We start from the raw sequence: 70363 nt of genomic DNA, 5'->3' as shown, positions 1-70363 counted from the left end.
AAACCCGACCTTAAGACCCAATCTTCGACCCAACTCTGACGACAGCTTGTGTCACGTGATTGACAGATCTTCGGCTCGACTTAAGGAGTTAGTTATAAAATATATATATATACATATATATATAAATATATATATAATATATGATTTCTATATCAGGTTCAGCCTCTAACAAACGTTCATAATGCACCACGTCAAAGTTACCAGCAAGAAACTCCGCAACTTGACCAGGTTTATTTTAATTGTAATTTAAAGGGATCCTCCATGCTCAATTCACAATGATACCTTTTAAATACTTATTATCTGATCAATAATGTGAAATATATCGTCGTCTGTCATAGCATCCAAAGTGTTCAAATCCTTTGGTAATGAAGCAAAACCCCGCAAAAGTTGCAATTAAAGAAAAACATTTGTTAAATATAATTTAAAGGGTTCCGTTGTGAAGCAAACATGCCACCGTTTTTAAATTAAGAATTGCTTAAAATTAGCTCTAAGTTTTTGTTAACTTTTTAATAGCAGTAAACCTAAGATTTTCAGGCTCCTGTGGGATATAATAGTTTTTAACAGAGATGGTTTCGTATTTGCTGAATATGATCTGTTTAAACCTGCCATTTCTATACAAAATTGTAAATATATGAATTTTCATATAAATTTTACACAGTTTTATATCAATTTCTCGAGACAGGAACATCAGATAGATGTCTTATATGTATTGTTCAACTCCTGAGATTCTCAGGTTTTATCCTTTACCCCCTTTCATTTTTCCTTTACAGGCCATTTAAGAATTTATGGAAAAAATAGAAATTTAAAAATCAAATAGTTATGTTATCAAAATAATTAGATTCAAAATTTATTTTTAAATGCTATTCTTAAAACTTGTAGGTTTCTCCTGAATTTAAGATTCAATGGTTTGTTTATCAGATTGAAATATTGACAGATATCTTAAATATTTGTAAAATTGATGAAAAAAAAGAGAAAAAAAAGCTAAAACAAAAAATAGAATGAGGTATTAAATTGTTTAAGTAAGATTTTAAAGTTAAAATTAAAAAGAAGAATAATGTTAAATAAGATTCATGATATTTTATACTTTTCACATTAAGGAGGAAAGTGTTGATGTATCAAATAGTCATACAGACCCTTTTGTACAGCTCAGGTAATTTTTTCCCATTAAAAAACATTAAAATTGAGATTCAAATTTTAAAATAGTTTTTGATTAAAAAGCTAATTGCAAATATGAGACGGCATTAATTCGTATTTTGGGTTCATTGAGTATATCGAACTAGGGCAAAAATCTTGACATCTCAGTAAAGGAATTGAGTCTTTGCCACAATTTCATAATTTCTAATCCCTATATCTTCACAACCTAACGGCGTAAAGCTTTGATATGTTAAACTTAAATTCGTTGATCTAAAGAATTCATAGTTTGAAATACCTATGGTCTACCACATTGGGCTCCAAATATATAGAGATTAGAAAATTATAGTCTGTGGCAAAGGCTCAATTCCTTTAGTTATGATTTTTATCTGTTTGACTTAAAATATTAGAATTGATCTCCATCTTATACAGATCTATGGATTAATTTAATTCCTCTTCGATATCCCATTGTTGTCATAATATGCAGGAATATCTTTAATCCTTAAAGGAACAGTTTTCTAAACCTCATATCTTTTTAACTCGATGTTGTAGACCTTTGATATTTCAAACTAGTAATTCTGTTTAAACATATAGTCGAATTTTGAAATATCGAAGGTTTACACCATCAGGTTGCAAAGATAGAGGGATAAGAAAATTTGTGTTTGTATCAAAAACTCAATTCCTTCAAAAGGGTCCATATTTAATATCGAGATCAAGTGTTTCAAAATAAACAATATTAACACAAAAGTTCCGAACTAATTCCGATGTAAAATTACGTTTACAGTCCTTATAATATATTGCTAATGTAGTGCCCTAGATGCTATATATTCCTTTATATATTGTTAATGTAGTGCCCTAGATCTTATATATTCCTTTATATATTGTTAATGTAATGCCCTAGATCTTATATATTCCTTTATATATTTTTGATGTAGTGCCCTAGATCTTATATCTACCTTAATATATTGTTAATGTAGTGCCCCAGATCTTATATATTCCTTTATATATTATTAATGTAGTGCCCTAGATCTTATATATTCCTTTATATATTGTTAATGTAGTGCCCTAGATCTTATATATTCCTTTATATCTTGTTAATGTAGTGCCCCTGATTTGACCGGTTTGCTACCAGCTGGAGAGCGGGAGGAAGGAGTATCCTATATATTCCCCACTAGAACACAAACTGATCCTCCGCAAACACTCTCCCCATTCAACTCACCAGCTCTCAGGTATAGATTAGAAAAGACTAAATGTCGTCATCAAGCATCTTGTTTTGGTGGGTGTAGAACAGTAGACTTGAAGATTTTCACAAGGTGTCACAAATACATATAAACATGAAAATTAAGAGACGACTTTAAAAAACTCAATGAATGACGATAGCTTATTAATATTGTGTATGTGTATCAAAAAATGTCTGTCTGTTTGAATGTTATATGCATACGGATGGGCATCCTTTTGGATTTTTTTTTCTTCAAAACGATCGTTTTCCGTCATGATTGTCCATTTTGATTGAATTGAATTATAATGAAAAAAAACGATATAAGTTAATTTTTTTCTTAAAAATTCATTGTGACACAATTTACGTTTTGCATAATACATTTTATGTCTTATTTGACTTTGAATAAATTAAATATACTCTTTTTAGAGTTGAGGAGCCTCCAAAAGTATTGATAAAAGAAGAAGAAGAGAAGGAAAAGAAAAAGGAAAAAATAAATAATTTTGGAAATTTGAATCCTTTCAAATCCATTCTTCCATCATTCTTCTACGCAAACCAGGTAAAAAAAGGTTTAAATTGGGGCAAAATTTAATAAAAATTGAAAAGCTAGAAACAGCTGAAGAGAATGGGTTTAACCCAGTCTCGCTATTCTAATCTAATCTAATCTCTGATGTAAAAGTCGTCCATATTTGCATCTATCAATTACCATCGCAATATTCATAGAGGATTTTATTATGCTAGAAAATAAAACATAATGAGGGACCAGATTTCATAAATAGCTATAGGTAGTTGAACCACGTACGACCGGTTCAACTAGTTCTCTTAAGCGCCGGGTCAAGCTGGAGAGATTCAAGCGGTTCAACATATTGTCTTTGTAATTAAATCTGGTTCCTGGGTATCAATTAAGTAATTTAATTGGACGGAAAAGATTATGATAAATGAAAATAACAAAAAATGAACTTGTCAGGATGCAGGTGCCCAGGTAGCCGGAGCACTTCCGGTCTCAGTCCAGGTATTAGAATAGTTATTTCCGGTTTACAGTTTAAATCTAGAATAAAATCCAGAATACTCATTCCGTTTTCATGACAGAAGACCTTTTCGGAAGCTGCCAAATTTCCTAAATTTTAACGTTTGTATTATATATCAGACTAACATTCACTTCTCTATTATTTCAAATATTTGCTTTATAGTGGTTTTCTTCATTTTTCACTTTTTATTTGTATGAATTCTCTTTCCTTCCATATAACTTTTTTAACATTCTGCAAATAAGCAATTACTTTTTTTAAAAAGGTAAAAAGTGTATAAAAATAAATTTGACCATTAGAATAATAAAAAAGAAAAACAAACTTGTATCTGAACCAGTATTGTTTACTATTTACATCTGTAATTTAGTGGTTCAATGTAGGGACATCATTAGAAAAAAAATATTGATGATTTGTTTTTAAGGAGCCGAACAGACGACCTGTCCATGATGTTCATTCTTCGGTTCAAAGCAGCCAAATAGCTATTCCCGCAACCCGCCGACCTATATTTGGCAACCTGTTTCAAACCGGTTCCTTGTTCTCTAAAGAACAGACAGAGCAAGTCCTGCAAAAGCGTCCAAGAGGAGAACCTGTTTCTATTCAACTCTCAGCAGGTAGAGGGTGTCACACGATTGTCGTCGTTGATATTTAAAATATTTTGCGGCATCAATTTGTCAATCTAATTTTTTACATTTAAGATTCTTGCAACAATAGTCACAAAATTTCCCTGGTTCTGGCATTTTAAAAAAAAGTAGCCAGCCATTTTTGTACTTTTAATATTACCGGAGATATTAAGAAAAAAATCATTTAAAGAAGATCGTTAATTTTTTTTATTTTTTGCACTTGAAGGTTTAGAATCCCTTCCAAAGAAACGATGGCATAGAATTACGCTTCTTATCCAAAATTGAAGTATTCTAAAAATTCACAAGTCGCTTTTTAGTAATGTGTAGCACAGTAATAGCTTATATATTTTCTCAAAAAAAAATTCTCAAAATTAATTTTTGATACAAAGGAATATAATTAGGAACACTTGAAAATATGTGAAGGCTTTAACTTTTTTCTTTAATTGTATGCCGTAAGGAAACTGCTTGTGTAGTATTAAAGGGACTGTAAAAGTAATTTCTTTAAATTGAAAAATAAAGAATCACTGGTCATACATAGTTTTCTCAATCACTTTATTGAATTTTAACAACAAAATTATAATGGTTTCTTAGAATAAAAGTTGTTTATTATGTTTAGATGATGAAATTGAGAGACTTAATCTGGAGGAGAGATACAAACAGGGTAGAACCATCCCTGGTTTTACTGCGGCTAGGATGGATCAAGATCTAGGAGAGGAGGAGGGTTCTCTCCGTCAACCTAGAGATTTAAATTCAATGTTTGATCCTGTAGAATCTCTAAGAAACCCGGATCATCAACTATTCAGGTAAATTAAAAAAATGCATTGCTTATCGTCACCTTAAAAAAAATGTTTAGTTTATACATTGTAGCCAGATTTGATGGATAAAGCAATATTTAAGTGTATCTAGTTTATTACAAGCACAACGCAAATGTATTTACTCTATATAGTAGATTAAAAATGTCTGGCTAAGTGAAATGGTTTGTGCACTGCAGAATTTAAAATCATAAATTAAGTCTAAAAGTCGTCTTCCTGTTCCACAGTTGTCTGGTTCTTACTGTAGAGAATCAAGTTTGAAAAGTGATGTTTATCTAAAAATATCAACATGGAAAAAAATCAGCAAGGAAAGAAAAAATAATTCAGATTTCTTTTTACAAATGTGAAATTTTTATACTATTTTTCTAAGGTTCCTTGACTCTCAGCCTCTACCTTTAAAACGAGGTCTGCTGGACCCTAGACAGAGGATGAAAAGAGAGGCTGATTCAGTCAGCTGTACCTGGACTATAGAGGTTAAACTCATTTTTTATGTCACCTTTTCAATTTAAAGAAAAAAAAGTCCTAAGACAGAAAAAGTTTTTTTTTGAGATAAGTTTTTCTGTTTTGCCAAAAAAGTTGAAAAAAGTAAAAAAAAACTTTTCTCTTGTTTTTTAATTTTTTCGTTGAATTAGCATTTGATCTTATTGAGTTGATTTTTAGGGCATTTTTGTGCTTAAAGTATTAAATAATTTATATTTTTTTTCTCTATAGACTGAAAAGAATCTGTATCTGCTCGTCACCTTTCACAATCTGTCCGCCCCATACACTGTACAGTGCTCAGGAGCATATATAGAGGTAAGACGACATTTTCCATTGAATCAGAAAAAAGCAAGGTTGTTCATTTTGGTTAGATACTTGGTACATAGCAGAGAAAATACTTCCCCCTTTTCACCCGCAACGGTGTTACTTCATCTTCCGCCAATAAACAGTTACGAATTACGTCTGATGAGAATTTTGAGTGTCCATTGCTATGAAGACGACATTTTTAGTTCATTGGAGCGTATCCAGAGTATCAAACCTTAATAAACAATTTTGGACTAGAGAGAGGTTCAAAATTCACTAGAAGGAGATGATTTCGAAGTGTCCACATTTTCTTTTCGTGATATTAAAGTGGGTACTTCGAATAAAACATCTCCATCACTTTATATTCCCTAGTTTTGCTTTCTGTAGTCTATGTATATTACAGTACATCTTGCTCTAGATACCTAAAAGACGGGCATCATGCAAGAAATCATGTCAATAGTCTCAAGAAGTCAAGATGTTATCTGTGTTAATATATGAATCGAAGTTTACAATATATTGTTCCAGGTTGAGAGAGAAAAGAACGGGTTTGAAGCTCGATGGTGTGGGAATAGAGTTACTCAGGGCGGGTCTAGACCTCATGTTATCTTCGCTAGATCTGAGGTAACAACTTTTAGGGACCGGAGATTCCAACGTCCGGAGGTCGCATCTAATAAAAAGCAAACAGTAGATGAACTTAGCACGGATAGTTGATTTAATCTTTCTGTTCATCTAATCCGAACTCAGAAAATCAAATTTTAAATCTAATTTATATTTTTCAATGTCAATGTCAATTGTATATTTGAGGGTTCACACTCAATCGAAAACTAATTAGATAATTTGATCATTAATTTATCCAAGCTGTGTTTCAGCTCAAGATCTTTAAAATTACAAAGATGGTGCAATTGTCTCATTTCGTCTTTATTTTTACCTGTTGGGTGAATCTTAAACAGTGTTATCTTCTTGTTCACATTTAAATATATTAAACCCTTATAAGTATTTATTTTCTTTATCACAATACAAGTATTATATATGTTCTTGCAAAAATGCAAACATGCAAAAATGCAAAAATGCAAAAATTCAAAAATGCAAAAATTCAAAAAGGCAAAAATACAAAAATGCAAAAATGCACTTGAAAAAAATGAAATCGCTCCAAATTTAAAATTTCAGGTTCGAATAACAGTATTTGACGACGGGAGCGAGGGGAAAAGTTTACCAACGGGATTTAACGCTGATGTAGAAGGTAATTAATTCAATATTGGATATTTTTTTACATGAAATTTTTAGCAATGGTTTCTAAGTGAAAACCATCCGAATTGGTGAAGTATTTGCAGTTTAACACCGGAGACATCGAAATAATTAATAAAATGTCGTTTACTAAACCTGCTGATAATGGAATGTCGCAGATATTTAGTTTTTTATTAACTAATTAATAATTATATGAAGCATATGTTCCTACATATGTCATGCCTATTTACATATTTATACAGAGATATAGGTTTAATCAAATAGATTCAAGTACACTCTCAGTACAGCTGTATTCTTACGTCACAAGTGTCAATTCAGTTTTTGTGTCAAACAAAATTATTACTAATAGGGATAATTTAAGAATAAAGTGCTTATCTTACAGTAAAATAAGTGCAATTTTATGTGTTTTTTATTTTCTGTTCTACACTTTTTTATTTAATGTTGGAAAACATGTCAAATAATGTGAGAACATTTCCTTTTTCTTGTTTTTTTTTACACTTGTGACAACGTGTATAATTGATCCATTTCATTGTACTTGTTAATATATATTTGGGTTTAATATCCTTGTTATATAATTCTCAGCAGCAAAATTCCCTTTAAAATATTGTCAGGACGACATCTATGTAAATACTTTGCTTTTCTGTTTGTCTGTTTATTTGTAACGGATAAATCTCAAAACGGCTGAACCGATCGGGCCCAAATTTTGTGTGGGATCTTTCAGAGCAACAGTTAGAATATAAAACAACAAGTAAGAGGGCGTGAAGCACCCTACAAGCCTAGTTTTATAAAATCTTTCGATGTGTTCGAAGTTTGTGGCATATCTTACGGTGATAAGCGATCATAGCAATATAATGAAAACTGCTTTTTTATTTAAGTTCTAATTACTAACAACCTTTTTTCGAATTACAAGTTTACAAGCAAGTAAAGAGAAGCTTTTTTAAATGATAGCTTCTCTCTGTTTTAATGTTTATTTCTATACATGTGGTTTAAATTAAATTTAAAAGAGAAAGTCGTCTTCATTATATTGATGAAATCGCATACCGCCGTATTTTATCCGGTTTTTTAATATTCAAGCTTTGGGGGATTTCGGGGGGTTCCATATAAATCTACGAAGTTTAATATGCAGCACAAAAGTGTATTATTTACGAGTTTTATTTTATCATGTTATCAAAAATGTTTACTCGGAATATAGACGAAGCCTGAACAAAAATAAATCTATATTATTTATCAAAGTCCACATTTTATATAATTTTAATTCATTGAATCAAGATTTTAGAGAATACAAATTTTAACTAGATTTTAACTATGCTAGATTTCAAAGAATTTCTTGGAGAAACAAAAACTTAAAATACAAAACAAATAGGATGTCAAACTTTACAACCCATGATTTCAAAATAGCCGACTCCGTGATTGATTTGTTTAATTTAGTGATTGATTTGTTTAATTTAGTGATTGATTTGTTTAATTTAGTGATTGATTTGTTTGATGCAAGACAGTATTCATCCCTGAGAAAATCCAACGCCTACAGTAATGTGAGAAAGCTTACAGGATAAATCTTTTAAAGAATCGTCAAAATTTAGAAATAGAAAATTTTTTTTGTCATGTTGCAAAAATTTGAATGTGAATTTTCTCAAAAGTTGGCTTTGATATTAAGGCAACTAAATTCTGAACCAAAATATCGTCTTCCAATTAAACCTATCGTTACTAGGCATTAAATAGTATAAAAGAAAGAGCTCAGCATGAGATTTCAGATTAAAAAAATATATTTTTTATATAAAAAAATTTGTAAAAATATCACAAAGTGTTTGTGCCAACTTCAGAATACTCCTCTCTTGTTTAAAACAATTTAAAATGTAAAATCTAAAAAAAATAAATATAATAAATTTTCGTATCAATGTTCAGAGTGAACAATTATTTTTTAACTAGATGTTTTAGAGCAAAAAATACGAGATGAAAGTGAAAGAACATGAACTGTTTTATAAGGAAAAACTAGAAGTTGAAACACGTGAAAATGATATTAGCACTAAAGTTGCAACGAAAACTGCTTATTTCTGGAGTTTACTGGATAATAAAGGAACTGATTTCTGGAGTTTACTAGATAATACAGGAACTGTTCATTGTTTTTGAAACATAAATGAATTTTTTTATTCAAAAACACAGTTTTATGAGCTGAAATTCAAATTTTTAACATCACTTCAGAGGACGACGACATTTGATATTTTTGTTTATTTTTATATAAATTAAAGTGACTGTAGTTGTAATTTTAAGAGACCCGTAAAATTACTAAAAAAAACCACATATTAAAATAATAAGTTTTTAAAAACCAAAAACATGGATATCTAATTCATTCTTGATTTGACAAAGCAATAAGGAGTGTATTTGGGAATCAGCCATCCTACTTTATTAATTACAGTACCTTAGTAGAAAACAATTTACAGTCGTCGTCATATATATCAATACAAGGAAGACTCCACTTTCGTTTTCAGTTTTGATTTCTACAAAGCATTAAAGAATAATCTATAAAATAGAAAAGTCGTGTTTATTGTATTGATATAATTGCCAACCTGTATAATTCCGAAGTGGACAATTTTGTAGTGTAGGATAAATACATAGAGAATAGAATATATAGAGAGGAATTAAAAGAATCTCTCGGTATGAATTTTTTCATGTTCATCCTCGTGATGTTTGAAAGTTGTCGGTCTTCTGAAGCAATTATAGAACGTATAGGTGTAAAATGTAAATGGCCTTTTATTTTAAGAGGGACATACTCGATTTATAACGGTTATACCCTCCTTTAAACCTTCGAGGAAAAGAGTTCAGTGTAAATAATATCGTTTGTATAAATAAATAAAGAAAAATTCTATCATCCTTAAACAGTTAAAGGGTTAAAGGGTACAGATGTGAGTAGCGATGGGCAATATACCTAGATTTGTTTTACATAAAATTTTAATATTTTAGACTTTTAAAAGGTTTTACGACAATCTGAGAAGGGTCCAACGATTTAGAATTGTATTCTGTAGAAGTTTGTTTTTATCAAACATGCAAATTTGTTATCCTAAGTAAAGATATAAAAACAAAAACCAACTAACAACTATCGTTTTAAAAATCCAAAAACTCGTTTTTGATTTATATTTTCTTCTTGGGTAACAAATTTGCATGTTTAATAAAAGCAAACTTCTACAGAATAAAGTTTTAAAATGTTGGAACCTTCTTATTGTCGTAAAACCTTTTAAAGTCTAAAAACATTAAAAGTTTCTGTAGAACGAATCTGCAGCTATTGCCCATCCAGGATGTCCATCTTTAAATAAAAGGCACTTGACATTACGCTTACTGTCTCTTTAATCTCTTTGAGAGTTAGGTACGTGGGAGCGCCAATATCTGCCCCGCCCCCCCTGAGAGTTAGATACGTGGGGGCGCCAATACCTGCCCCCCCCCCTCAGAGTTAGGTACGTGGGGGCGTCAATATCTGCCCCCCCTGAGAGTTAGATGCGTGGGGGCGCCAATGCCTGCCCCCCCTCCCATGTTGTCTAGAACTTTTTTAAGACAGTTATTTGCAAATAATAAAAATTCTTTTTTGCCTAAATAATAATTCCTTCCTACTTTTCATAGAAATCTAAATTATGTGGTTTGGTAAAATATATTTAATACAATTTTTCAGAACTTCGTATTTTTTTTTAAATAACATTCTTGTTAGACATGTTTCCGGTTATAAAATAACATGTGGGATTTTATTGAGTGATCATGTGCATAATCCATGTTTTTAGAATAAAATCAAATAAACTTATTTCGTAGTTTATTAGAAGAGATGTACTCTAACCTCGTCTCAGTTCATACTTGACATTTGTATCATATTTACGTATATGTATCTACTTAAAACACAACAAGAACATTATTTTATAGTTCGAAATCGAAACAGAAGCTATCATGGTGATTATAAGGTAATACATTTTTAATTGGGTATTCTGAGGTCAAACCTTATTATGTGGATCGATTAATTATCCTATCTCAGAATTATTTACATCATTTCTTGTTTGATCTTCGTCGGAACCCATGTCAGAGAAAACTAAAATCGAGGCATAAATTTTCAAATTTAATAGTGTCACAAGGGATATCGAGATCAAATCGTTATGTATTGGGGCTATTCATCACAAACGTTTGGACTTTCGTTAAAACCAGCGTTTAGTTGAAATCAGCTGATTTTTTTCTATATTGAGAACCAGAAATATCTGGAAAAGGATTTTGAATTTTAGACTAAAGTTCAGACTTAAAATAGTGCAATTAAACTAAATAAGTGATTTGATACGATAATACAGTATTAACCAGAAAACTCTGGAATAGACTCAATATATTACATTAAATAGTCCAAGGAACATGAGGGAGAGAAATTGTGCAATGTTAACAGACCCATTTCACTTAATAAGTTATTTAATAACTTACTAGTAAAGCTATTTGCTTTGTAACCGCATCAAATGCACTTCCGTATTGCTTTAATGTCGTCTTCCTATTCCAAAGTTATCTGGTTAACTATAAACCTCATAATCACTTATCTAGTGAAATGGTACAGTGAAACCCTTAATAACGAATACATCGAAAGAATTCATAAAATGTCGTATTCTTCACTTTCTGATAATGTAATGTTGCTGATATTTAGTTTTTAATTTTATGATTACATGGAACTCTTTAAAACTGTTCCCGCATATTCGTGGTTATTTATTTATTTTCGCAAATACTGAAATTTACGTAATATAGTATAAAACTCATTGAAAAATTGTCAAGACGACATTTGATAAACTCTTTCGATGTATTCGTTATTAAGGGTTTCACTGTATGTGGTATGTTCAAACTGAAAAATTGCAGTGTTCCATGTTCAATGGACTATGTTAAAATCATTACGGTCCTCTTCCTATTCCACAGTTTTCTGATTCTCACCGTACAATTACAGGGTTGAGTTGATACTTCTGTGTTTTTTCTGTCTTCTGATCAGACTTCAGGGTCTAACAACACACCACAGAACCAATATCTGGTGTAAAAGGTATTCCTGAGAAAGGGGGGGGGGGGCAAATAGTTATATTTTTTTTAGAAATTTATGCTTATTGAAGGAACTGACCCTCCATGCCAAGATGGCAATGCTCAATTTACAACGCAAATAAAATTTGTGGAGAACCCAGAATAGAAAATAATCAGTTTTCAAAATTATAAACATCAATATTTGATTCTAACAATTGATCAGAAAATCAGTTTTCAAAATTAAAAACATCAATATCTGATTCTAACAATTGATCAGAAAATCAGTTTTCAAAATTATAAACATCAATATCTGATTCTAACAATTGATCAGAAAATCAGTTTTCAAAATTATAAACATCAATATCTGATTCTAACAATTGATCAGAAAATCTGTTAAAGGTACAATTGTAAATCGGGCAATGCCATTTTTTGAAATGATGTTTACATTCCCTTTAAGATTCTACTATTCCTTTTCACGTAAAAAATTTTTGTTTAAAATACAGGAAAAAATAATGATAACAATATCCACTGGAATAATTTTTTGCTTGAAGTTTAGAAAAAAAAATTATAATGGACAGGACAAGACAGGACAGGACATGATAGGACAGGACAGGACAGGAAAGGACAGGACAGGAAAGGACAGGATAGGAAAGGATAGGACAAGAAAGGACAGGACAGGGTCAGGACAGGACAGGATAGGACAGGACAGGATAGGACAGGATAGGACAGGATGTGATAGGTTAAACTTTGTAAATTTAAGAGCTGAGGAGGCGACAAACCCTTTGAAGTGTTTCTATGGACTAGGGGAGGGACCTTGTGGACCAGTTTGTCTGAAGGGACCAGGTAAAAAGTTCATCAACTAGTTCTTTGTTCCCAAAACTACAGATTGTCTCAAAAACGAAATAAACGTGAAGATCTTTATTCTGGAGAGGAAGAGTATATTTAAGGAGTATGTAGTGAAGGACTAACCTACTCTAACTGTATTAAAGGAGAAGTGTGTGGTGGTAATTGTTGAACACGATATTTATTGCATATGTAGTAAAGGACTAACCTACTCTTACTGTATTAAACGGGAAGTGTGTGGTGGTAATTGTTGAACACGATATTTATTGCATATGTAGTAAAGGACTAACCTACTCTAACTGTACTAAAGGAGATGTGTGTGGTGGTGAAGAGTATATTTAAGGAGTATGTAGTGAAGGACTAACCTTCTCTTACTGTATTAAAGGCGAAGTGTGTGTAGAGGGAAGACGATATTTATGGAATATGTAGTGAAGGACTGACCTGCTCTAACTGTATTAAAGGGGAAGTGTGTGGTGGTGAAGACGATATTTATGGAATATGTAGTAAAGGACTAACCTGCTCTTACTGTATTAAAGGGGAAGTGTGTGGAGGGGAAGACGATATTTATGGAATATGTAGTGAAGGGCTGACCTGCTCTAACTGTAATAGATGCACTGGATGCTCTTACTTCAGTTTAAGGTAAATTTTCACTTTCTTTAATGACTTGCATTGATTATTGGGCTTAATGTGGTGGGCTCATTTATTAAATATTAATTTATTTGAGATGTAATCTGAGGTGCTTTTAAACAAACAGATGTTTAGAGAGTTACATTTTTTAGATCCTTAGAGAAAAAACCATATTTTTTTTGTTTAAATTAAAGACTTGTGACATTTTTTGCATTGATCTGAAATTAATATTTTTTAGGTGTTTTGATGATGGCTGTGCCTCGGAAGATACTTATTTTGGATTTTTATAGTTCATTCTACAGTAGGATCCATAAAGCTATGAAAAAGGAAGACGACACCTACGCAATCTTATTTGATGTACACTGCACATTTGTTGTTTTTTAAGCCCATTAAGACTATTAAACATCATAAATTGAGTTTAACAATAATCTTCCTTTTCCACAGTATTATGGGTACCAAAGTACCACTAGCTGGTTTCCAATGCAAGTTGATTTTAATTGCGCAAAATTGTGAGCCCAGTAATTTCCTCGCAATTCCGCGCAATACGAAAACAGTTCCATGCAATTCTGTACAATTCCGCGCAATGGAATTCCGATTAGAAACACCAGGTACCGCTGTGCAAAAAAACAAACAAATTAACTAAGGTAAAATCATAATACGTATTTACGCATCAAACCATTCTTTCTCTTGCTAGCTGTCTGTAAATGTTTGTTGGAATTATTATGAACGTATCACCAAGAACTACAAACCAGTACCTAGGGCTAGATGCGTTCGGTTTCTATAATTTGAATTCAATCATATTTTGGTTCATAATTCAAATCTTTAAACTTACCAAGTTGTTTTTGATACTTTACTTATTTAAAACATTTACATCGACAATAAAGTGTGGAAGAGAAAAAATGAAAATTTTATATTCAATTTGTCAAATTTGGATTGAAAGTGACAGCTTGCCTCGAAATGTTCATATAAAATACGATTTATGAATTTGCCGTTTTTTTTATTAATTATGCAATATGTTAAAGTTTAGTAAAGAATCAGTATTAGAAGAATTATTGTAAGATTGTCAAAACTATTTATGTTAAAGAATAAAATATTTATTAAATATGCAGAAAAGTTAATAACATAAAGCACTATAGTTTCAGTAGAAGTACTGTTTAGCGCCGATTTAAGGATTTAAGGATTCATAACTCTGATTGGATAATGAGATTGATAGAAAGATAGATGTTAAAGCAATACAATTTCTATTGGTTTAGAATATACACCAAACACATGACTGAACCCTGATTGGATCAGGTGCTAATGGAATCGGCATACAAGTGTGAAGGCTGCAGTACTATTATTGACTCGACTTTTACAATATCATAAACTCCGAAATATTGACTAAAGCAAGACTAGATTTAATTTTTTCTTTGGAATAATTCGTGTAAAAATGTTAAACTAATTGTTTACTACGGTGGTAGGCGATTATATTAATATAATGAAGACGACTTTTGATTTATTGTTTTATTATTAACAAGCTTTTTTATTACAAGTTCTCAAATAATTAAAGAGAAGATTTCTTAATTGATTGATTGCTTCTCTTTGTTTCCATGTTTTGTGTATCCATACTGTTTAAAAGCTTGATATAAATCAAAATTGAAATCGAAAGCCATCTTCATTATATTGATATAATCGCCTACCACCGTAAATAAATCAACTTTTTTATCTTATAATTTTAATAATTGTACGCAAGCGCGTGGGATATACGTAAAGAATGAAAATATTGTGGTTTACTGCGGTAAGGAATTTGAATTTATACGCATAGTATAAATAAGTATATTACAAACCAGTTTGAGATATATAAGAAACCTATGTTAAGAATGTGTATTTAGCATCCTGAACACACACAAACACTCAAACACACACCACATCCATCAGGCAGTCCGATAACTTTCACTTTTAGACATATTTCAACTATGCATTTTCACGAATACAAAACATCCGATAAAATCAGTAAAATATATTTTGTAGATTTTTTAACCTTTTGTTTAAAAAATTGAATTGTTTATTGGAAAGTATGGTTTTGTTACATGTGCAGTAGAAAGAAAACCAGTAAGATGTTAATATCCTTGAGTACAACCAAAACAGTTTTCTTGATTTTTATACTTTTAAAGTGAGTATGCCCAATTCACAATGATACCCATTAAACAGCTGTCTGAGAAATAATTCCTTTTATCATCTCTTAAGCTTAAATGCCCAACTTTTTTAAAAGAAAAACTTCAATTTCAAATAATCAATTTCTAGCTAGACAAATAAGAATATCTTATTCATATCAAAAGTTTATAGGGTTCCGGTGTGAATTTGACACGGTACTCTGTCGAACCCAAATATAGTAAAATGCGCTAGATATGCTGATAGGACAAAAATGCATCATATTAATAACAGTAAACTATAAAACAAGAATAAAGCATGAAAACCGTTTTCGTTCAATCTTAAATCTTACTTTCCATTTCTAAAGATTTTGCAAGTTTTTAAGGAACTATTTAAGCGTAATTTCAAGTGACCCTCCATGCAAATTTACCTCGTTTTACAGCGTTACATGTTAAAGGTTTATCTGATGAATTAGATATACAGGGTGTCCCACATCATATTAGACCGTCAACGGGTCTAAATTGCAATTTTAGAGACTAATCAGAAAATTTAATAAGAATGAATGATTTTAAAAAATAACATAAGGCTTATATAAGAATTTTCTTGCAAAAAATGATAAGTTTTTCGAGTATTAAGGGTTTATTTTGGCGTTAAAGATTGGAGATAATCTTATTTGATATGGGACGCTCTGTACATTTTTGGTTCTTTTAACTACTTATTTTTATTGTATTGTTAAAGTGACCTTCGCATTTCTTGCTTATGAGAAGCAATGGAGAAATAAACACTTTTCATGTCTGAAAAACCGACAGTATCCTCCACATTTTTGGATCAGATAAAGGTGTCAAGGGTCATGGAGGGTCACTTGAAATTACGCTTACATTACCTTTAACTGATATTTCTGACTACATTACAATCTCAAAGTTCACCTTGTAACAAATACAAACTACATATTCTTAATGAAGTTAACATCTCTGATATTTCAGTACGATACGCAATTTTGCTGTTCAATTTGTGCACTTGTTATCCGCATGATTAAACCCCTATCTCAGGTTTAATTTGAGAAAGGTCAAAGAAAAAAAGGTTACTAAACAGGAAAAATTAGGCATTTTTTCTTCATGCGTAGGAGTAAAAAATTACAACAATTAAAGCTTTCCAAAGAGTTCAGGAAAACACTGAGTAAATCAGTGCTTTTTTCTGACAAAGATAATTTTTTTGTTAATTTTAACAAACTGGCCACATTCCCACGTCAAAATAACTTCACGTTAAATAGAAATCGTTTATGTTTTTGTTCATAATTTCTGTTTCTAAACAGCTATTGAAAATAGTTAAACTAATTTTGGATTGCTTATATAAAACAAAATAACTTTGTTCTTCTCATACTTGGACGTAAAATCAAAACTCAAGGTGCTACAAGGTTATACAGTTGTACCAGTAATATTGCAATGGATTTGAATCTAACCTTATGACATAGATTGGAAATTGGAATGTTTAAAGAATTCTTTCTATAGTTTGAAAATTGGAATGTTTAAAGAATTCTTTCTATAGTTTGGAAATTGGAATGTTTAAAGAATTCTTTCTATAGTTTGGAAATTGGAATGTTAAAAGAATTCTTTCTATATGTTGGAAATTGGAATGTTTAAAGCATTCTTTCTAGCAATGAATTCTTTCAGTACTCATATTATTTATGCTGAAAACTGAAAACAGGATTTCTTGATTTAAAATATCCTAACTTTAATCTAAAAGTCGTCTTCCTATTTTACAGTTTTCCACAAAAATGTATTCTTGAGTAGTTTTTGGGGACCCCACATGACCCCAGGGAAGGTTAATGGATGATCAAAAGAAAATTTTGAAATTACCTCAAAAAAAATTCTATTTTCATTAAATTTTGAAAATTTAGGAATTTTTTTTTATAAATCCGCGAACTTTTTTGTTTTTGCTTTCCAAAGAGAAAATGTTCACTATTGAAATAGTAGATTGACACGAAGCCCTGAAAGCTCAGCTTATATAAAATTTAAATTGATAAATTTTATTAGAACTGGAGAAGGTATTGATGAGGACGGTGTAGGAAGGGAAGGAGGAGGGGGAGGAGGAGGAGGTATTCCTCCTGTATGTCCTCCTGTAGGAGAGGAAGGTATCTGTGTCTGTGAGAACTATCATCTACTCTGGGAGGAGGATAATCTATGCTACAGGAAGGAAAGATCAAAATCAATCCAAACCATCTGCATTTATATTTCACACAAACCAAACTATTTATATCAGGGCCGTAACCAGGATTTGACCAGGGGGGGGGGGTGGAATATGACGCGCCGCAGACGAAAATTTTTTTGGGGGGGTTTTAATGATTTTTTAAAGAGTGTTTGGTTTTGTTTTTATATGGGACTAGGGGGGGGGTGCAAATTCGTCATTGCACCCCTCTTTCAGAAGAAAGGGGGGTGCACCTGCACCCTTGCACCCCCCCTGGCTACGGGCCTGATTTATATTTCACACCAAACTAAACCATTGATATTTCACACCAAACCAAACCATTGATATTTCACACCAAACCAAACTATTTATATATTCCACCAAACCATTTATTTGGTACACCAAACTGAACCATTTATATTTCACACCAAACCAAACCATTTATATTTAACACCAAACCAAACCATGTATATTTTACATCAAATCAAACCATTTATATTTTACACCAACCCAAACCGTTGATATTTCACACCAAACCAAACCATTTATATTTTACACCAAACCAAACCAGTCATATTTAACACCAAACCAAATCATTTATATTTTACACCAAACAAAACCATTTACATTCACACCAAACCAAACCAATTTTATTTACCAAACCAAAACTGATTTAATTTTGTTTACAAATACTGTTTTTCGAACAAATAAAGTATTTCTATAATTCAATCAAACACTTTTAATAAAAACTTTCCAGATCTTTATAAAAATATATTTTTCCAATATACAGAGAGTTCAGTCGTGGGCCCTGCCTAGAAGGGCATAGGTAGATTTTTAATAAATACTCTTTTAGAACTTTTAAGAAATTTGTGTTTTTAAATGCGTTAGAGATGTGCTTGCTTTTAAAATCGAAAGCTATAAAGTAAAGATGCTAAAGAAAATACGCTCTCCCCTGACCAAAAAAATTCTTTGTGGGACCAGCGGAGACTTAATTTCAAATTTGTAGTTCTAGGTCAGACTTACAATGGTACCATATTGTAGATAGAAAAACCCCGATATCTTTCTTATTGTTATTCAGATACAGGTTTGAATGTGATTCGGACTTGGCACTATTTAAATGACGATTTACATGAAATTACGTCTCTTTAATATCTAGAAAAGTAAGAATATGTTAAGGTTGGTTTATGAACCATCTCTGGGAGCAGCAGAGTGTTCCTGTCCTGTATTCTGGGCTAAGTATGATATTTTTAATTTTTTTTTTAATTAACAGATATATGCTTTTTTGCAAGTCACATACATAGATTATACATTAGAGACTCTGCAGAATTCTCTAATTTGTATTGCAAAGGAATTGAGTCTTTGTAACAAATCAAATATTTAAACCCCAATATCTTTAGATTCCGATGTTGTAAATCTTTGATATTTCAAACTCTGATTATTTGATTCAACAGAATTCATAGTTTGAAATATCTAAGGTCTGTAACATTTGGTTCCAAAGATATAGTGATTAGAAAATCATAGTTTGTGGCAAAGACTCAATTCCTTTGAACATATTGTTATAAATTTATTACATTATACAATGAGACACATGACTGCGTAACAGAAATACGACTGTTAAACTCAAGTTTTGATTATTAACAGTTCAATAAGCATGAAACACTGTATCACAACAACTCCATCTCGGTGTATTAGTTTTTTTTAAAGCAGTAGTTAAACAACATCCAACATCCAATGCACACAAGATTGCTCAGATTCCACAGTTTTTTGGGTCTCATTGTAAAAAAATTTTTAGTTTAAAAATTTAGTTCTAATTTTTAGTTCTAAAAAATCTGTTCCTTTGTAAACTGAAAAAGTAGAAAAAATGTGCAATTCAATTGTTTTTTTTTTATTTTCTGTTTATATAGTTATGAAATAATTTTTTTTTTGATGAATTAAATTGAAATTAGAGAGTTCCAGATAAGGTATAGTCATTAAAGTTTCTTTGTGGGTAACCCTGTATGCTGTGTTGTGCATAGGTTTTAAAGAAATCAAGTTTTCAAACTTTTTAAATATTTTTTTCCTAGTTACAATAAATTCCGACTTTTTCTTACAAATTTACATATTAAGTAGAGACAACTTACCCCGAGGGACAAGACATGTTCCACACAGTTCTAATGCTTTCTGATAATTTAAAAAACAACTCATCTTTTCATTAAAAATATAAATAAATTATTTAGATATGAGGATGGAAAATGTTACCAAGAATATTCACAGGAAAGGTTTATTGACATTTATATTATATTAATAAATCGATCAAATAAATCAAAAATAAAGGAATTCAGTCTTTGTCACAAACTATGATTTTCTAATCTCTATATCTTTGTAATCCAATACCGTAGACCTTAGATATTTCAAACTATGAATTCTGTTAGATGAAAAAATCCAAGTTTGAAATATCAAAGGTTTACACCATCAGGTGGAAAAAATAAAGGTATTAGAAAATCAGAGTTTGTTACAAAGACTCAGTGCCTTTGTTAATAATTCACAAAAATAAATCTATAAATGAACAGGGTCCTTGTGAGCTGGGAACAATAGTAATGGCTGATAAGGTACCATTTTAATATTTTCTAAAACTAAGGAACGGAAAATCAACTTTTAAAAACAGGTTTTCTAGTAAAGTAATTTAGTCTTTGCCACAAACTCTGATTTTAATTGCTTATCTTAACAACCCAATGTTGCAGACCTTAGATATTTTAAACTATTGATTTGGTTAGATCAAATGATCTAAGTTTGAAATATCAAAGGTTTATATCTTCAGGTTGCAAAGATAATTGCATTAAGAAATTTGAGTTTGTGGCAAAGACCTAATTCCTTTAAATTTCTTTGTCAACAAAGTTTTATATTTAAGAGTCAAGACTCTAAAAGTTCTAGAAAAATATTTAAATGGATTTCTAAAGATGCTTCTCAAACCACTAAATTTCATCTTGCAGAACTCTTCAATAATAATACCTCTTTTTAAAATGGTTTTGATATTCAAGATTTTCCCTATTTCCGGCAACATAGACCCCACTTATCGCATAAAAAGAAACATAGGTCCCACTTATCGCATTAAAAGAAACATAGACCCCACTTATCGCATTAAAAGAACAATTTTTACTTTTATAGATTTTAATTCTACACTACATTCTAATTTCTAAGGAAGAAGGGTTTTGCAGCTGTAACAGAAATCTAACAATGTATTATTATGAACCAGACAACAAGTGTTATGAGCATTATTCAAGGTAAAGAAGCGATTTGAAAATATTTGTTTTCTTTAGAGAGGGGGGCGGGGTAAATATCTTCATAATAGACATTATTTAGAATTAACCGCTATAGGTTCTTTCTTTTTAAAAAAAATTCAAAGCTATAGAAAATGTTTATCTTTATTGAGAGGACCTTCTTGTCCCTTTACTTGCTTACTTATTTGGAGAGGACCATGTCCTTTAACGTGGTTTTTTTAATTGAAGAGGACCATGTCCTTTCATACTTATTTGGAGAGGACCTTGTCCTTTCACGTGTTTTTTTTTATCAAGCGAGGACCTTGTCCTTTCAAGTGCTTCATTATTTGTTGAAGAAATCATTCCTTAACGTGCTTATTTATGTATTTATATAGGACCTTGTCAAATCACGTGCTTATTTAAATATTTCTATAGGACCTTGTAAAATCACGTCCATATTTATATATTTCCAGAGAACCTTGTCAAATCACGTCCATATTTATATATTTCTAGAGGACCTTGTCAAATCACGTGCTTATATTTGCAGAGGTCCTTGTCCCCTGGGTCATGTGCTAAGTTTCAACTACACTACCCTGAAACCAGAGTGTAGGTGTGAGGGAAACTTCAACTTTAATCCTGAGGTAAGATATCCAAGGTGCGATAGATGTAAGGTTTGGAGGGGTGGATGGGATATCCAAGGTGCGATAGATGTAAGGTTTGGAGGGGTGGATGGGATATCCAAGGTGCGATAGATGTAAGGTTTGGAGGGGTGGATGGGATATCCAAAGTAAGTGCAATAGATGTCAGGTTTGGAGGGGTGGATGGGATATCCAAGATGCAATAGATGTCAGGTTTGGAGGGGTGGATGGGATATCCAAGGTGCGATAGATGTCAGGTTTGGAGGGGTGGATGGGATATCCAAGGTGCGATAGATGTAAGGTTTGAAGGGGTGGATGGGATATCCAAGGTGTGATAGATTTAAGTGGGATGAATAGGATACCCAAGGTGTAATATATGTAAGGTGGGTGAATAGGATATCCAAGGTGCAATATATGTAAGTGGGATGAATAGGATATCCAAGGTGTAATGTATTTAAGGTGGGTGAATAGGATATCCAAGGTGTAATATATGTAAGGTACAAAAGATGTAAGGTGGGGGTTGGGGAATAGAGCATCCAAGATGCAATAGATGTAATTTGTGAGAATGGAGGAGCCTGGGGATATGAGGATTTGTAAAGAGTGTATATCTTACATTCACTACACCTTGAGAATAATTATGTATTCCACCATATCGTTGAAAAATATGTTTTCCTGCCAGGATTTTTCTTTTCCTTTCTTTGTTTAAGTTTTAAACTCAAGTTTTCTTAATTTTAAACAAAAAACAAACAAAAAGAGTAAAAATATCAACAATAAAACATTTTTTCTTAACTATTAACACAATTAAAAGGTAGTTTGATATAGAATTAGAATATACATTGAATATAAAAAATACCACTCCGTAAATAAAATTTAGTAATTATTTTCGAAGGAACTTAATTTTTGTAACTTATATCTTCTTATATCTTATATCTTATATCTTCTTATGTCTTTGTCGTAGACCTTTGAAGTTTTAATAATATGAATTAGATCTAAGAGTTCTAACCACCAAAGTTTACACCATATGCATTGGGTCGCAAATCTAAAGTTGATAAGACAGTTAAAGATAAGTAGTTAAGTAACTTTATAAATCAAATATTTTTCACATCCGATTAACACTTTTATTTTATTTCTAAAAATGACGAATATTGTTATGAAAATCTACGAAACTTTAAAAAAAACAGTTTTATTGTCACTAAACAATTTTTCTCAAAATTAGAAAAAAAATTTGCTAATTTTCTTTTTTGTTTTTAGGACGGTGCCTGCTATGAGCTAAACACTGTAGGTCCCTGTCAGCAAATGGAGAACTGTCAAGGAATCTTTAAAACATAAAAAAAATTGCATCAAAGTGTTGACTTTAAGTACGACTTTGTAACCTCGTAATTTAGTTTGCCCCAAAAAGTGAGAGAGAAAAAGATCTTTTTTCGTGTTGTTGAGTTTGAGAATATGTATGTATGTAGGATTTTAAAATTAAATGTAATTAACTTATAGTTAACGTATTAAATCCCCACTCAGTAAATTGTTGTAAAATGATGTTTTAAAGTTTTCAACAATTGCAGGAACTCCATGCTACATGAAGGGCACTGACACAGCTCTCACCGAATGCAGGAACAGTTTTTAAATAATAATTTAATTTTTAACAAAGAAAATGTTGCCGATTTATTTAAAATTTTAAAATTTAAAAATGAAAAATTATTGTTCAGATGTCTGCCCTTGAATTCTTTAACAGAATCCGGAAAATGTTTTGAACCTTTTACTAGGGGTCCATGCGAGGTAGGCGTAAACAATTAAAGTTTTTTTACCATTCCTCAATATACAGAATGTACATTGTACATCTATATTATAATACAGGGTTACCCTCAAAGGATCATAATGTAAAGACGACCTGAAACTCTTCAAATATGTCTTTAATTGACTCATTTTAAGATTTGGCAAAGAATGAAATAAGTGTACACTGTACAGGTTCAGGGAATCATATATATAAGGATCGAAACAGACAATATAAATTCCGTGCAGTATAATTATTGCGTGAAAGTTTTTTGATTGAGCTTGACAAGTTTTCACACCTTTCTAGCATTTTTTTTACACCTGTGTTGTTTGATACATGTACATATTTTCACAATTTCATAATTTTGAACTTTTATCTTTTACAAGATTTGGCAGGAAAAAGCATTGTGCGAAATTATCAAAAACGTTTTAGTAAAATTATAGCAATTAATTTTTAGTTTGGAGAATGGTTTGTTTGGAACAGGAAGGAAGGGGGGCGCTGTGAGGAGAAAAAGTATTGTAAAAGGTAAAAAAATGGTATTTATTTAAAATCCATAGATATCATATGAAACACAGGAAACACCAGATTTGATATTTATATCTAATTATGGTCCAATTATGGTCCAACAAGTATTGAAGATGTTGTTTTGTTTAACAAAACAACTGAAAGCATTTTTATTTTCATTTTTCTTCAGAAAACTTTTCTTTACTAATATCCTAATCTGATGCCGCGTATACTCTAGATTCGACAACTGGCATTGGTGGTCTCCTCATCAAAGATGCTACAGACAATATACTCAGGTATTCCACGATAGATGACAACTCAGAGACAATATACTCAGGTATTCCACGATACATGACAACTTAGAGACAATATACTCAGGTATTCCACGATACATGACAACTCAAAGACAATATACTCAGGTATTTCACGATACATGACAGATCAGAAACAATATACTCAGGCATTCCACGATACATGACAGATCAGAGACAATATACTCAGGTATTCCACGATACATGACTACTCAGAGACAATATACTCAGGTATTCCACGATACATGACAACTTAGAGACAATATACTCAGGTATTCCACGATACATGACAACTCAGAGACAATATACTCAGGTATTCCACGATACATGACAACTCAGAGACAATATAATCAGGTATTCCACAATACATGACAGATCAGACACAATATACTCTGGTATTTCACGATACATGACAGATCAGGGACGATTTGAAGAAGCCATAAGCCACAACATTTTTTCACATCCATGCCACATATTAGCTTTTTGTCTCCTGTAGCCATCATGACCCACAACCTTACGATCCTCCATGTCACAGCATTTGAGTCTTCTGGCAGTAATTACGTTCTTAAATAATAAATTTAGTCCATTGAAATTGTGATTTTCAAAAACTTAGCGACTTCATAAAAAAGATATGAATAAAGAACTTTGTATTTAAATTTTAAATGAAAATATAATGACGATTATTTTTTCATAAGTTGCTAAACTTTTTTTCCAAAAAAAATTCCATATTTCCTATAAAATGGTTTATTTTTAAAACATTATGAAAAATAAAAATGATGGACCATAACATCCTCTTAAAGTTCGAATGGCGCGCCCATAACCAAAAATTTGCAATATTTAACAAGAAAATTGCAAAATAGAATATTTTTTTTATGAAATTTGTAACGCTCAGGTAATGACAGTTAATGTTGGGATTTTTCTCATCTTTTCTGATTCTTTAGACTACCCTAAACAATTTTGAAAAATTTTCTTTGTTTAATTTAAAGCAGTTTAACAACTGAACACACAATTCATTGATCTTTAATAAACTTCTAAAATTCTTTAAGGTATGATCTTTCGCGTAATGCGCCAATATTTTTAAAAGTTGCAAAAAGATAATATGTGGCATGGAAGGGGAAAATGTTGTGGCTCATGGCCGCCTGCCTTCCCTAGCTTTTCGAAGGTCGCATTTGATCTTTAAACTAATTTGCGGCATTTATTCAAATAATTTTGACGCCCAACGACGACCTTTCTTTCTACTGTCAAGTTTCGTGGGACACCCTGTATATCAAGAAGATTTTCAAGTTTTTTCACCTCCACATTAAACTGCAAAAAGGGCTCAGAGAGGGAGAGAGTGAAATTGAGTGAAGTGAAACTAAAACATAGAGAGCCATAGAAAATAAAATTTTAATCATAGCCGAATAGATTTTTAATTGAACTAAAGCCACGAAAGCTGAACTATAATAACCATTGTTAATAGCTGTTTTCAACTACTTAACATTTCAGGGAAGACAAAGTTGGTCGTGGGAAACCGAGGTTATAAGAAAAAGTACATAGTTGTACACAAGTTTATCGTCTTTTGAGATGAAAAGAGCGGGTGGTTATTTTTCATAACTGTCCCAAGGGAAGTTTAGTAACTAGACCTCCTTCTGTTGGGGAATCATTTTGGTCAAAAGGCGGTAAAACATTTTATCTTTATTCAGGGACCTTGTAATAAGGGAAGTTTATTTTATCTTGATGCTGAAAAAGAAGGTCCTGGATGTCATTGTAGAAAGGTAAAATCATTTCTAAAAGAGGCGAAGTGGGTTTTAACTTATGCAAAAGTCCCCCCGCCCCCCCCCCCCGCTTTTTCCATTTGAGTTCAAAATTAACTTTTTTTATTACCGAAGTCTGGAATCTAATTAGTTTAAGTTTAGAGGAAGAAAGGTCCGAGCCATGCTTTGGCATAAACCTGACACTCATTGTCAGATTTTGAAACATAAGCACGATTTGGAACTTACGTCTCCTGAAGTTGGGAAATTATATTTTTGAAATCTACAGATCTACAAAATTCAGTTATGGTTACAAGGACTTGCTCTATTTTTTAATCTAAAATTTTAAATTATCAAATACAAATTTAAATATCCGCTATTCCTTAAAACATTTAATGTTCATTTTGAAATCCTTGAACACTTACGTTGATCTAATTTAATAAATTTACAGGAGTGGGATGCGTATTATTGGAAAGAAACAGGAGAATGTTTTGAACAGGAGTCCAGGGGACCCTGTCAGGAGGGACAGTACTTCGGGTACAATACTACTACTAGGTTAGTACGTGAGCAGTACTTCGGGTACAATACTACTACTAGGTTAGTACAAGAGCAGTACTTCGGGTACAATACTACTACTAGGTTAGTACGTGAGCAGTACTTCGGGTACAATACTACTACTAGGTTAGTACGTGAGCAGTACTTCGGGTACAATACTACTACTAGGTTAGTACAAGAGCAGTACTTCGGGTACAATACTACTATTGGGTTAGTACAAGAGCAGTACTTCGGGTACAATACTACTACTAGGTTAGTACGTGAGCAGTACTTCGGGTACAATACTACTACTAGGTTAGTACGTGAGCAGTACTTCGGGTGCAATACTACTACTAGGTTAGTACAAGAGCAGTACTTCGGGTACAATACTACTACTAGGTTAGTACATGAGCAGTACTTCGGGTACAATACTACTACTAGGTTAGTACATGAGCAGTACTTCGGGTACAATACTACTACTAGGTTAGTACACGAGCAGTACTTCGGGTACAATACTACTACTATGAGCAGTACTTCGGGTACAATACTACTACTAGGTTAGTACGTGAGCAGTACTTCGGGTACAATACTACTACTAGGTTAGTACACGAGCATTACTTCGGGAACAATACGAAAGCAAGGTAAACCCAAAGACCGGCAAGAAGTTGCAGCATTTCTAGTTCTTGACTCGACCAAGTTTTGAAAATAAACTTTTACAGCTGTCTGGATCTCTGTCATGCTTAAACTGGTTTACTGTATTTATGTACTGCAGGGAGGCAGAGTGTAACTGTTTCAAAAGTCATGTACAGAACGGTTCAGGAGCATGCATAGAACTTTATACACAGGAATCAAATCATTCACTTTTATTAATTGATTATATATTAAAACATTATACTTAAACTTTTCCTAATTATTTGTTCATAAGATAAAAGAAGTTTAAATGAAAAAGAAATAAACTAATAAGATTATTAACCCTAGATAAATTAGACTAGATAGCTCATTTCGTCTACACCATACCTTGAATAAAAAGAGTTGCGTTCAAGGTTTCCAGCGAAAGGGGACTATTTCGCATTTTTTCGGATTTCGTTCGCTCGCGAAAAATGCCAAACTTTTCGCTTTGATGCTGGTTCGCAAAATAAGAAATTCGAAATTTTTTCAAAAAATACGAAAATTCCTCAAAGAAAACACAAAATTGTTGCGAATTTGTCATCATACACTTATTAAAGTAATGAGAAGAGAAATTATTTATTATGATATAATGAAACTGTTAATGCTGAGCTTTCAGCTGCATCAAGAATTCCACAATTTTTTTGATCAATTAATTGTTTTCGCTTCGTTTTGCATTTTTTCACTTAATTCATTTTTCACCAAAAAAAATCGAAATTATGCCAAAAGTTTGCGAAATACGAGCAAAAATTTTCGTATTTTTCCGCTAAATTTTTCGTTCTCTACAAACCCTAGTTGTGGTAAGTATTGTTTACACTCATTACAAATGCTAGTTTTGTATGCGGACTAGTATAAGTACATACTATTCAGAATGACTAGATATTGATCAGTTAAAAAATGTTTTCTAAAGATTGACCCCGAGAAGTAAAACGTATTCATTGCCTTTTTTGTATGACGAGTTCATGATGCACAAGGGGTTGTACAATTTTCAGCTTTATGGTCTGCATGAACAATCTTTTCTAATGTATCTAGCGTAAATGTAGGTATTTCAAAGATGTTAGATGAAATTACGATATTACATATCTGCAAATGTGGCCTTTTATTGAAAACAACTTAAAATAAATTAAAGAGAATAAATAAATTGTCTTTTAACAAATGAGTATATATCAGAACTAAAGCATACATTATAAATGAATTAATAAATAAATAAATAAATAAATAAATGAATGATTGTGAACATGTGAAGGGGTTTTGTCCTGAAGGAACTATAGTTATCACTAATAATCAAACAGGTACGTACTTATTTCCACATATATTAATAAAAGTTCGCACGCGATATATTCTACAAAAAAATTGTCATGGAAAAAAGAAACATGTGCATTATTCCTCTAGAAATCTATAAGCACTTTTCCGTCTTAAAAATTTAAAGCAGATACAGGGTGTCTCACGAAACATGACAGTTGGTAAATATTTTGAATTGTCGTCTTCCATACACTGTATTACATAATAGAGGCTTTATGCAGTTTAATTCGTTAAACAAATATTTTGCCCAAATATATTTTACTTTGAAATTAATTTTACTATAATATGACTCCTATGTAATATTTATTTCTATTAACCCTATTCCTGCTGGGGGGGGGGGGGTCAATTTGACCCCCCCTGTAGTTTTGTTTACATAACTCAAAAAGTGTTGGTGTGAGGCTGTTGAAATTTTCTGACTTTTCCTACATACCCAAAGCCCTTCCTTTAGGCCTAAAACCGGGCTTTAATACTAACTGCCTCAGTCCTCAGGCACACTGCCTGAATGACTGCTTTTTCCTGTAACAAACTAAATCTTTGTTTTGACCCACTTCCACTTGTCAGATTTTGATAAAATTTAGCTTTTTGGAAAGCTTTGACATAAGGAAAGTTTTGCGAAAAAAATTGCAAATTTTTTGCAAACAACCTGTCAAAGGAAAATTTGCACATTTTTAGTTTTTCTTGATTAAAAATCAGGTTATTTAAAATTTTGCAAAACTTTTTGCGTATTTGAAATGGCATGGTCAAGGGCTTTTCAAAAATGTATAATTTTTTAATTTTTTGCACAAATTTATTTTTGCAAACATTTTTACTATATAACTGGATTTTGCAATAAAAAATTCAATTTTTGCAAATTTGCAGATTCTTAAAGTAGAATACAAGAGCTTTCCAATGATGTATCGTTTGTCATATTTGGACATCAAACATGGGATTTAGAGGGGGAGGGGGGGCAATTTGTTAAACAACTTAAAAAAAATCTGGAAGAAGACATTATAAACTATTTACCAACTGTCATGCTTCGTGGGACACCCTGTATAAACTCAATTGTCCAAATTTAAAAAAAATAATAGACTATAAAAATAATTTTAAATGACCCTCAGAGTGGGATAACCGTTCCACTACGGTATCCTTTAAAGTTATTTTGAATTGGTCATGCATGAATTATATATTTATGGTTTTGGTTTTTAAAAACTGATTATTTTTCCTCTTATTTTCTCAATAAATTAAGAGATTAAACAGTTTTCAAGTTAGAAAAACAACGTTATCTTCTATATTTTTGAGAAGATTTAGGTGTCAAGGATACTGTTGTGATATACCCCTCTTAAAGAGGCTCATTTAAAATTACAACGAAAGTCCCTTTCAGGTTTATTGGACTGTGATTGTGGACCTCATCTCAGGGACTATTATTGGCCAGAAACAGGTTATTTTATTTTTAGTGTTATTTTCATTGACTTTACTTTCGTTTTCTGTAAAATTAAGTTTAGTAACAAAAATGAAATATTGCTATGCATTGTTATGAATATGACTGCAAAAAAGAATGGTTTCTAGAGGGATTTCTATACATCGTATACAACTATAAATCTATTATTATTCTGTTGGGGTTCGGAAACACTTTCTTGCCCTAAAAACCAATCACCTCGGGAAGTGAGCGTTTTATAGCTAAATACTGAATAATAAATGATTTTTAGTTGTAGGTGTATGTAAGTATGTATGTATGTAAAGGTGTACGTATGTATGTATAGACTAAAATTCTTTGATTATAATGTTATTTGAAGACCATGAGCAGGCTTTTTCTTTCTTTATAAAGTACCAGATATAAACCTGTAAATGTTTGTTTAGGTCTTTGCTATCCTCACTTCGGTCAGGGACCCTGTAAACCTGGAGAACAATTTAGGAAATTTTGGTTTTTTTATGCTTTTATGCTTTTTTTGTTGCTTATTTTTCTTATTTATGCCTTTTTATGTTTTTTTTTGTGCTTTTTTATACTTTTTATACACTCGCTCTCTCCCGAGAGAAATAAATGTAATTAAGATCAAAATATTTTTATTAAATGCTTGAATTAATGAAGGAAAATATAATTTTTTGTTTTTGAATAAAATGAAAATGTTAGTTACAAAGTAAACTAATGACATTTGTGTAATGATGGTTAAAGCAAAGTGCCTTGATTTTTTATTGATTTGAACTTGGTCAAAACTGTATTTAAGAAAAAAAAGCTGAAACTTAAAATTTTCTATTTAGAGTTTCAAATTTACGCTTCAACAAATTCTTTAATAAAACATAAAACAAAATTGATTAGACTTCATCCCCGAGATCATACACCAGCATGTATTCTGTGGGGTGGACCTCAGATATTAACAAATTGAATTTTTAGAAATTTAAATTTCCAGATTGTAGTTTAATACTTTAAATTTCCAGATTCTAGTTTAATACTTTAAATTTCCAGATTCTAGTTTAATACTTTAAATGTCCAGATTATACAGTGGTAAGCGATTATATCAATATAATGAAGACGACTTTTTATTTAAGTTTTAATCGTTAAGAAGTCTTTTGCGAATTACAAGTTTAAAAGCTTTATATAATTCAAAATTTAAGCTGAGTGTCTTCCTTATTATTTTTAAATAATCGCCACCACCGTAGTTTAATACTTTAAATGTCCAGATTATAGTTGAATAATCAAGAATAGTTTTAATGCCAGTTGTCAGTTTAAACATCCAGATATATTCATTTCCAGAGTTTAAAGATTAAATTTCCAAATCATTTTTAAGATTAAAGTTAAAATGTTCAGATTTTAGATTAAGTTTCCAGAATATGTTTTGAATGTCCATATTATAGATTAAATGTTAAATTTTCATATTATAGTTTAAATTTTCAAATTTCAGTTTACATTTTCAGATTACAGTTTTAATTATCAGATATTAGCTTAAATGTCCAAAATGAATTTTAGACATTTAGAGAGCAAGATTAAGGATATCACATTCTAAAGTTTTCAGCTCTGAGTAAAGTTTAAATGTCCTGAGCTGAAAACTTTAGAATGTGATATCCTTAATCCCGATCTGTTAATTAATCTGGAGATTAAATTCATGAGTACAAACAGCAATATTTAATCGGGAGATTAAGAAAAAGAGTGGATCAAGCATTAATCCCGATATCCACCATTCTAAAGTTCCCAGCTCGGAGCTGAAAACATTAGAATGAGATTTCCTTAATCACGATCGCTTAATATGATTATCCAATGTACACACTTTTGATTCTTAATATTCTTTTTTTGGATATCCCTACTGTATAAAAGTTACGTTTGATAACAATTACAGATACAATGCTATATCGATTGGACTAATATCCGATTGAATTAAATTCAGCTGTTCAAAAGCCGGCTTTTAGAGCATTAAAACGAATACAAGTTTAATCATGTTAATATGAACTTATTAAACAACATATTTTATCATATTTTAGGACTATTGTCATTTTGAACGTTAGTCTTTTAATAAATATTAATCCAAATTTACTTTTGTACTTTCGGTTTTTTAAAAGTTAAAGAGTGCATCTTAACATGACACGCTGATTGGTTAAATTTAAACTTTTTTATTGGATATCGAATGCGTATTAAAATATTCTCGATTAATTAATTAATCTTAATATCCATCATTCTAAAGTTTTCAGCTCTGAGTCTCTCTCAGTAGTTATTTAAGCGTACAATAAACTTTATTTCATGCCACCATACATTTAACAAATAATGATATTGATCATATCTTTTAACATTTAAACATCTATAAAGTTAAACTCTAACATGATTATTCTAAATAAATTATGACTAGAATAAAAGCTCTTCAAAATTTAATAAAAAATTATCGTAAAAAATGTAGATTATATTTATCAAATTAAGTTGCGGACCTTCACATCAAAAAATTAAGGACATTTTTTTTCACTGCATATAAATATTTTTAGATAAGAAACATGTTGGGTGGGAAATTTTAAAAAGTGTTAACCATCACATTATGTCAAATAGGAAAATTTTCGAAAAATATAAATTAATATAAAAATATTTTATGTTATAAAAAATACATAGAACCCCCGCTATATTAACAATAAGTTATAACGAAGGTACAATTTTTGTGATTATAAATAATATCTAGATAAAATATTTTAGAAATCTTTAAGACATTTGAACAGATGTACTTTCCATTTATCAATAAAAATGTATTTATAAAGCAAGAAAAATATTATAGTTTATATTTTCTTAATATACCCGTTATGCAATATTGTAAAAATAAACGCGGACGATATTTTTGAAAATACAAAAAAGTCGACAAGACGACGTAATTATGGTTAACTGTCTCTTCATGCAAATGTCTGAACAATCCCTTTAGTCCTGTTCATTCGTCTTCTGGCTTCTTTTCCTTCCCTGAATTATATAGAAGATGATTTCTCCCCTCAAACTTGGATTTCTTAATTTCTATAATAATAATATGCTAGAAATAAGAATTTGTTGCGAGTAATCAGCTTCGTTATTCGATTATTTTAATATGTTGGATTACGCACTATTGGATGTACACATACTGCATGTTTTTCTTGGGATGCAAATATCATGATATATTTTATTATAAAAGGTTCTCCCCCCCCCCCATCGCACATGGGGTCTTTTTTAAGAATTTAACAGTAAAGAAATTGTAACTCTGATTTTCTAATCTCTATATCTTTGCAACCCAATTTCGCAGACCTTAGATATTTGAAACTATCAAATATATAAGATCAAATAATCTAAGTATAAAATATCAGGTTGCAAAGATATATGGATTCAAAAATTAGATTTTGTGCACAAAGACTCAGGTTATTTTACCTTCTGTGTAGTAAACATATTTATATTTTATGGTAAACAGCATAAGAAGGAATGTGAACAGGACAAGGAGACCAGCGAACAGGAAGAACTCTATCCACTAGAATAGGAGAAAAGGAAAGTTAAACAAAACTAAAGTAAACAAAATAAAAATAAAATGCAATAATTTGAATGGTTCATTTCAGCAATAATTTCAGCAATGCGACAATATGAGCAAAAAATGACTCAAAAATGTCAAATCACTCATTTTTCTTATTTTTGTAAATCAAAATAAATAATGAATATTTTTTAAAGAAAAACCTGTTCAAGTTCTAAAGCAGAAACTATCTCCACAACAATAAGAGTTATCAGGTTTCCTACAGCTGTAGTCAGGTAGAACAGGGACTAGAAATAAACTGATTAGTTCGGTAGAACAATGTACAGTTTTATTTTATTATATTTATTTAGTTACGTAGAAGAAATCAATGATTTTTTAGTCCGGAAGAACAAAAACGTATTAGAAAAAGTCAGAAAAAAATAAAATGGTTCAAAAATATCAAATGTTTATTGGTTTATATATGTTAGTTCAAAACTAATGCTCTGGTATAGAACACGGACTGAATACAGTGTAATTAAACCAATATAAATATTTCAAAAATAATGCTCTGGTATAGAACACGGACTGAATACAGTGTAATTAAACCAATATAAATATTTCAAAACTAAAATATCTTTGTTACCTGCATAATAGATTTCATGCTTACAGGAGCCTAAAAATAAACATTTTAGATAAATAATATCAAAAATAAATAAAAGGTTGGTTTAATTGTTTTGTTTTTTATTTCAGAAAAACTGATTTTAGTTTAGATTTTGTTATAGTTGTAAAAATTTAATGAAATTGTTCTCTTTGAAAGGTTTCCGTACACCATAATTCTTTCCTTTAAAGAACGTATTTTTCTTGAAATTTAAAAAATAAAATCTATTCATATACAGTGTGACCCATAAAGGTCTGGAATAGGAGGACGACTAATAAACTCAAGTTATGATGTTAAAAACTCCAATAAACATAAAACATAAAAATTGTGTTCCAAAGGCCCATTTAAAGCCACTGGATAAACTATTTGCTTTAAAACAACATCAAAAACACTGCGTCCGCTTGTTAAAATGTCGTCTTCTTATACCACATATTTATGGATCCCACTGTATGTACCTGTGAGTAAGCAAACTCTAAGCTTGTAATAGAGAAAAGTATCTCCCCAACTGTCAGTATAATGTACTGGGGTAGAATCCAGAATATATGAATCTAAAAAAGACATAATTAGACAACTTGAAACTGAGTTTTTCTAATCCATTTATTTTTGCAACCTGATGATGTAGACCTTTGATATTTCAAACTATGAATTTTATCAGATAAAAAAGTCTAAGTTTGAAATATAAAAGGTTAACATGCAATATTATTAAGTTGCAAAGATACAGGAATTAGAAAATTTAAGTTTGTGGATAAAATTATTTTTAAAATCCAATTAATTTCTGTAAAACTTTGCTTTAAAGCAAAAACGAACAAGAAAATAGTTAAAATTTATTCTCTTTTAAATTGCCAAAAATACTGAAAAAAATTATATTATTTTTTTCCAGATAAGGTCCATAAACAAACTAATGCACTTGAATTCAAACATCTAAAATTATATCATAAAATCTAATTGAAATACTTTATTAAAGGGACTGTAGGCGAAACTTGAAGTGAGCCTCCATTTAGTTGAATCACAATAAAACCCTTAAAACCTTTGACTGATCAATGTTGACCCAAGAAATATATAGTCCAGGAACCGCCATATCTGATGCGTCAAATCCGTGTACTGCAGTGGGAGGAGATCAAAACAAAGAATTCAGGGGCAACGCATCATTTTTGAGGGAACAGGGCCCAAGGGGTGGAATAAAAATATATTGCTATTGTATTTTCCATATTGACCAGAAAGCCAAAAATCATAAGTATTCGCTCTTACTTGATATATTAACTTGTTTTTTTTGTTGGACTGTAATATCACATCAGAGTTTTAGTCTTTTACCATCAACTTCTGTGGGGGCACTGGTTTGACCTATCCTTTTTAATCTACAGGAACGCTTATTATGGATGAACACCTTGTTTGAAAGGTGTTTTATATTTAAGAAATACAGCCCCCTTTAAAATATTTTAGTTTCAGAAAAATAATCTTATTTAATAAATACCGTGTTTGGTTGAGTGAGAGCGTGTACATGAATTGTACCATCGTACACGAATACAATATATGAACCACCAATTTCAAACGTTGCAGTGCCTTTAAAATACTCGGCCTCCTAAATTATAAATATTAAAAAATATAGTTTCTAAAATCAAAGAAACAGAAACGCTTGTCTCAAAATCTTATTTTTTTAATCCCTATATTATTGAAACTTGATGGTGGAAACCTGCATGTATATTTAAAACTAGCAGTAAATTAATATAAAGTTCAAAATATCAAAGGTCTACGATACAATTGCAAAGATAGGTATTAGAAAATTTAAATTTGAGGCAAGTAAATAGTTCAATTTTGAATGTTTATTCAAATGTAATTCTGTAATGTTGACAAATGTTCAAACCGCAGCGTTCGGTCAGTTTTCAAATTACACGGAAAATTTTGGGTAATTAAACAAATTATTTTCTAATTAATTGATACAAAAACAACAATTATTTTAAATCTGTTTTTAAAGTTTTACCTTGCAGCTGAGGGATATTGTATGTCTGAAATTATAATTACAAATTAATTTAATATAAAAATATCTTAATGCACATATAACAATAAACAATGATTTTATTGAAAACAAACTTTAGCATTAAAGAAGTGCTTCCGGTCGATAATTGAGTTGATATTGGATTCGAAATTGATTTATGTATAGACAAGTTGATTTATGTAAATAAAATTGATTTCTGTAAAGAAAAATTGATTTATTTAAAGAAAATTTATTTATGTAAGGATAAATTTATTTATTTATACAGAAAAATTGATTTATGTAAGGAAAAATTTATTTATGTAAAGAAAAATTTATTTATGTATGGAAAATGTATTACCGCTTCTCAAATCTTTTAAGTACAAACACAAGTTTTCAAAAATCCAACGTTTAGCACGTTTTTGTAGAAGATTATTCCTAACTGAAAGTTAACTTACTCTCCAATACTCTCCAATGTGATGGTGGATGAGTCTGGGTTTGTTTTGTTTACAGAGATTGAACTCTGGATTTCATCTTGGGAGATATTAACGACTGTGCTCTCGTCACCACAGGATGAGTTAGTCTCAACATAAAACCTGGTCAAAACATTTAAAGGTATTTTAGACGCGACATCCCATTACATATCAGATTTTTAACGTTTCCCTTTAACTTTGTGTGGTCAAACTTTAAAAATTGATATTTTTTAATTTTGGTTTCTTTCAAAAATTACTTATGGATTTCTGCTACAGAAACAATGGAGGAAATTTTGAGAATTCAATACTTGTAAAATCGACGATATTAACACAATATTTATTAATTAAACTGTGTGAACCGGGCCTCCCTTCAATCTATATTTTTTAAATCAATTTTTTTCAAAATAATGTTTAATTTTTGAAATATTAATTTTTGTTCTCTCTGTACAAGGAAAATATTTCTAAAGATAAGGAATTTAATCTAAAATAAGATAATTAAAAAGTTTAAATTAATTTCTTCGAATAAAGAGAATGTTTAACATCTATCTAGAAACAAAATCGTAAAAGTTATATTTGTGGACTTTTATAGAATATCAGCTTTTTATTGCCAGTATTTGCCAACTATATAAAATCAAACCAAATCAAGCTTAATACATGTAATTGTCAAGCACGTAATAAAACATATTAATAACATATTCAAAACATATTTCTTTAGAAAGCCGAATTTTTTTCTCCATTTTTCATCAAAACTTAGATACGAGAAGAAATTATAATTGAAATCATTGTTAAATATTATTCCTACTTAAGGGGCTGTATGCATAATTTCGAGTAACCCTGCTTCTACAGAGTGACATGTTCTAATCATTTTTAACCTTTATGTAAGGAATTTTTGTAACAGTAAAAATATCGTGTTTTTTTTTTTAATTATCCGTACAGGTACAGCATGTACAGGTACAGCATGTACAGGTACAGTACAGCATGTAAATCAGAAAGTTGATTTTGATAGATATTCAAATAGAAGTTAGAAAAATAATTAGATAACTCATGAACCCTTGATCCAATAAAAGGTTTAAAATTTAAGTTGTTAAATTCTTAGAATGTCCTTCATTGTCTCTGCATATGTAGAGAGAAATTGGAAAATAAAGAATGTCTCAATCAGATCAGGCAAAGCTTAAAAGGTAATGTTGTGAATCATACACGCCACTCTACAGTTGAGATAATGCGTGCAGTCCCTTTAAAATGAAAAAAAAACAATAAATTAATTAAAGGGAGTGTTCGCGAAAAATGAAAGGGGGTATAGGCTTAATGTATGATTTACCTAACTCTTGGCATTCCATCGTCTGTTTTATCAATAATATCTCCAAATTTAGAAGAGTAAAATACGTCGTTACTCTCAACAAAATCAGGACGGAATATTATTGTCAGATTCTGAAAAACATGATGTTATGTACAGGGGCGTATTCAGGGGGGGGGCTATGGGGCTAAGCCCCCCTGGACCAGTGAAATCTGTTGATTTCTGGGGGGTTTTAGACCCCAAAGGGTGCTGAGCCCCAATTTGAAAAGATAAAAAAATAAGCCCCCCCTGGACAAATTCCTGAATATGCCCCTGGTTATGTATATAGTCAAAATCACAGAAATCTGTCTGTCCCTTATATGAATAATATTATTTATTTTGTTAATTATGATGGTTGAAAAAAAGTTGACTGGAAGAACATCAAAGAAGTTTTTTTTCATCCCATCTTCATAGTTAACAAAACAAATGATATTGTTCAACACGCAGTAAAAGAAGTTTGGAATTATTTCTATTTTCAATTCTTAAACACCTCATGGTCTTAAGTTACCGTTCATTACCCTACCCTATGCACTGATGATAGGATAGAGTTAAAACCGTATTGACATAAAAAATAAAAATAAATACTCTTAATTAAACTTTACCTGTTGTGATATCAAAGTGATCGATTTCTTGAAATCCTACAAGAAAAAAGTTTTTTTTCTGACATTTATTTTTGTTCGGTCTAATTTTATATTTAGTTTTTATAATTTACAACTCAACTATTTCTAAATCAAGTTCGAAACTTTTGTGTCCTTAATTTTAGCCGGCTGTTTTGCCCCTTGACAATTAAATATAGCTAAAATCACCACCACCATCAAAATATCTTACTTGCAATAATTGTAAATTATAAAATTCTCTTATTTTTACTTCATTTTTTAATGAAAGGAAATCATCTATCATACCTTATCATTGTATACCCCCTCAATGTTAAATGAGCCGATATCAATATTTTTTGAGAATGTTCCAGAACTTTCCAATGAAGGACCTACAGCAAAAAAATAAAGTTGTTTAATAATTTAAAAATAAATTATAATAAAAATTAATGATATGATTTTTACCAAATTTACTGGCGCTGTCTCCCTTCCAAGTAATTGGAGTATTAAGACCGTTATGGATAGTCAATCTGCCCTAAAATATACATAATGTAATTGTAATAGTAGTCTACCACAAAACCCGATAGTTTAGAAATAATTTGAAGGTCGTCTTTAATCTTTAAAAATAACTTGCGGCATTTATTGGTTTCTCACATTTGTATAATTTAATCATAAATGGAGTCTGCCTTTTTTCTCATTTCAAAATTTCCAGAGTTAAACAGATTCGTTTAAATTTAGACAGTTTGGTCGTTTTTGAAATTTGATCGAGCTATTTGACAGGGGTAACTATTCTGCGGGGTTAGAACGCAATTTTAAGAAAACTTTATAGTCGCCCTGATCCTAATTCAATTTGTAAATTTTTACTTAAAACAAAACCAAATTTTATTCTGTTAAATTTCTGTTTTGTTTATTTTTATTGTTTGGATTTATCAAACCAAGTGATAAATGGGGGGGGGGGGGGTTAACCTGTGATCCTGATGGTTTATCAGGGAAGGTTGTTTTGAGCTGTAGCTCCGGTATACTGATTGTCCTAACCTGGGATACTGATGGTATATCAGGGAATGTTGTTTTGAGCTGTAGCTCCAGTATACCGGAGACAATGAAGGCTACGGCAACCAAGAAGCAACCAGTCACTATCCTCTGGAGCGGGGTCTTCAGCAAGTTACATTTACCTTGAAAAACATACTTTAATATAATATTAAAAGAAACCATCCTATTTTGTTCGAAATTACCTAACGCCTCCCGAAATTATAAAAAAATTTTTAAATATAATAGTTATTAAAAAAAAACTTTTATTTTGGTTCGGTGTGACTACAGATTTAAACAGCATTTTTCACTTTTATAGAATTATATTTTGTCCATAGCTTCAGAATGTCTGTCCAAAAATGTACAGCACGTCATGCTATAAAAATAGTATTATAGCGAATTTATGAAACGTTTGTATACTTGTCTTATACAACAGATTTTTTAAAGATATACCAAGTTTTTTGACAAAGCACAAATAAATATAACTGAAAATCGATTATTTTGAGAATCAAAAACGTTCCTAGACAGAAAAACGGCAATATATTCTTCATTGTTATTCAGATAGAGGTTTTAAAGGCACCGTTGTGAATCGGACATTCCACTCTTGATATTGAGGATGACTTGAAACATTCTGCTCTGCCAGTCATTCTAAAGCAACAAAAAAATGACCTGTATCTCAAGCCTTTAAAACCCCAAGATCATTTGATTTGTGTAATTGTAAACTCGTTCTGTACACAGATACATGTACGTGTATTTTACTTTATCTATCTATCTATCTAATTGGTGATGAATTTTGAAAGATCTCCAAATATATGTTTTAATCTTGCTTTTATGAAAATACCTTTCAATATAGATTTATTAAATTTATTACTTAGACCAAACATCCAACAGTAGAGCTAGCTTCAAGAAAAGTTTTTCAATCAAAAACTAATTATAAACGTTCACCGAGATTATTGGATTAAGATTTTGTTTACCTTTTTACATAATATTCTTATATTATGTTTATTTTCAGATAGCTTAAAATACCCTTTAAGGGACTGTACGTGTAATTTGAAGTGAATTTCCATGCAAACAATGGGAATTCCTGATTCAAACTAGTACCCTTGAATACTAGTACCCTTGAATACTAGTACCCTTGAATACTAGTACCCTTGAATACTAGTACCCTTGAATACTAGTACCCTTGAAAGTACCCTTGAATACTAGTACCCTTGAATACTAGTACCCTTGAATACTAGTACCCTTGAATACTAGTACCCTTGAATACTAGTACCCTTGAATACCTATCTGTCCAATTATATGGAAGATATGGACGTTCTCTTAGGTTTGAAACTGTTTTTTTTTCCTGCTAATTCCTATATTTTTTCCTACAGTTAAATACTTTTCCAAAATTATTTTTTAAAATCAGTTTCTAAATTACAAAATTAATATCAAGATTATACTTTATCTTACAAAGCTCTTAAGGGTACCGTCGTGAATCGGGCATTGCCATCTTTGCATAGACGGTCGCATAAAATCACGATTACAGTTCCTTTAAAGGGAGTGACTGACAATAAATGGTAATTGAACTGAGAATGTAGTATTATGGAGACATTTTTTAGGAATCATTTAAGACCTATGAGACGTTTTTACGGTGCATATTTGTTCAGCAAGAGCCATGAGCGAAAATTCAATCTTTGAAATCCTTATAGATTGTTCATTATTTAATAACGACGACGAAAAATGTAGTGAAATTCTTCAGTAAACTAATTAGGAACAGGTTGAGAAAATAAAAATTGACTACTATCATCGAAAATAAGTAATGTATTCAGTTATTGGGTTCTTTAATATCTCATTGTTCACACACATTTTCTGTAGATTTCCTGGAATTTTTATTGAATTTGAAGACATTTGAAAAATTTGAAGAAATCTGCGATCAAATTCATAAAGAATAAAATATAAAATTAATATAATGATGAAAAGGAAATAGTTGATTATAACGTGATTTATTGAGAAACATGTTCCTAACCTACTAATTAGTTTTGTCGTCGTTATTTAATAATTTAAAAAAATCGATTCTAAAACGTAACCACCCACATGGATAATTTTGAACGTTAAGTTTCCGGTCAAACTCGATATTTATACATCATTAAAACGTTTTATACGTCTCAATTATTTTCAGTTCAACTACCATACATTGCCGGTCACTCCCTTTAAAGAATATATGTATTTACCTAGTAGAGGATAAATAACAACGTCAAATAATGGAATGAGAAGAAGAATAAGAACCGGATTAGCCACCTGGAAAAAAATATTTTAGAAAATTCAGGCTTAAATATTTTTTACTAAATTTTTTGTTCAGATCATTATATCTAATTAAATTTTGTCGTCCGTGGCGACATTCTAACATAGGGGAAAATAGTGATAAAATAAATAATGGTATTTAGACTGAAATGTTTTAAATTTTGCAATACTTTTTTCGCATATCTTTATTTTTTCATTGTATCTATTTACTTTTTATTAATATTTTCATTTTTTACTAACATTTATTTACAGGCTTACCCACGGCCACAAGAAAAATACTTTCAACGGTTTGCAAAGTAAAATGGAGAGAAAGAAAAACAAATTTATAGTTGAAATAACCCAAGTATTTAAGATTTAAGACTTTGTGGGTAGCCCTTCCAATTTGGACTATATCTGAACCTGCATCTGATCTGGGAGAATCTGGAATCCAAATGTATATCCATTCATCTTGCTCGCCTGAAACAGATAAAATACTAATAATTAAAATTCGTTTTTATATATTTCAACATAAAACCTCCTAAAAACAATATCTTTCTACATTTGTTAGACACTGCTTAATAGTTATTTTAAGGGTTTTTTGAAATTTTATTTTTGACAGGAAATCAATAAAGTTCATTAAAAAAGCGAAGGCAAATTAACCTTTTTTCAATAATTTCATTTCACTTTTAAAAATCTTAATATTCCTTTTTTTCTCAAAAAAAAAATATTCTTACAAGTCAAAAAAAACAACTATGTAGATATTACAACTTCTCACTTACCTGTATAGTCCATCTTGACCCCTGCTGATCATACAGTGCCCAGTACATAGGGTACATCAGGAAAATGGCGCTAACACGGAAAACCGCCTACATGAACATTAATTACAGAATTCTAGAATGTTTTCTATAATGCACTACAGTAATATTTGCAAGCACATGTGCCTAACTGAAACTGAAATTTAGTTATTTAAAAAATAAAGCAGAAAATAAAATAAAATAATCAATTTCTTACTCAAAGAGAAAGCCAATGAAACTGAAGAAAATGGCGCGTGAATATGAAATTGTAAATTTCTAGTATTTTCTAAACGAATTTCAAACCTTCAAATCTTGAACGAAGGTATCTCCGAACTCTGGAGCTGCTACATCCAGCCAATGTCCGTCCTTTAGTTTAGATCTACGGTTTTTAATAGCGCACTAAAGTACATAAGAGTTTTTTTAGATATGATTATGCATTGTGTAATGTATATAATGTGTACACTGTACAAAAAATAAGATTCACAACGGTACCCATCAAAATCTGATCAATAGTGTGGTTGTGGAAGGTATCGTAGTGATCATACAGAAAGGAAATTAATTTATAGAGTGGTCGGTTGTGTACATCACGATATGTTTACGTATCTAACACTGTACATTTGTATATAGAGTGATCGTATTTCTAGGGGGATTTTATGGATTTGATAAATTTTATATTTTCTCTTTTTATTCAAAGAGAATTCATGACGTTGACTGCAAACAGTTGACAATTTTTAAATTTGTAGATTTTCAATTCGTTAGATAAAAATGCTGTCAAAAATATTACGTTTCTAGGGCATACCTTTAGCTTTATCATAACTTTAATAACCTTCTTTTTTCAAACATTTTTATTGTTTCTTCTCTTCAACTCTTTATCATAAACATGACAGTGTATGCGGGGTTACCCACAAAAGATGAAACAACGATGACGACCTGGAGCTCTTATAAACATAAACAACAATCTAAAGGTTGGATTTAGTTTCTGTCTGAAATATTTTCTCGTAATTTGTGGGTAACCTTGTATTGTCATAAGAAAGATACAAAAATAAAATTTTATTCATGTTTAAAGGGAGTGACCGGCTATGTAAGGTAGTTGAACTGAGTATGCAGTGTTGTGGAATTAACTTCTTTCGGATTCATTTGAGGCATATTAAACTTTTAAAAGATCTGTAAATCCTGAGTTTGAGCGCAAATTCGATGTTCAAAACTCCTACTTTGGGGGTGGATACGTTTCCAGAATTAGTTTTTTTAAACTATCAAATAACGACAACGAAAAATAAAGTAAAAATTATACAGTAATCTAATTAGATGGTTAGAAACATATTTCTCAAAAGAACTTTGTCAATAAATCAATGCTAAAATCGATTATTTGGTTTTCATTATTATATTGAATTTCTTATTTTCTTTGAATTTATTCGCAGATTTCTTCAAATTCTTCAAATGTCGTCTTTCAATAATAATTCTAGAAAATCTGCAGAAAATCTTTGTGAATAATGAAAAACCAGAATAATGAGAAAATAGAAACTGATAATTGAACAAGATTACTTATTTTCGATCATAAGATTAATTTTTATTTTCTCAACATGTTCCTATACATGACGTCTGTATTTTATTGTAGAACTTTTTACATTTTATGTCGTCGTTATTTAATAATTTAATGCGTTACACGCCTGCCACCAAACTGCAACTAAGCTTTCGGTGCGTTCTGCAATAATCTGCAGTACACTGACCGGAGATATAATAGCGTTTAGTGGAGAGTGGTTCACTCACCCAGATACACTTAACTGAATCCACCAGTACATTACGCTTAGGTATGTTCACAGTGTACATAGGCTTTCCCAGGGCAAATATAACTAAAAAAATGCGACTTAAAACAAATCTTTTTAAAGTTTCATTTAAATAAACTCAGCCATCTCTATGTCTGAACAAGATTTTTTTGCCTCTCATATTAATCTAAATCGATTCGCAAACTCTTCTATAATCTATTTTTGATTTTAGGTGTTTAGGATTCAAAATGCATCAACACCTGTTGGAATTATTTCACTCTTACTGAAAATCTAGGTTTTTTTTTAAATTTCGAGTTAGACCTCAGCTGTACCTCTCAATTCAGTTAAATAAAGTTGCATTTCTAGATTTTTTATTTCAGAAGTTTGTTGCTGCATTGCAATTGAGAAGTGTATAGCCGTGAATTCAAAAATAAGTTTAGGCTTTGTCGACATTCCTCAAAAACATTTGAAATCGTGCTCCTAAATTCATTCGTGAAAAATTAGAGATTGGTTTTAGAATAATCATTATTGAAACCTTGAACAGATTGGTATCATCTTATATTTCTATCCGATGCATATATGATTATCTATTTATCATGCTAAAATTTGAATTTTAATATTTCTGAAAATAAAAGTAAAATTTTGTCTAACCTAGGGCTACAGCCATGAGTCCTGCAGGGACACCAAAGGCTAGAGAATAACAAGATTCTTCACCCAAACATGGAACTTTTCTAAAATATTAGTTACATGACAATGTCCAATTCACAACAGTACCTTTAAAAGGATTGCCTGATCAAGAATTAGTTATAAATGTTTATTATTTTGATTTTTGAAAACTGATTATTTTCAACTTTGGTTTTTCTACAAAAGTGACTTGCGCATTTCTACTGCCGGACAACTATAGGAATTATCAGTATTAAACACTAAAAGCGACAATGTCTTTTACATTATTGATCAGATAAAGGTTTCAAGGGTTATACCTTAAATCGGACATTGCCATCTTTGCATGGAGAGCAACTTAAAATTACACTTACAGTCCCTTTAATAATGTAAAAAGAGGAAAAAGTATAATAATATATCAATTTTGATACTTTGATACCGATAAGTTAATATTATTACAGCGTTTAGGTTTTGCTGATGCATGTCTTGAATTGAAACTACATTCTCGAAATTTGCAAATTTACCCCGGCGCGGTTTAGAATTATTTTACACAGGATGCAAATTTTGTGGACAAAATGAAAAGGAAAAGTATACAAAATAATGTTAAAAAATGAATAAGATTATTACAACAATTCAACTTCCTATTTTCTAAATCTTAAAAAATAATCGTTAACCTTTGGTAATAAAAATCATTATCTAGGAGTTGTAAATTTTAGGGATTTCAAAACACTCTTATCTTGTTCAACGACGTAATGGAATTTATATATACTGGCTGATCCACATTTTTAATAAATTATATCAGATTCTATTACAGTGTTTAAGAGTGTCTCAAAAGATTCGATCAAAGTTCAATGAGCTCCTTTAAAGCTTTTTGAGACTGTACCAAAGTTTTAAAAAATCATGTAATCGGAGATTCGATCAAAATTTTAGAAATCCTTATCGTCATTTTTGATAAGTCGAATACAACGATAGAACTTCCTGTAACATTGCTTACAGGTCTCAAGATTAATATTTGTTAAAGGGACTGTAAACGCAATTTCAAGTGCCTCTCCATTTTAGAATGGCATGTCCGACTAAAAACGTTTAACTAGTTAATGACTTTTTGTGGAAGCTATTTTTTTACTTTAATAATATCATTATATGTTATCAGAAAATAAATACTTTAATTAGAATTCTAAAAAATCTTGTTGAACGAATTTCCGAGTCCTTCATGATCAGACAAAGGGTTTTAAGTTTTTAATAACGTTTCCAGTCCCTTTAAGGTGAAAGGCGGAATTTAAAGAATTTGAGCCGCGTATCAACTTTGAGACGTGGCTCAAAAATAGTTGGGTCCACTCAAAATAGTATTTAGTGTTCCGGTGCCGGTGCTCAATTGGAACCGGTTTTAGGCCGTTCAGCGAGGCGGTTTAAATTCTTTAAATTCTGGCTTTGCATACATTTAGCACATATTCTCACCGTAAGTATGGTGTTACAATGGTTGATATTAAACTACCAAAGTTAATGGAAGCATAAAACATTGCAAAGTATGTTGCCATCTGCTTCTTTTGTTCTGGAACCTGAACATACATAGAGTTATCTAGAAGAACCTTAATATTTTGTTCGTAAGATCGAACTTACCAAAACCATTTCAAACATTTTCTTCGGAAACACGAATTTAGAATAAACAAGAGGGTTTCAATTTAAACATTAAAGGTTTGTTGGTTTTCTAGCTGTTAACCTTGTTGAGATTGTGCAAAATGTTGTTTTTAAAGGATTTTAAAAATCTTTCAGCTTATCTTTCACAAAAGACCAGTTTTTTCATAATGTAATAGAAGCAACTTGTGCAAATAAGATTTAAATTTTTACAAAATTTTTCGAATTTGTATAGAACTTTCTAAAAGCACAAAAATTGTCAAAAAAATAATACCTTACTTACATTATGCTTTAGATAAGCTTTTGCTTTTATTTTTTCATAAATTATTGCATTTTCAATGTTTTCTTTTGAACATAAATATCTATAATATAATATTTATTTTGAACTTTAATATTTTTTATTGAATGACCTGAGATCTCCTTATCTGAGGTTAAAGTGAAAAAGGCAGGTTTGATAATATATTTGACTAAGGATAATAAAAATAGAAATGATACAACTAGATTTGAACAACTGAAGAATAGGAAGACACCATTTAAATCAGTGTCATATTGTTAAAAAAATAATTTTTACTAAATGCTTAACACACACAACTTTTTAAGTGAAATAGGTCTGTTTATAGACTGCACATTTACATGATGTGTTTTATGTTTATTTGACTATTCAAAATCATAAATAGAGTCAAACAATCGTCTTCCTATTCCACAGTTTTATGGGTCTCACTGTACACTATACAGTGTATATCTAACCTTAAACTGATCAGCTCCAAGTGCTACAACACATGGTTTTATTCCTCCAGTACCAATAGCAATCAGGAATATACCAATGGAAGAAATAGCTCTGAAAATAATCATTATTTTTTTATTTAGATTCTAAAATGAGAAAATCGCTTTTTTCAATAAAAAATCGCTTATTTGGCAGTTATCCAACTGTTGCTGTCAAATAAGCTATTTATTAAGTCGGTAATTTAGCGGCCAAATAATTTATTTTTAATTTAGCAAATTAGGGTCCGAACCTAAAATATTAGATTATCTGATCTACCATAATGTTAAAAGGCTTACAACGTCAGCGTAAGACAATATTAGGAGGGGTGAACAATAAAGAAATCAGTTCCTTTCAGATTGTATTCTATGATTAATAATAATAAAGTTTAGATTTAAACTTCATAAACGAATACGATTGCAATTTAAATATGTACAATTCTGAAGAACAGATGTTTTTGATTATGAAAAATGTCCAGAGTTTTATTAAGTATTGGAAAAGGGAAAAATGAAAAATATCTTTGCATATAAAATAAAAAAGATACGAATTAAGCAATCTTTAATATGAAATTCATGTTTATGTCATTTAATTGTGATCCTTCCTTAAAGAGAGTGTTCATGAAAAATGAAAGGGGGTATAGGCTAACGTTGAATCAAATTCGATGGTGATCGCTTCTAATCTTACTTCTATCTGTAGTGTTCTATAAGGAGAAAATGATTAAAACCTACTCATAACGAAGACGTTAAAAACAATACAAATTACGAAGTTGCATATTTTCACTCAGATCGGAAATAATTCAATTAAATTTAAAATTAATTATTCATATATTACAAGCTATTATTCAATTCGATTTATCGGTATATAGTTGAGATTTCATAATATCTTTTATTTTATTTGTACACGATTAATTTTTAACGACGATTATTTGGCCGCTAGGCGTCTCTGCCCTCGACGTTACAGGGGTCCCACGTAAGAGAGACATCTATCGTCGTTTAAAGTGCATCGTATATTAAAAGAATAAAAAATATTATGAAATGTCAACTTTATAGGAATGCATCGAATTAAATTCGACAGCTACAGGTTATAATATCTGAAAGATTAGTTTAAACTTTAATTGAGTTATTGACGATATGAGTGAAATATTTCAACTTCGTGAATCTGTATGGGTCCTACGTTCTTCGGTATGATTAGTTTGAACCCTTCTTCCCCTGATAGACGCAACAGATAGAAGTAAGATAAGTAACGATCACCATCGAATTCGATTCATTCATTTTTTGCAACACTTCCTTTAAATTAAAGAGTTACATGCCAGAATCACAAGTTATGGTCTTTTGTTGTCTTTGCTTCGCAATTAACTTTCATGGAGAAACAGAATTCAGAAACGTAAATTTTTCAGTTATTTAATTAAGGATATCTCCATCCATTTTATTCAAAACATTTTGGAATTTAATGAAGAGTCATTTAAAATTAAATAGACAGTCCCTTTAAAGCTTACAGGTTAGGGAGGCCTTCAATCCCATATTCGCTATCACTGACAGCTCCAAATGCTAGAATGCTCTGACCAATAGCGTAGAGGATAGATAGATAGAAGATAGTTCGAAACTTCCCAAACACAGAATCTAAAAAACCACATTTAAAATCAAATTTAATCCTTTTGATGGAATGCAATCAAGGTTCGAGAAGTAAAGTCTTATTAGAAATCTTGAAAGGAGGTGCAAATGTATTTTCAAGCATTGATAAAGTGACATTTTCGATGCACATGGTATAGTACCCTTTTTGTTTTGTCTTATTAAGAATAAATAAGATATCCATATTTTGTTTTTAAAAGCTGGAGAAATTATCTTAAAAAAAACTTTTCAAGCCAAAATACAAAGTTATCTTCGACATAATAGATCAGTTAGGCTAGGTTTCAATGTTACCGTTGTGAATCTGTAAAGCTTTGTTTTAAATAGAGAGCAAAGATAATATATATATAGATATGCAGGCAGGTATAAATTTTGAGGTCTTGAGAAAAGGTGCAAACAGCACCATCTCTGTCGTACGCATGGCCTTTTATTCTCTGTGTTGTTGCTAATTTATCACTTTGTTTATGCGTGATAACACTAAATGCGTACTATAGTATCAACAATGTATACTGCATATTGTACTTAATGAAACAAATTAATCAATGCAAATAAAACTGAGGTAGGAATTTGACTAGAAAAAGTTTAAATGTGCAAGTTGTACTGAATGGCATACGTAAATTAACGCAATTTAAATAAAAATTATTACTATAAAAGTACATTGAATCTAGGACAAAGTACAACTGATCTGATCATAACATAAACAAAACGCGTACTGTATGTTTGTGTTTTAATTTTATTGGTCAAACAGGTCCAGATAGCAACACTTGAACTATACAGGATGCAATACGCGTACTGTATGTTTTTATAACACAAATGCGTATTTCCTACAGAAGGCAGCAAGGGGAGAAAGGAATATAGAAAGTAATCAATTTGCTATAGATGTCTCTCCTTGCACCTTTTCTCAGAGGTTCAAAAATTAGTTGTCTGCTACAAGCAATTTAGGAAGGAGGTTTCTACCTGCCTGCATATCTATATATATATTATCTTTGATAGAGAGTCACTTAAATTTAGACAACAATCCCTTTATGTCAAATATGGAATCGACAATTCAAATTATAATTCACCTTTTAAAATACCGATAATGCAATGCACAGTGCCATAATTATCGTGTAATGATCACATCGTTTGTCAAAATAACTGGGTTTTTACTCCATGGGAATTTAAAAAATAAGCATTAATATTTTGAGTATGAAAAACCAAAGTGCCAAATTTTGAATCAGGTAAGCATTTATTAACAGCATATTTCCATATTAAATAAATAACGGTAAATTTTTGTGATGAAAGAAATTAATTCTTTGCCACAAACTTCCTAATTTCTCTATCTTTGCAATTTGATGGTGTAAGCATTTAATATTCAACCTTAGATTATATCATCTTACATAATATATTGTTTAAAATATCTAAGGTCTACGACATTGGATTGAAAGATAGAAGCTACCACCATACTATTTCTATTGTTCAGAATAAACAACACATGACTGAACCCTGATTGGATCAGGCGCTAATGGACTCGGCATACAGAAGTGTTTGCAAAAATATGAGGTTTCTGGCAAAACGCTTCGATTCTGGACCCTCAGAAACAATATAGCATAGTTCCAAAAAATTTTAAAATAGGTATCCCTGTAAGGATTTGTTCAGATATTAGCGAATGTTGGTACAAAGAAATATCTTAACTTTCTCTTTCTATTAACGCTGTCATTTTTTGAAAAAAACGTGATTGTTGTTTGAACATGTTTAACTTGAAATTTTTATTGTTTAATGTTTAGTTTAGTCATAATAAAATCATAAAAATGACAAGCAAATTAAAGGTCAGTTATAGGCTTTACTACACTGATAACCAATCCTTAGCGGTATATACAGGGATATAAAAACTTGAAATGATGCCAGAGCCTTAAATATTTTTTTTGTGCATACAATTTAGATAATTTGTCAAATCAGCTGTTAAGAACGTAGTGTTTAAGATATTTCTCCAAGTCTGGGCTGTTTTCAGTAATTAAATGAACTTAAAATTCCAAAAGATACTGCAGTGTCTTATTTAAAAGTCTATCAGTAACTGTATTCGTATGAATTTAAAGACACTCTTTATCTGCAGAATCACAATGATACCCTTAAAAACTTTGTTTTTGGCAAGAATGATTGGGATATTGGGAATTGATTTTTCCGATTGTGGTTTCTCTATAAAAGTAACCCGCGCATTTCTGCTTCAGACACAATGGAGGATATTGTTAGAATTAAACTATTATTGATTAGATTAGGTTTCAAGAATACAAACTTAAAATATCGTCTAGAGTCCCATTACTGAATACCTGCAAGGGCTGCTCCGAAAACTGGTGTAGCGTAACAAAAGAATTTGAACAAATGAAAGATGACAGTGGATAAATCTTCTGCCTCCTAAAAGTATTTTTATTCATTTTCATATTTTCTAAACATGAAAAAAGCATGAAATGCATGCTCAAGTTGAAAAACCAATCCATACAGGCAAAGTTCCGGGATTCCATTTTTTCGTTTGGTCTGTTACAGTGGTAGGCAATTATATAAATACAATGAAGACGACTTTTTTATTTAAGATTTGATTGTTTACAAGTTTACAAGTAATCAACGAGAATCTTTTTTAATTGACAGCCTCTCATGACTTATTTGTTTATGTGTATCCATCATGTTTAACAGCTTAATATAAATCTAAATTGAAATCGAAAGTCGTCTTCATTGTATTGATGTAATCGCCTACTATTGCATGTAATAATAATATAAAAAAATGTTGGTTTTTAAAAGGATAGATATTGTCTCCAATTAAAAAGAAATTGGTGGCATGCAGTATATGATTATATAAGGGGACATGCAAAGTATACTGTATTCATAATTTTTCTGGGAGTCTAATTTTTTCAATATATCAAATTAATTAAAATATCTTTTAATGAATTTTTTTAATTTCTTTGTGAACGAATATCTAAAAATGTAAAAAAATTACCTTTTCTGACATGGTTTTTTGAAAGAGAAAAATCAGATAAAAGGTCAAGATTGCTGAAAAAAATTTATAATTATTTCAAAGTTCTTCCAAATATTTATATTTTTATATTTTATAAAGATTCTTTATTTTACCATTCATCCCATAGTAAGAGAATCGTTCACAAACTTCAGTACTGAGAATGAAGAATATCTGGAATGGGTATCTAAAAATAATTTATTTAAAGTGATTGTTTACCTTTTCTCGAGCACACATGTATTTAGACCTACACTGTCAAGTATAATCCGATATGTTCTGTTAAATGAAACGTCGCTTCAGATCCAAAACCCTCGAGCGTTAAAAAATGTCGTCGAATTTTTCCATTTATTTAAAACATGAGTTTAAGTCAAGGAATCAAAAATTTCCAAACCGACAAAGTTTTCTATATCATTTAAAGATAAAGTTACAAAACCTGTAAAAATGTTGGGTTTGAATAGGTGATTTTCTTTCATATGAATCTTTGAATGATATTGATATTTATGGTAACCAGGATTTAAGGGTGCTTCCCGCCCATCTTCTATTTCAATTGTGAACATTTTTTCTTTGTATACATTGTAAAACAATAACAAACAAAATTTGTGGATTTTTGATACCAAATTCTAGGATTTTTAAAATTTAACAAAACTCAAATTTTGTTGAAGGTTGATTTTTGAATTTGTTATTATTCATAAAATTTCCTTGGGGTGATGTGTGGTCCCACAAAATATTTGGGCTAAATCACTTCAGCCGTTTTGACGTTTATGGGATACAAACAAACAGACACCCAGACAGACAAGCAAAGTATATATATAGAAGAAGCAATCATAGTTTTTGTAAAAAAAAATACAACATTTTTTGTACGGCATGAATTGAAGTTTAAAAAAATAATAATTTTAAGATGAATTATCGTAAAGTCTGCTCGCTTATAAATTAACATAATTACTAGTACGACTTTGAGACCTCGGAGTTTTCTAGTTTCGATTATACTTTTTATGATCATCAACATGTGATTGACTGAATATTGTTCATTGAAACTTTTTTGTCATACTTCTCAGTAGCTATTTAAAGACATAGTTATAATCTAAAACTTTTGAAATTTAAATCTAGAATTGTTACTTTCATTTAAATTGTACAATTGACCAAAAAAAAAATTAAAATTCCCACCTAAGATTTCTTGAATCAGTTTCATCCTCCGCGACTTCTTCATGTTTACCAGCCTCCACTGGTTCTCGTGTTTCTAGGTTAGTTTTTAAATTATGTAAATGAATTAATGACGCTTCGTGTCGCGTTTTTTTTGTTAGTTTAACTCTGAAATGCTTTTTTACGTCATATTCCTATTTATTACTTACAAAATGACATTATAACATTTCGCGGATTTTCGGTTTTTATTGTTTTTCATCTGAGAGGAATCAAGTTTTTATCACAAACTCTGATTTTTAAATCTCTATATCTTTGCATCCTGATGTCGTATTGAATCAAATTATCTAAGTTTGAAATATCAAAGATTTACACAACCATGTTGAAAAGATGTAGGAATTAAAAAAATTGAGTTTGTGGAAAAGACTCAATTACTTTATCCTGAATCAAATAAGTCGTCGCAAAAAAACCTGAAAAGTTTTTTTTGAAGGAATATATTTATTGTTCTTATATTGGGTGATTTGTGTAGCAATGAGAAATATTAAAGCATGCATGATAAGTTATAATAAATAATAAATAATAAATATCATATTCCGCGTCATAAAATACAAGATATAATTTTGCAATTGATTTCTTTCACCTTTCGTCATTATTCTTATTTTATTCAACTTCAAAAAATTTAATTGCGAAACAAACCTTTGAAAATCTTCATAAACAGGGGTTCGAATTTATTATTGTGTTTAAAATCATTAAATTTTTTTTTCTCACTTTAACACTATTGAAAGAAAAATAATTTCAAAGTGAGATGTTTCAATTTAAGAATCTGATACAGAACTGTAATACGATCTAAACACACTTTTCTCAAATATCAAATAATAAAATAAAGAAGAGAGGGGGGGGGGGCGGGGGGTTGGTATTAGTTTAATGTTTATTTCTCAAAAGGATTTTTGAAATTCTACAGATGTAAACCAGGTTATGGTTTGTGGTTTTTTATCAGATGATATTACAAGAAACAAAAATAAGGAAACAAAGGAATTGAGTCTTTGCCACAAATTCAGTTTTTGTAAAACCTATATCTTTGCAACCTTATGATTTAAACCTTTAATATTTCAAACTTACATTATTTTATCTAATAGCATTCATAGTTTGAAATATTAAATTTTTATAAATTAGCTTTTTAAGGTTTTCTAAAATTTATACTGTTAATTTGGTTTTTAATTTATTGTAAAAATACGGAATAAATGCATATTGAAAACCAAAAAATAAAGTTTAGGTTCTAAATGTGGTTTAGCATTATGTAAGATACATTACATAATTACAATACAGATACAATAATTATTAAAAGAGTAAGAGTTCATTCATTCATTAACATTTTGTATCTTTTTGAAAACCCCCATTTTTAACATTTGACCCTGCATTTGAGCATTAATTCTACTTGCATAGGAATTGATTCTTTGCCATAAAACCAAATTTTCTAATTCCTATTTCTTTGCAACCTGATAGTGTATACCTTTGATATTTCAAACTTAGATTATTTGATCTGTAACGGAATTCATAGTTTGAAATAACTAAGATCGAGTGCATTGAGTTGCAAAGGGCTTGTGTCAAAAACTTCATTTTTTATTAAAAACATTTTGTAATTTTTTTCTTTTTTATTTTCAAATTGATTTTTTTAAAAAGTTGAATCCACCTTGTTTTGCCATATTTCCTCGACTAATAAGCCTTAGTCCTCTTATCAGCCATTTTATAACCAAGCAATAAAACATTATTTTAAGATTACAGAATACCAGGATAACAAAAGAGAAGGGAGATGCAAAAATTTTAAAATTTTAAAATGTATAACTAAAAGCAAAACTCATTGTGTTAAAACAAATAAAATAACCAGAAAGGGTTTGGAAAAGTTTTGAGATGAAATTTTAAAAAAGAAAAAGCAAATAAAGGTCAGCAAGTAATCAGTCCGTATTTGTTATGTGGTACAACCTCCCCCTGGCTTTAAATCCAAAGTTATTCATTTTTTTAAATCACCAAAAAGTAAATATTGTCTACGCATTTTAATCGTAAGATGTATTCCATAACCTTATCATTTACGTATTTAATTTTCTATTTGTTTTCATTGGAAAATAAATATTTCCGTGTGATTCACAATTGGGTATTCACAAAATCCATCAAATGTATGTTATTTACAGGTTGCAAGCATTTACGCCAAAATAGATGAGAATTTTGCCAATTACTTCTTAAAAACTAAAGTTTCAAAGCGTATACGTTTTAAGACTACAATAAACCCAAAAGTAAGTTAAAGTGGTAAAATGCTACACTAAACCAAAAGTAAGTTAAAGTGGTAAAATGATACAATAAACCAAAAGTAAGTTAAAGTGGTAAAATGCAACAATAGACCAAAAGTAAGATAAAGTGGTAAAATGCTACAATAACCAAAAGTAAGATAAAGTGGTAAAATGCTACAATAACCAAAAGTAAGATAAAGTGGTAAAATGCTACAATAAACTAAAAGTAAGTTAAAGTGGTAAAATGCTACAATAAACCAAAAGTAAGTTAAAGTGGTAAAATGCTACAATAACCAAAAGTAAGTTAAAGTGGTAAAATGCTACAATAAACCAAAAGTAAGTTAAAGTGGTAAAATGCTACACTAAACCAAAAGCAAGTTAAAGTGGTAAAATGCTACACTAAACCAAAAGCAAGTTAAAGTGGTAAAATGCTACAATAACCAAAAGTAAGTTAAAGTGGTAAAATGCTACAATAAACCAAAAGTAAGTTAAAGTGGTAAAATGCTACAATTAACCAAAAGTAAGTTAAAGTGGTCACATGCAACGCTTCGCGACACTCTAAATTCGATCCGGTCTTGAGATTTGATGCAACAACATAGCGGGGTAAATCTATATGTGTGTAGAACCGGTGAATGGTCAGCGGTGATCGAAAAATGGTGACTAGTGGAGTTAAATTCTATCAGAATATCCATAGTCCAGCCATTTATATTTCTAAAATGTGGTCTGCCTTAGCTGTGCTTTCAAACTCACCCCGCGAAAATATGAATGATTTTCTGCAAAATTAGAAAACATTGGTTTTATTAAATGAAAAGAAATATAATTTTTTCCTCTTCTTCAAATCTCAGGAACTTTTGGGCGCACAAAAAAGGCAGATCACATTTTGGAAATGGCAGGACTGGGGTTATTTTGTGATTTTTTTTGTAAACTTGTAAGATGACAGGTTGTCCTATCATTTTGGAACGTGCATAGCTCTATATTTTTTTTGAGACTACACAAACATTTTTTTAAATAATCTATTTAAAAAACATTGTAGATTTTAAATGATGATGAAAAGACAAGATTCTCAGAGTATTATGTGCATGCATACATTGTCGTTAAAGCTTGGAGATAATCCCAACGTTTTAAGGAAAGCGTCATTTTTAGAAATCCTATCCTAGTTCGCATATTTTTGTCTTATCTATAATTTCCAGTGTTTTATATCAATATAGAGGCTTTTCAAAAAGAGAAGCTTATGCTTAAAGGGACTGTAAGCGTAATTGGCATGTCCGATTTACAACAATACCCTTTAAAGGGAGTGACCGGCTATGTAAAGTAGTTGAACTGAGTATGCAGTGTTGTGGAAAACTTCTTTCGGATTCATTTGAGACATATTGAACTTTTTATGATCTGTAAATCCTGAGTTTGAGCGCAAATTCGACGTTCAAAACTCCTACTTTGGGGGTGGATACGTTTTCAAAATTAGTTTTTTTGAAATTATTAAATAACGACGACATAAGATGGAAAACAGTTCTGGGATAAACAACAGACGTCATGTGTATAGGAACATTTTGAGAAAATAAAAATTAATCTTATCATCTTATTCTTGTTCAATTATTTTCTCTCAATTTCTATTTTCTCATTATTCTGGTTTCTCATTTTTCACAAAGATGTTTTGCAGATTTTCTAGAATTATTATTGAAAAGACGACATTTGAAGAATTTGAAGAAATCTGCGAATAAATTCAAAGAAACTAAGAAATTCAATATAATAATGAAAACGAAATAATCGATTTTAGCATTGATTTATTGACAAATTTCTTTTGAGAAATGTCCCTGACCATCTATTTAATAATTTAAAAAAAATAATTCTGAAAACGTATCCACCCCCAAAGTAGGAGTTTTGAACGTCGAATTTGCGCTCAAACTCAGGATTTACAGATCTTTAGAAAGTTATATATGTCTCAAATGAATCCGAAAGAAGTTTTCCACAACACTGCATACTTAGTTCAACTACCTTACATAGCCGATCACTCCCTTTAAACCTTTGCTTGATCAAGTATTTCGCAGATATTCTTATTTCTATACCGGGAAATTAAGTGCTAAGATACCGCGACACCAGCACGGAGTACACTGTCACCTCGAGTCACCCAAAACTCAATCTTCAGCTATACAAATGAGGGAATTTACCTCATCATTGTCCAAACAAAGGTTTAAAGGGTACCGTCGTGAATCGGATATGCCTCTCTAAAATGGAAGGTCACTTAAAATTACGCTTACAGCCCCTTTAATGATTTCTTTGTCGAACATAAAGTTGTTGACGGAAAACAGCAACACGCAAAACAAATTAGGATAGTAGGCCGGTTAGGATTCTGGTGGGGATGTTTATTAACCCCAGACAATTCTTTCCCGAAGGCCGAACAACACACACACAACAGAGTAACCCCGTCTCAGAAATTCGATAACAAAATCTTTATTTCCTAAAAAAATAACATAGATTATAGATCATGGTTACTTGTACAATGTTATAATAAATGTTAATAGTAGAAAAAATCTTACGAATTATTTGATTATGGTCGGGGGTGACTTATTTGTTGATCAGTATTGAAATACGTTTTTTTAACTTCTGAAAAATTACAGTTGAATATTTAACGAAATTCACTTATGCTTCTTATGAAAATATTTTGCTTAACTTTAATGATTTCACAACGAAAATATTTTAAGCTCCGTCGGAGGAGGACAATGGAATTTGCGGGCTGAAAGTTTGGTTTGGCTGTCTCCGACAGGAGATTCAAGTTGAAGACGACATTTTATAGAGGTTTTATAATTAATGGTTAACAAAAGTTTGCTTAAATTTTACGTTGTAAGTCTTATCTTTTCAATTATATTTTACTAGGCTTTTAGGGCGCTTCGCGCTCGTGCCCATCTTCTATTTCAACTTTGAATCTGTGAGCCTCTTCTCTGTGTTCATTACAAAACAATAACAAAAAAGTTCGCGGATTTAATAATATTTTTCTTGGATTTTCAAAATTTTACAAAAAGCCAAAATCTTTGGAGACACATCTTTGTAATTGTGATCGGTTCAGTCGTTTTGACGTTTATTGGATACAAGCAAACAATCAGACAAATACAAATCCAAGCTGAGTATATAAATAGAAGAGAAGCATAACTGACCAAAAAATCGTTGACTTTACAAACAAATTCATGCATCGTTAATTAAAATCTAAATTTTTTTTTGCGAAGCTGTAATTTTACATTTAATAGATTCATTCATAGAAAAACGTCATTGAAAAATTAGTTCTGTACAATTTTTGATTCTGGGAATTTTTGAAGATAATTTTTACATTATTTATACAGCGTATTTATTTTGCTTTTTATCTTAAAAATCACGTGCAATGTTTTTAATATGACTCCAGGCAGGGGGGGGGGNGGGGGGAGTGCAGAAGTCCTCAATTAGTTATCACCGCCATCCAAACGTGTATTGCGATTTGCGGCATGCGCACTCCTTAATTAGTAATCAGAAATAAAAAATGTTAACATTAACCCGTTTATTTCTTAGAAATAAGACCACATTGACCTCTGTTAATGGCCCTAATGGTGTACGATATTGTTAAAGCTTTCTTTATTGCTCCTCAGTTTTGAACATAAATCTATAAGTACGCCAAATGAAGCGCTAGAAAAAATTACAAATCTTAGATCCAATTCGTCAATTTAATGACTGCATTTCATGATTGGAGTCAAGATACTAAAAGGTCGGACTGCCTGTCTACTAAAAAATCACCTCACCCGACCAAAGTAATATCTATGGCGTCAAACCTTATAGAAATCCAACGTATAGAAACCGCCACGTATAGCAACATGGCGTATTTTCCGGGAGAACATTTTTTATGAAAATGATAATGATAAGCTAGAATGTTTTACAAAAACGTTTAATTCTCAAAAATATAAAAAAAATTCTCCCGGAAAATACCCCATGTTGCTATACGTAGCTGTTTCTATACGTTGGATTTCTATAAGGTTTGACGCCATATCTAACTCCATTAAGAAGATATTTTTAAAAAACCTTTTCAGTGTTAAGATTTATTATTCGCCAACTTGAGTTCAACATCTACAACAAAACTAATTACATGCATAGAAAGAAAAAAATAATAAGAAAAATTGGTCTCATCGCAGCCACTAATAAAAATAAAGTATCAAAAAACGTAAATTTATTTCTATCGCTTCATGTGGAAAATTTATAGATTTATTTTCGAAACTGAGGAGCAATAAAGAAAGCTTAAAGAATATTGTACACCATAGGGCCATAAACAGAGGTCAATATGGTCTTATTTATAAGAAATAAACTATTTAATGTTACGCTTTTTTTCTGATTGCTAATTGAGGTGGTGAAGATTACCAATTGAGGAACGCACATACCGCAAAACACGTTTGGGTGGCGGTGATTACCAATTGAGGACTTCTGCACTCCCCCCCCCTCCTCCTCCAGGTGCAGGTTGTGTTGAGATTAGATAATTTGATACAATTTTAAATTTGAAAAACGCTAGTTTGCTGTTGTTATTATTAATTGATGTACAGGGTTACCTAGAAAGGAGTACTTCAGAGAATGCTTTACGGAATTCCTAAGATTCCAAGAGCTTTTTTCTTTCTTTGCCAAATAATGAAATTAGGCAAATAAAAAACGCATTCAAGGCAGAATCTAAGGACCGTAATATTGTCTGTACAGGCTCATCCTTTGGAGGGTAACCCTGTACAAAACATGATGGCAAACGCAATTATAAAATTCTAAAGGAACAATCTTGGGAACAAATTTGCATCTTCATAATTCCTCGTGTTTTTTACACCCGAGAGTACTATATACTATATAGCAAAATTTTTTAGTTTTTTAAAACTAATTCTAATCATTAACTTTTGAAATTTTCTGAAGATTAGAGTTAAAAATCTAGATTTCTTTTTACATTTCGAATTAAAATTGTTATGTTCTATATTTAAAATCTAACAAATTTTCAATTATAGATTCTCTTGCTAAACAAACTTTTTTTTGCTTTGAAAAAAGACTTTTCAGATAGGCAACAATAGTGAGTCTTTGCCATAAACACTTTCCTAATGTCGTGGACCATAGATATTTCAAAATATAAATTATTATTAAGTTTGAAATGTGAAAGGTTCACATAATCAGGTTGCTAAGAATATAGGGATTAAAACATTTGAGTTTGGGACAAATAATCTTTGCTTTGTTCTCTAATATGGTATAAATAGTTACGAGGTCACCAAGATGGACCAGTAATTTTGCATTAAGTTAACCTTTTCCTACAGTTAAGTGATAATGTTTTCTTACCTAATTCAGTATATTGATGCCGCTGTTTCAATTTCCAGCAAAATCCAGACATTTTTAGAATATTGTTTTACCAACTTTTCCACTCCATTTTCTAGATTTGCAATTTATAACTTATCACAGGAAACTCAAAGGAATTTAACAACTTTAAAGAGACTGTAGACCTAACTTGAATTAACCATCTGTTGATAGAATTACTCGTACGATTGACAACGGTACCACGCACATTTTCCTGATTAAAACTTACAGAAATCTCCGTTTCTCAATCTAAGTGAATTGCGATCTGTAGATTTATGTAGAGTCTTTGCCACAAACATTAATTGTCTAATCTCTTTATATTTATTTAGACCTTGGATATTTAAACTATGAATTCGCTCAGATCAAATAATCTTGGTTTAAAATATTAACGGTTCACAACATCAGGTTGCAAAGAAATTTGGACTAGAAAGTTTAAGTTTGTAGCAAGACTTAATTTCTTTATTCACGTTAAACAATTATATATGTGTTCTGTTGTTTATACTATAATCGAATATATATCTAATAACTTATTCCAGATATCTTTTTAGACTTATTCTCATCTTTCCAAATATGCGTTTGAAAAAAGTTAAACTTTAAATAAATATATTCATATTTATAAGCATATGGATGTCCATTATATTAATTGTCCATATGCTTTCCAGAAAAAAATATAAATTATTTTGAGTTCAATGACAGCTGTTTGTTTACAATAAAAAGTAAGGTTGAAAGTTTAGATATACGGACATTTTAAAAGTTTCAACTTTTAAATTTAAAGCATACATTTATTATAAAGCAGTAAAAGTACGAAAAAAGTTGTAAGATATAAGAATGGTTAAAGAATATATGGTCCAGCTTCTCTATTATCCATGGCTTGTCGTTGCTTTACTGACGTCTACGGTGTTATACCCAGATAGATAGATAGATAAATTTTGGATAGGTAGATATGGATGTGGAAACAGGTGGTTTCTACAGCTGATTCTCTCTGTTTCTATAGAGGGATAGATAGAGGAATTGGTAGATAGATAAAAGATAGATAGATAGATAGATAAAATTCGAGGATTTTCAATGATATGCTTCTCTCTTCTCTTATCTCTCATTCTTTCCTTCGTACTTTTTCTTTTAAGTTTATTCGTTTATATTACACTTTCCTCTTTCTTTCTTTTTCGTTTTTTTTTCATTGATAGCGACTGTAGACGTTACACGTAATTTCTTAAAGAGAGTGTTAGCGAAAGATAATAAGTATGGGATTACGGCGAAAAATAATCGCTTTCGATCGCTACTAATCTTACTTCTATCTGTTGCGTCTAAAAGGAGAAAATTGTTAAAACGACTTATACTGAAGAACGTAGCGTCCATATAAATTCAGAAAGTTGCAATATACGACTCGTATCGTAAAATAGTCAATTTAATTTCAAACAACTAATTCAGTTATTTGAACCTAAAGCCATCGATTGTTTTTCTATGCATTCGTATATAATTATAAATTTCAACATTTGTTATTTGTTTTATATACAGTGCACTTTTTTCCGCTAGATGTCTCTGCAACGTGTAATCATTCCCTGTCTCAGACAGCAAGAGGAGAGACATCCATTCTCCAAATGTGGCGAAAGATAATCGATGACTATAGGTTGTAATATCTAAATGATTTGTTTAAAATTAAATTGATTTTTTACGGTCTAAGTAGTATGTTGCAATTTTCTGAATTTGTATGGGCGCTAAGTTATTCGGTATTAGACGTCTTTAACAATTTTCTCCTTATAGACGCAACAGATAGAAGTAAGATTAATAGCGATCAAAAGCGCTTTTTTATCGCATTAAGCCTATACCCCCTTTCATTTTTCGCGAACACTCCCTTTAACCTTTATAATATACCAGCTGAAAGGCCCGAATGTATGTTCTTTATTGCCGGAAAAACATGTGAACCGAATGGGCTGAATTTTTTTGTGGACACTCATGGGTAGCCAGGGAAATACACTGACATAGGCTAAAAAATTGATTTTTTTGCTAATCTGGGACTTCTTATTGGAACAGTTTCTTCAACATCTTCAGTTTCTCAGCCTCTTCAACAGCATCATGTGCTATATTGCACAGTCTCAAATGGTTGCAGGGGATATGTAGAGAATCACCCAAAAATTGGGCCTTCATCTTATTGGGATCAGCTAGATGTTAAAATTGAGTGTTGCCGCTACGAGGCGAGTTTCAAATTCAATAGTACTGCATTTACTAATTTAATCAAAAGAGGTCAATTAGGTAGACACTTCATAGCTGAGGAGTGAGGGGTCAATCTGGTAGACAGTTCATATCTAGGAGCCAGGAGGTCAACCAGGAAGATAGTTCATAGCTAGGTGGTCAATCAGGTCAAAAGTTTATGGCTAGGTTAATAGCTAAGGGGATCATTCAGGTAGCAGTTCATAGCTAAGGGTCAATCAGGTAGGTATATTTGAGATAGGTGGATAATTTATTAGTAGGAGGTCAATCAGGTAACAGTTTATAGCTGAGGGGGTAAATTAGGTAGATTGTTCATAGCTAGGAGGCCAATCAGGTAGATAAAACTTCAGAGCAGTGTCAATCAGGTAGATAAAACTTCAGAGCAGTGTTTATCAGGTAGATATAACTTCAAAGCAGTGTCAATCAGGTAGATATAACTTCAAGCAGTGTTTATCAGGTACCAGTTCTTTGCTTGGCAGTCAATTACAGGGTGTCCCAAGAAACATGACAGATGGTGAATAGTTTTTATGTCTTCTTCCATGATATGTATTCGTTATTTAAGATTTTTTGCTGATTATTTCGTTAAACAAATATTTTACTCTAATATACATTTGTTTGAAATCAATTTTACTATAACATTGCTGCCATTTAGTATTTCTTTATCATTATCTTTGGTATCACACAACTTAACAAATTATTGAAGAAGACATTTTAACTTTTTCACCAACAGTCATGTTTATGGGACACCCTGTAAATACTATTTCGTAGATAGTTAATAGCTATTGGGTCAATCTGGTAGGTAGTTCATAGACATGAGGTAAATCAGAAAGATTTAATCAGGTAGCAGTTCATAGCTACAAGAGTGTCAATCAGGTAGATAGTTTATCGGTAGTGGTGAATCAGGTAGACAGCTCATAAATGAGGGGTCAATTAGGTAGATAGTTCATAGCTGATTGCTGAACTTACCGTAGATATAAGATGAGTAATACTAAAAATTACACGAAATTCAAGTAAAATCAAGATTTTCAGATTTTCCATGTATCTAAGTTAGATGTCTCTGAGACTTTTTACTACTATATTTGGACTGAGGGAACCAAGGAGAATGGAAAAACATGCCCACATAAAAAGTTATGCTTACTGAGACATTATAATGTTCATCACGCCCTCTTCCCCTTCAGTAAAAGTAAATTCAACCTATATGAAGCACAAAGTCTGACCGCGTCAATCTTGTTGCACCGGCTAGTCCTGTCCATAGGGCTAGGTACAGTACAAACTGGGATCGGAAAGGTTGACCCGGCTCGGAAATTCAAATGTACTACGACTGTCCGTGTCATGCTTTATATTCCTTGCCGACAAGTTTGTACTTAGGCTATCAACCCTCATGTATTTAAGACATAGTGTCTGGCTATCAACCCTCATGCATTTAAGACATAGTGTCTATGTCCTAAGATTGTTCTGCAGATCTGCACATCGAGAGTCAGTGACAAAAACCTCAACAAATCGCATTAAACTTTTGTTTCCAGGATTTTAACTATTCACTCGGACATTATTACCAAGAATGGCCATTAGTCATCCGAGTTTCTTCATAAAAAGAAATGAAAAGAAAATAACAATTTAATCTTGTGGAACATTGATTTTTCATATTTTAATTAACTATTAAAAATTCAAAATTACCAAAAATAAAATAAAAAAATTTAAAACTTGCAAAAATTTAAAATCTTACGAAAACACGAGATATTTTGATACTTTATAAAACTTTGAAAGGGGCCGCCTTACGATATTGGTGCAAAGATCAAAAACTATCTCAGATTGTAACTATCAACTGTCATATTTCTGAAAAATAATATTTCGAATAAGTTTCCTAGATTAAACTCATTTATTAGATCTCTACAATACATGACTTTTAGGTAACAATTAAAACAGATTTCTGAAAAGTTGTCATCTTCATCTTTACCACTATAACTTAATAAACCTATTTATTTCAACATAAACTATTAAAATCAAACGGTTAGTGCCTGATAACGATCAGTAATCCAGCGCTGCAGAAATGCAATTTTTCACATAAAAATGGCAGTACCGGACTATTAAAAGGTTAATTAGATTCACAATTATAATATTACAAAACATAATTCTATAGATGAAGGAATATTTTTGCATTTATTTTATCGTTAAAGGCTTTATAATAAGTTGTGTGAAATCTTTGTAATATTAGTTTTCTAAAAACACAACATTTAAAATTGAATTTGGGAAAAATGGTTTACAGTTGTGTATTATTCTCTGGAAAAATGGTAGAACAACTTGTTTGATTCGACTTTCTGTTCTTTATATATATATATATATATATACGCATTATTCACAACTTTGACCTTATTCCCAGGAAAAGGATCCAATGTTAACTTAAGGGACAGTAAAATGTTAAGTATTGTGTTGTAGGGGGGAGGGGAGGGAGATTACATTTTGGGGAAATAATTACCCCTAGTGAGGGTGAGGTTGGTTCAGGTTTAAAATCACCCTCACGTAAAAATAGTTAAATATGCAGTCCTTGTAATTTTAGCCTGTATCCAAGCACAGTAGATGATCTGACTACATTGTACAGTGTACTATACAGTAAACGGTGTACACTTTACAGTACAGTAAAAAGTGTACAGTGTAGAGAAAGATACAGATTCTCAGATTACTGACCAGTGAAAACTCACAAATTATGATAAATACAATAATAAAAAATATTAAGTAAAACAAAAATTAAAACAAATGGGTGTTAATGAGCCCAGCTAAAAGTACAATCGCTACTTCTTGTCGACGCGACCCACAATCAACATGAAACGTGTCGAAAAGGAAGAACAGTCGACTGAAATGACAGCTGGAGAATAGTTTAATTTTAACAAATGTGTCTGGACACTAACGACAAACAACAAGATGAAACGAAGATTATACAGAGAGGGAAACGAAACTATTGTAATTATGAATGTTTCGTTTAAGAATGTCGGAGCAGGGACCAAGGACACGTTCAAACCTGAACAAATATTACATTGTTAAAAATAGAAACATATTACATTTTACAATTTATGAAATATCATCAAAAATAAACGACATCAGAAGTACATTTGAAGTTTGCTTGAGTACACAAAGACCTATTTTCGATTTGATTTTTTGGATGTGTCTTTGCTGTCACATGAAACATAATTTAAAACTGTGTTATTCTTGATTAAATAAAAAGTGTTCAGTGATTATATAAAAAACCCTAAAACCATTTTAAAATGTTTTTGTTCTTCACTAGAATCGAAATCTAAACCCAAAATGATATTAAAAATCAATCGGATATATACTTAAATGTACTCGTAAAAATCCTAAAATCGCTTAGAATCATTTGGTTGGCCGAGTGCCTAATATTTGTTACCTAGCTCGATCTAGCTTCACACATTTGAGAGGTCCGCTGGCGGTAACGGTAGCTGCTCTAGGTCGGTCAAGGATCAAGGCTATTTCTCCGAAGTAATCACTAGGACCCAGAGTTCCAACCTAAATATTATGCATTATGCAAAAAAGCAAACTTTTCGAGGATTAAAAAAAATGAAACATGATGCTTATGAAACCTCATAAAAATAAAAAATGGAATGGCTAAAAGCCCAAAAAAACTATCCTACATAAACTCAATCTTGTCCCACAAAAACTCATTTCTGCTGCTATTGGCCCCAACCCACAATAATGAAACATGATTCTTATGAAACCTCATTAAAGTAAAAAATGGAATGGTTAAAAAAACCATCCTGTATAAACTCGATCTTGTCCCACAAAAACCCATTTCTGCTGCTTTTTACCCTAACCCACAATAAAGAAAAGGTTTCTAACCGCCAAGAAAAATACTTCACTTCTTAAATCTTAAAGTAAGTTTATTTATTTAACAATTTTAAAGTTTTTATGCTTGAAACTACATTTTTCCAAAAATCCTCATTATTCATTTTCCTTTTTCGTTACATAAACCTGTGTTTGTCACTTTCCCGATAATTAGATGATTTGTAAAAAACTATAATTCTTTTCACTCACCCATAACTAATTATTCAAAATAATTCATAATAAGGTTTTAAGATTAATAATTGGAACTTTTGATTAGGAAGCAGATCAGATTTTTTCTAGCGAGGACAAAATCTTCTTTTTCTTTGCCAAGGACGCCGACCCCTCCCCCTGGATCAAAAAAAAAGATCAGATCAGATCAGATCAGATCAGATCAAATCAGATCAAATCAAATCAAATCAAATCAAATCAAATCAAATCAAATCAAATCAAATCAAATCAAATCAAATCAAATCAAATCAAATCAAATCAAATCAAATCAAATCAAATCAAATCAAATCAGATCAGATCAAAACAGATAATATCTGATTAGATCAGATCAGATCAAATGAAATGAAATGAAATCAGATCAAAACACATAATATCTGATTAGATCAGATCAGATCAGATCAGATCAGATCAGATCAAATGAAATGAAATCTGAAAAGAAACCCAATGTGGAACTCCAATACTGCCTTCAGGACAATTTTCACTACAGTTGGCTGCCTGGAGTCCAAGACGGACAAGGTCACAAATTAGTAATACCCATGCCAGTAGAAAATTAAAATAACATTTCCGTACTGAACAGTTTGAGGAAAAATGTCCCAGGGAAATAATTTATGAAATTTCCCACCCCCCTTCCCCTCAAAAGCCTAATTTTCGCCATGAATGTAAACTTGAAATCTGAAATATTTTTCAGGGAAAAAATGATTTTTGCATAAAATGTATTAAAAAGGCATATTTTCTGCTTTCCTTTAAACCTTAAAAAAGGAAGGTTGTTGTACGTACATTATACCAAAAACATAGTTTAAAACTTTTGAAAATTACGTTTTTTTTGTTTGCATTTCCCTGTCAAAATATAAGGGCATTGACAGAGTTTCAGTTAACTTTTGACGGGTTTCAAGTTTTCCAGTTTTTACTTTTATATTCTGCAATAACAAGGAAGCAAAGCTCGGATTTAATGCAATAATCCTAAATAATATTTTGAACAACTTTCATACAATTTAGGCATTGTTGATTTTTGAACATGTACAAACGGACAAACATTTCTCACAAAAAAAAACAGATTTTTAAACGGTGGTCTCAAATCATTTACTTTTTTTAAATTATCTATCCATTAACAGGGTCGGCAGTTCTCTGTGATTATGTGATTATGTGAGATGAGATCTGCAAGAAGCCCCATCTTGGGCAACCCAGTTTAAGGCACATATTAAGGTTACCCATATTAACACGCAAACTTTTTAGTGTCATTTTTTCCTTATAGGGAATGTAGACGTAACTTTAAAAGACCGATTCGGAATTGTACCATTTCAAATTCTATCTAAGCACCAAAGAGGAAAATATCGTCAATACGATGAAATTGTGTCACTTCTATGGTCTAAGGGAATCCATCGCAGAAAATAATCAATTTTAAAGTAAATGGAAATGAATTGAAAAAATGAATCTGTGTAGAGGACACCAAGAAGATTGCAATCAACATAACTCACCTCATGACTGTCCTCTCCTTCAGTTCTGTATTGTGTTACAACAGCATTTCTGAACAACAGAATATATTTATATATTTTAAATTATAAATTAAATGAAATTCCATTTCATTTTTTTTTTTTGCAGTTTTTGGTTGATATTCATTGCCCTTGGATCTGGATCCGTGGATCCGCATATTTTTGCGGATCCGAATCCAGGAAACTAAAATGTTGTGGATCCAACGGATCCGGATCATAAGCAATTGAGGGATCTAGCATTGCTTTCAGAACTTTCAACGTGCCTACATTAGATATCGAGATCAAGTGTTTAAGATTAACAGGATCCAATCCCAAAGTGTCTACGTTTGATTACCAAAAGAACCCTAAATTTTCTTTCTGCAATTGTTTTGGGTATCCTTGACCAATTCGACACAACGAAACAATCCTTCAGAATTTCCATTTTACGGTCCAAATATACCAAATTTAGAGCTTAGCATAATCCAATATGATGTGAGACATCCTCTGGTTAAAACTTGCCCACAATTTTATTATGGTTGGTTGACGTCAGAGTGAATAGAAATCATATCAAAATGTACTTTCGGAATTTTTTTCATTTTATTTCTGATATTTTGTATTTATTTTGTTTTATTTTGAAATATTTTGTTGAAAACTGTTGGGAAAGAAATTTTATTAAAGTTTGATTTTCCACTCAAAATGTTTCAAATAGATATATTTGTCAGATAAATACATTGCTTCTTAAATTATTCACCGTCTACAAAATATCTCCCCATTGAAATTTCCCCAGCAGTACCAAAAAGCATTTTAATCATCTAATATTTGAACTTAAATATAAATGAATCGAACTGAGACACCAAATGGGGTAAAATCTAGAAGAAAAAATAAGCCCGATGACAAAGTGATTTTTTTTTGGGGGGGGGGGGGGTTAAATAAAATTTTTTTAGTTTACCCGTCAGCTATAATATAGAAATCATCTCCAGGTTCTCCCTGCTTCACAACTACATTTCCGTCCTACAAAAATAAGTCTTTTATGTGAAATAAACTCAAAATATATAATTTGAAGCATATGCAAGATTGTAAGTACTCAGACTAAGAGGCGTAAACAGGGGGGGGGGGATTGGTTTTGGGCTAAGCTGAATCAGTGAAATCTGTTAATTCCAGAGCCTTTTTAGTCCCAACTGGTGCTGAGTCCACATGATAAAAAATTTAGCCCCCCCCCAAAGAAAACTTCCTGTATACGCCCTGCTTAGACTCGAGAAAATTAGTTAGAAACCATAAGTTTGAAAGTACAACAAACTAAGTTTAACTGTTTCTATAACTTCAGCTTATTTACTATTCATAATTACGCTTTCAGTTAAAGGAATAGGATTTGAAAAATAAAAATATATCTCCATTATCGTAGGTTGACTCAAGAGGGAATTCCCCTCTTCATAGTTGCCCCCTGCCTCCCCCCCAAAAAAAATTAAGAACGCTGTTCTTTAATTTAAGATTTTTTAAACAAATATTACCAAAAATAAGAACATGTTTTTGTTATCGTGAAAATTTAAAACTTTTAAGAACATTTTTAAAATCCTACAAAAAATGGAAAAAAATTAATTTAAAAATGAAAAAATTCTCTTTTTTTTGTCAAAAATATTCACTTTTCATGCATAAAATATTTGAATAGTTTCTTTGAAAGTTCAACATGCGTTCTTTTGTAGAGAATTTATGTTTAAAGGGAGTGACCGGCTATGTAAGGTAGTTGAACTGAGTATGCAGTGTTGTCGAAAACTTCTTTAGGATTCATTTGAGACATATTTCACTTTTTAAGGATCTGTAAATCCTGAGTTTGAGCGCAAATTCGACGTTCAAAACTCCTGATTTGGGGGTGGATACGCTTTCAGAATTAGTTTTTTTTTTAATTATTAAATAACGACAACGAAAAATAAAGTAAACATTATACAGTAATCTAATTAGATGGCTAGGAACATATTTCACAAAAGAAATTTGTCAGTAAATCAATGCGAAAATCGATTATTTCGTTTTCATTATTATATTGAATTTCTAATTTTCTTTGAATTTATTCGCAGATTTCTTCAAATTCTTTAAATGTCGTCTTTTCAATGATAATTATTGAAAATCTGCGAACATCTTTGT

At 30.9% G+C, this 70363-nt stretch overlaps 5 protein-coding genes across 12 annotated transcripts in view; 3 read left to right on the top strand and 2 right to left on the bottom strand.

Moving 5' to 3' along the window:
- Positions 1-8731, top strand: part of LOC111695363 (mucin-5AC) — a 21348-nt gene extending 12617 nt beyond the window's left edge. The window contains exons 10-21 of the mRNA XM_023464678.1: positions 157-228; positions 1098-1150; positions 2235-2360; positions 2777-2906; positions 3315-3359; positions 3794-3983; positions 4609-4795; positions 5175-5277; positions 5516-5599; positions 6113-6208; positions 6755-6827; positions 8303-8731. Coding sequence (XP_023320446.1) covers positions 157-228; positions 1098-1150; positions 2235-2360; positions 2777-2906; positions 3315-3359; positions 3794-3983; positions 4609-4795; positions 5175-5277; positions 5516-5599; positions 6113-6208; positions 6755-6827; positions 8303-8385 — 1242 coding nt within the window. The 3' untranslated portion in view covers positions 8386-8731. The remainder of the gene's footprint in view (positions 1-156; positions 229-1097; positions 1151-2234; positions 2361-2776; positions 2907-3314; positions 3360-3793; positions 3984-4608; positions 4796-5174; positions 5278-5515; positions 5600-6112; positions 6209-6754; positions 6828-8302) is intronic.
- A 1886-nt stretch (positions 8732-10617) lies between these two features.
- Positions 10618-14404, top strand: LOC111695331 (neuroparsin-A). Of its 2 annotated transcripts, none has more exons than XM_023464615.1 (5): positions 10618-10770; positions 11775-11864; positions 12600-12682; positions 13144-13321; positions 13548-14404. In XM_023464615.1, exons 1-5 carry the CDS (start codon positions 10757-10759, stop codon positions 13597-13599), a joined length of 417 nt encoding a protein of 138 aa, XP_023320383.1. In that variant the 5' UTR covers positions 10618-10756; the 3' UTR covers positions 13600-14404. The 2 variants fall into 2 exon arrangements, with proteins under 2 accessions (XP_023320383.1, XP_023320384.1); XM_023464616.1 differs by having other exon boundaries at positions 10620-10770; positions 13219-13321.
- A 991-nt stretch (positions 14405-15395) lies between these two features.
- On the top strand, positions 15396-31157 carry LOC111695330 (uncharacterized). The gene is made up of 21 exons (XM_023464614.1): positions 15396-15461; positions 17473-17628; positions 18414-18449; positions 18800-18859; positions 19840-19876; positions 20173-20211; positions 20801-20883; positions 21407-21500; positions 22749-22809; positions 23054-23102; positions 23198-23267; positions 23720-23787; positions 24005-24062; positions 25760-25831; positions 26259-26362; positions 27114-27186; positions 28254-28299; positions 29670-29726; positions 30146-30200; positions 30603-30788; positions 30944-31157. Exons 1-20 carry the CDS (start codon positions 15406-15408, stop codon positions 30667-30669), a joined length of 1341 nt encoding a protein of 446 aa, XP_023320382.1. The 5' UTR covers positions 15396-15405; the 3' UTR covers positions 30670-30788; positions 30944-31157.
- An 832-nt stretch (positions 31158-31989) lies between these two features.
- Positions 31990-60587, bottom strand: LOC111695341 (peptide transporter family 2). Of its 3 annotated transcripts, none has more exons than XM_023464636.1 (27): positions 60477-60587; positions 52912-52984; positions 51864-51934; positions 51733-51785; positions 51071-51155; positions 48635-48758; positions 47127-47217; positions 46203-46303; positions 44739-44818; positions 44092-44174; positions 42628-42723; positions 42310-42396; positions 41951-42007; positions 41482-41548; positions 39278-39414; positions 38708-38777; positions 38552-38634; positions 38252-38287; positions 37635-37744; positions 36302-36439; positions 35853-35877; positions 35346-35453; positions 34330-34422; positions 33860-33889; positions 33441-33524; positions 33144-33240; positions 31990-32708 (listed from the first exon to the last, which is right to left on the bottom strand). In XM_023464636.1, exons 1-27 carry the CDS (start codon positions 60526-60528, stop codon positions 32680-32682), a joined length of 2160 nt encoding a protein of 719 aa, XP_023320404.1. In that variant the 5' UTR covers positions 60529-60587; the 3' UTR covers positions 31990-32679. The 3 variants fall into 3 exon arrangements, with proteins under 3 accessions (XP_023320404.1, XP_023320403.1, XP_023320405.1); XM_023464635.1 differs by lacking the exon at positions 60477-60587 and adding an exon at positions 54575-54670; XM_023464637.1 differs by lacking the exon at positions 60477-60587 and adding an exon at positions 53581-53716.
- Positions 60588-64556: 3969 nt separating this feature from the next.
- The window catches only part of LOC111695329 (cAMP-dependent protein kinase type I regulatory subunit), a 40042-nt gene continuing 34235 nt past the window's right edge, over positions 64557-70363 (bottom strand). For all 5 annotated transcript variants that reach the window (XM_023464612.1, XM_023464611.1, XM_023464609.1 and 2 more), the window contains 4 exons: positions 69177-69238; positions 68234-68282; positions 66097-66215; positions 64557-65712 (listed from right to left, as the gene is read on the bottom strand). In XM_023464612.1, the coding sequence (XP_023320380.1) occupies positions 65628-65712; positions 66097-66215; positions 68234-68282; positions 69177-69238 (315 nt within the window). In that variant the 3' untranslated portion in view covers positions 64557-65627. The remainder of the gene's footprint in view (positions 65713-66096; positions 66216-68233; positions 68283-69176; positions 69239-70363) is intronic.

The sequence above is a fragment of the Eurytemora carolleeae genome, unplaced genomic scaffold (assembly GCF_000591075.1).
Source record: "Eurytemora carolleeae unplaced genomic scaffold, Eaff_2.0 scaffold8, whole genome shotgun sequence".
Lineage (NCBI taxonomy): Eukaryota > Metazoa > Arthropoda > Copepoda > Calanoida > Temoridae > Eurytemora > Eurytemora carolleeae.
The sequence above is the reverse complement of the archived record's forward strand: the minus strand, read 5'-3'. Positions and strand labels throughout refer to the sequence as shown.

What these genes read in the sequence shown, in the direction of transcription:
- LOC111695341 (XM_023464635.1), bottom strand. Translation starts at nt 54,650, where the DNA reads ATGTTTTATTGCTTGGTTATAAAATGGCTGATAAGAGGACTAAGGCTT. An exon ending in CTCTTACTATGGGATGAATG is followed by an intron (nt 51,786 to 51,863) that starts GTAAAATAAAGA and finishes AATTTTTTTCAG; the next exon opens with CAATCTTGACCTTTTATCTG. An exon ending in CAATATCCCTCAGCTGCAAG is followed by an intron (nt 35,454 to 35,852) that starts GTAAAACTTTAA and finishes TTTATAATTTAG; the next exon opens with GAGGCCGAGTATTTTAAAGG.
- LOC111695331 (XM_023464615.1), top strand. An exon ending in AGTTTGTCTGAAGGGACCAG is followed by an intron (nt 12,683 to 13,143) that starts GTAAAAAGTTCA and finishes ACTGTATTAAAG; the next exon opens with GGGAAGTGTGTGGTGGTGAA. An exon ending in TGCTCTTACTTCAGTTTAAG is followed by an intron (nt 13,322 to 13,547) that starts GTAAATTTTCAC and finishes AATATTTTTTAG; the next exon opens with GTGTTTTGATGATGGCTGTG.
- LOC111695330 (XM_023464614.1), top strand. Translation starts at nt 15,406, where the DNA reads ATGTTAATATCCTTGAGTACAACCAAAACAGTTTTCTTGATTTTTATA. An exon ending in TTGATTTTTATACTTTTAAA is followed by an intron (nt 15,462 to 17,472) that starts GTGAGTATGCCC and finishes AAATTTTATTAG; the next exon opens with AACTGGAGAAGGTATTGATG. An exon ending in TGTCCTGTATTCTGGGCTAA is followed by an intron (nt 18,860 to 19,839) that starts GTATGATATTTT and finishes TAAATTATTTAG; the next exon opens with ATATGAGGATGGAAAATGTT.